The sequence below is a fragment of the Miniopterus natalensis genome, chromosome 11, assembly GCF_054644295.1.
Source record: "Miniopterus natalensis isolate mMinNat1 chromosome 11, mMinNat1.hap1, whole genome shotgun sequence".
Lineage (NCBI taxonomy): Eukaryota > Metazoa > Chordata > Mammalia > Chiroptera > Miniopteridae > Miniopterus > Miniopterus natalensis.
Window position 1 is genome coordinate 12805355 of NC_142091.1, and position 70313 is coordinate 12875667.

Sequence of the window (70313 nt, forward strand, 5' to 3'; positions counted from 1 at the left end):
TACGAGTTGTGTGTGTGTGTGTATATATATACAAATTTATACTCTCTAGCACAGTACCACTTACATTATGACTGCACAATAATTCATGGGTTCCAGTCCTAATGAATGCTCTCACCTGAGTTTGTGTGTAACTGCATTTATTTTAAAAAAAACAAACAGTGTTTTCAGTGTATCACAGATTCATTTCCTTTATGGTCTCCTGCAAAGACCCCAGATGAAAATTTGCCAATCCTTCCTACTTTCTATTTTTATGAAAACAATCAAAGCTGGCCTGAGAAACACAGTTTGTGACTTTTGAAATGACCAATGATGTCCTTAAAATGTTGTCTGCCAATCTGTAACAAAATGGTCCTACTTTTGTGGAGAGGGACATAAGAGAAAATGATGTTATACATCAATATGTATATATGTATTTCCATATAGACTTGGAGAATGCTGCCAAAACATTTATGACAAGCTGTATCACTGTCTTTGTTTATATATTTTTAAACTGTGATATTCCCCCTAGGCACATTAACTGTTGCACTTTTGAATGTCCAAAATTTATATTTTATAAATTTAATAAAGTATTATTTTAAGAGAATTACACTTTAGAAATAACAGAGAAAAAAAATATATGTATCTCCCCTCCCCAAGAAAAAAAACCAAAAAGAAAAAAAAGAACAAAGTCAGAAAATTGCTTGTCATAAATAAAATACTTCTTTATGAAAAAGAACCATCATATAGTTTAGGGTTCATTTATTTTATCAGTAAATTAGTTTTACTTATATTAGGCAGATCTAAACTTAATTTCTTTTGGGTCCAAATCAACATTGCACGACTTCACAATTTTACTAGGTAACATTTGACGTATGAATTTTGTTTCAATAATTAATGTAACTGCCTTAATATGTGGTTTGAACCTAACAGGACTGAGTTCATGCATGGGTTGGAGAGTAGTTTATCATTATAAAATGGTGGTATTTACTTGCTTTTATAAAAAAAAAAAATACACTTTCTGTCAGAAGTGGTATTTTTGCTAAAACATCTGTATTTTTTTCCTCATTAGCAATGACATGCACTTGCAAAGGGATGAATGAGCCTAGGGATGTAATTTGCAACTTAAGGAAGGGAAGCTAATGAAGTCAAATAGGTCTGTTTATAAAACTGGCTACGGCATTGAAAGACCAGTCAATTTAATGTTCGATTTAAATGATACTTAAAATTATTTTGTCTATTTTTAAACTGTTATGTGCAAAAATATTTTTATTTTATAGCTGAAGTTTAGATAAAATCAAGAAGACAAATGTAGAATGAGATTTTCTGTTTTCTTTTTTTTTATTAATACTCACCCGAGGATATTTTTTTCATTGATTTTTAGAGAGAGTGGAAGGGAGGGGAGGGGAAAAAGAAGGGGGTGGGGGAGAGAGAATGAGAAACATCATACATATTGGTTGCCTCCTGCACACACCCTGGCCCCAGATTGAACCTGCAACCCAGGTACGTGCCCTTGACCAGGAATCGAGCCTGTGATCCTTCGGTGCTCTGGCTGACGTTCTAACCACTGAGCCACACAGGCCAGGGCTAGAATGAGATTTTCAAGGTTTACCTTTACAGTAGAACCTGTCAGGCCTGAAGATACTTTAGCAATTGCATTGAATTCATGTTAAAATGAAGAAATGCAATTCTGAAAACTGTTACTTGTACAAGGTCATTTTGGTGATTTTCATGTTTTATGCCATTTGATTTTCTGTTACAGAAGGTAAGACGTCTTTATGCGCCGCTTCATTCTGTTCTTCATCCTGGTTCCTAAAGATCAGAAACCTCCTATTTCTCTCTTTCTGTGGTGCCTCCCCCAGATTCCTCCCCTCTTCCAAATGTCTCCAGAAACAGCACGATCCTTTTGTTCTACTATGGATCAGTCATTTGACATTTTCAAAAGGAAACCCTAGAAAGACAATGTCTTATAATGGGAATTTTAGACATCACATAAAAACAGTGGAAGAGGTGTTTTTTGTCTTCAAATTTCAGCAGCCATTTTCTATTCTACTTAAGTATGAGGCTGGCTTGGGCAGACCCAGACTAGATCTTCTGCTAAATTCTAATATCCTTTCAATGGATATCACTACCTTGGTGTTTCATTGCCACCGACATCTCAGTATACCTTAACCCAACCAACCATTATTTCTTTTGTACTGGCTCTTATTCTGAATTTGATGATTTCAATGATGACACTGTTGTCTTGGTTACTAATGCTTGAAACTTGGAGTAATTTTTGAGTATCTTATTTCTCAAACTCTATATCCAAATAGCAACTTGTGTACATATCGGATTTCCTTCTCTAGATTATGAACCTCCTAAAAGGCAGGCTTTTCTTTTTCAACTCCATGGCACTTAGCGGTGTCTAATATATAGTAGATGGTCAATAAATGCTCACAGAGTGAATGTTAATGCTAACAGAAGGTAGAGTCGTCATTAATGTGTAGGAAGTGATTTAAATAGGTGTTTAAAATCATCATAAACCAGTAACTGAAGGAAGTTTTGCATGATGCTTAGTTTCTATGTGACTGCTCTTTCCTGAAATCTAAGTACACTGGCATCCTACTGCTCTATTCATACCTCCAAGGCCTGCCTGGGCCTGTTACAGCAAATACTGCTAGCAGAGGGTTCAAAGCCTTATCAGCCAAAGTGATTCACTAACTCAAAGTGCAAACAGTATGCCATCCAGGGAGGCGAAATCATAAAAGAATTGTTAAATACCTCACACCATTTTAATATTATAAGTGCGGACACTAATCATTTGTAAAGGAAAAACTTGAGTATGTACTAATGCATGTGTTGCCTTTAGTTTGGAAGCAAATTTTATTTCAGCAATATGTGAGTGGTTGTTCTGACTTTCAATTTTATTATTTCCAATGTAAATTTAAAAAGTAATCTTTGCAAAAGTTATCCCAGCAAAGGCTAGAAAAGATGAGAATAAAAAGAATAAAAATTTGTCATAATAATCTTTAAGCTTAAGGCATTACTAAGCAATCAAGAGTGTAAAATAAATTTCAATTTCTTTGACAGCTAGGAGAGATCTCTCTTAATGATCTTCTACCTTTGTTGCACATTAGAATTTCTTGGGGAGCTTTTAAAATCCTGATGCCCAGGTTGTGCTCCACCCCAATGAAATCAGGTTGTCTGGGGGTAGGACTCAGGCATCAGTATTTTAGAAAGATATTCAAGTAATTCCAAGTTGTTGCAACTTTGGAACCCATGCAATTAAGGAAGAGCAATAAGAAATATATCATGGAAGGTTGAAATAAGATACTGTGAAACTGGGAGATCATCAAGGTCCTAGTCACACCTTTATTTTCTTTTTGTATGTTCTGGGTATACAGTAGATATTTAAATACTTACTGAATTGAACTAGCCTTATTAAATCACATCATTATTAGATGACCCAGCCATCCATTTCCATAGTCCTTATATTGTCATTTTCATACCTCTTAAGCATGAAAGATATTACACTAGCCAATGCATGCCCTAATATCTGTGCTTTATCTTCATCACTGATGAGAGTTTTAACAATTACACCAATCCATCGTGCCAGGAGCCATCCATATCCCTGTTCTACTCCCACTAGCAATGAGGTTTTTATTCTAGCCAGTAGGTGAGCCATCCATCTCCAAAATCCCATTTCAGAGTCAGCTTCCTTAAAGCATTCCTGGTACAAACTGCATCAGAGTGGGTTTCTTAGAAACAGACTCTGAGATGGGAGTTGCCTGCAGAAGGTTTACTGGGGAGTCCTCTTGAGAGACATACCCGTAAGGGAATGAGAGTAGGAATGGGGAGAGGGAGAGATGGACCAATGAGATGGTTGCAGTTGAGGCCTCAGCTTATTTCATGAGGAGCTCTGGAGCTGGGTGGCCCTTCAGAGATGTTGCAAATTGAGGCAAGAGAGCCAGGTTTTTGTATTCCTCCATTAGCTGGTCAACGGCTGCAGGTTACCCCTTGTGGGAGGGTTAACTTTACTCTGAGGCAGCTTCTCAGAGCAATTCGCACTGAGAGATGCAGCTGTAAGCCAACAGTATCTGATAGTTCCATCAGCTGGAGGACGATTGTGTTGACCCTGAAGAGGGGAACTGGTTGAAGGACCACAGTATCTATTACAAAGTTCAAAATGACTTACCTTTGGCCAATGGGAATGCTTTGTGTGGGCTCTTGTGTTTTTTGAAATGACCCACTGGTTTTGTAGTGCCTCCTTGCTTTCTGGTATAAAAATTACAGGATCTTTTAGTATATTACCTGAACTAGAACTGGAATCAGTCATTTTTCCAAGGATTTTTTAAAAAGAGGTATTTTGAGCCCAGCGGTGTGGCCCAGTGGCTGACCCATGAGCCCGGAGGTCACCAGTTTGATTCCTAGTCAGGGCACATGCCTGGGTTTGGGGCTAAACCCCAAGTAGGAGGTGTGCAGGAGGCAGCCAATCAATGTCTCTCATCAATGTTTCTCTCAATCCCTCTCCCTTTCTCTCTAAAATCAATAAAAACATATTTTAAAAAATAAAATAAAAGAGGTATTTAGAGACCACAAAATGAGTGTTAGGATTGTTTATTAATTCTAGGCCTTTTCAATGGACAGAATTGAAAAGTATATATTTTAAAAGAAAATGAATCACAAGTTCATATTAATATTGCCATTTCAAATTTAACATTATAGGACTTTTACTTAATTTCTTTGATTTTACACTTTTATCTCCTTTTTCTTACATTAAAAATCTTAGTTTATAACTCTAAATATTTGTATTCTCCTTTCTCCCCCATGTACATTTCAAATAGTAATACTACTGTTGTTGTAAACAATTAGGCAACAAATTAACTTTTAAATATATCCTTGCAGCTCTCTCTAGGATATGTTCCAATGTGTTTTATTTTATTTTTTAAAAATATGTTTTTATTGATTTTAAAGAGAGATGGAGAGGGAGAGGGAGAGAGAGAAACATCGATCAGTTGCCTCATGAATGCACCTTGACCAGGGACCAAACCCGAAATTCAGGTATGTGCCCTGATTTGGAGTCAAACCAGTGACCTTTCAGTGCATGGGCTATACTCACCTAACTGAGCTGCACGGCCAGGGCTCTAATGTGTTTTAGAGTCACTAGGTTTTATGAAGGCACTCTGCTTGGTTCTAACCCTCTTCAACCTTTTAATTCATTACTTGTAACAGGATACATTCTTGTCAAATTTACAGATAACAAGTAGCCAAAAAGATAAGAGAATCTATTAGAAGACAAAAACCAGGGTCACAAATAATCTCCATTCTTTATAGTGATGGTCTAAATTTAGTACAATGAAATATGGTAGGTATAGCTGCAAGTAGGCAGTTGTTTTATACTCCACTTAATCCACAAAGCATTAGAAAAGACTTTTATAAACTTAAATTTATTAATAAGAAAGGCTACCACTTTTTGAGCACATACTATATGCCAGGCACTCTGCTTCACATAATTTTTAAATTTAATCTTGACATAATTTTTAAATTAAATCTTGACAAGAACCTCATAAGGCAATAGCAGTAGTATGAAAATTATAATATATAACATTTACAGAGCATTTCTTGTGTACCAGGCGTTGTTTTAGGCAGTTTACACTTAATTCTCACAACAACCCTACAAATGGGTACTATCGTTATTTCCTTGATATAGATTAGGAAATTGAGGCACAGAGAAGTTAAATAACTTGTGCAGGTCACACAGTAAATTGAGTTAGGATCCAAATCTGGCAGTCTGATTTCAAGGCAGTAGGTATTCTTCCCCCTTTTACAGATGAGATTCTGAAAATTACAGAGGTTGGGAAACTTCCCCAAATTTCTAGTAATCTAAGGACTGGGATTCAATCCCATGGCGCTTGACTTTACAGCTGACTTCTTAACTGCTCTGCTGTGCTGCCTTCTTGTAAAACTACGAAGTCACTAGTCGTTAGATCAGGTACTTTAACATATTATTGGTCGCAATCTTGATAACAACCCTAGGAGGTTGCTTTTTCACAGACAGGAAATGAAAGCTCAGGAGGTTAAGCAAGGTGCTCAAGGTTACACATAATGAGTGGTAAAGCTGCAGTTCACACCCAGGTCTGACTCCAAGGCCCATATTCTTAAACATCACACGGTGCTAGAAGATAAAGGCATGACAAAGCAATAGCATTAGTAAAAAAGACTGCTTGCAAGTTCAATGTGAGGCAGTGGTGTGGAGCTACTGGCCCCAAGGAAAATGCAACCTGAAGCTGCCTTGTAGAAAGAGTGTTCAGAGCAAGGGAGGCCACAGTCCCCCCCCGCTCTGCAATGGCAGAGTGCGCCTGGAGCACTGACCTACCCCACGCCCAGCCAGAGGTGAGTGCCGAGTGAAGGCTCTTAGTAATGTGCTTAAAGGAAGAACTGTTAAAAAGCTGAGAGTAGCCCCCAAAGAGGACAGGTGGCTCCAAGGCTGAATAGCTAGTATTTAAAGTGTCTTCATGTGGTGGAAGATGAAAGCCAACCCAGAGGGAAAAAGCTAGGTTGCCCATATAGAAAATCAAAGAGGTGGACTTGGCTCCTTACGGGGAGGAAGGATGACTGTCTGGTGTTTGGAGTTGGTTAGAAATGAAATGGGCTTCCTTGTAAGACAGTGAGTTCTTTTTCGCTGACAACAACCTGAATGAGCACTTTCTGTGGGTGTTAGACTTATATGTCAGGTGTAGTAGTTCTTAAATGTTAGTGGGTATACCACTCACCTGGGGGAACTGGTAAAATACTTATTTCCATGCCTCACTTTTAGAAGTATTGACTCTGTAGATCATTAGATAAGGTCCAAGGATCGGCCTTTTTAACAAGCAGCCTGGTGGATCCAAACCAGGTGGTCAGTGACCACACATTGAAAACTAGTGAGGCTGGTAAATTCTGAGATCTCGCCCGCTTATTTTGCAAGTAAACATTTTAGTAAATAACGCGTGTAGTCAACATAGGACTGTTCAGAGAAAGTTGTAAGTTTTATAAAAGAGTTAAGACAAAATTCTTTGCTATGTCGAAGGTTACAATTAGAGATGGAATTATTGGAGTGTAGCATATTAGGATATGGAAAGAGAAGGCTTGATTCTCAATCTGTCAAAAAGATAAGACTTCAGAAGTGAAACGGAAGATACAAATGCAGTTTGAAAACCTTTAAACACTTTAGAAAGAACCCAGTCTACATATGACAAGGAGCAATTTCATGGGGACGGTGGAAAAGCTGATAACCCTAAATGAGCAGCACCTGTGTAAGGTTAAACACCTAGCAGGCTTTGGGGTCCCGGGCTTATATAAGTTTCAGCCTAAAGCTAACAAAAGTCTGAGTGAGAGTTAGAAACTTAAAGCATAGCTGGTCTTCTAACTCTCGCCCACTTTTTGTTGGGGCTGAAGAATTTTTGCTGGCAAGTATAAAATGTTTGATTAATCTTGACTTCTATGTAAAGTGTGCAACCTGAGAGCCACATTTTAAATCTATACTGTATCCTGAAATGTTTTTGCTCTCTGTAAATATGTTTTTTAAAAGTGGGGCTTGGTGTAATTACTGTCTGATATCAAGACTTTCCCTTTTACTTAAGTTGCATAATGCTTTGTTTCTTAAGTGTATTAGAGTTTAAAAAAGACATTTTTCCTTTGAAACTCATTAAAAACTGGCTAGTTGAGGAGGTGGTACTTTTGGCTGTTTTGTTGATTGATAGTATTAGTGTGCTTATTTAGTTCATTAAGAACTAGCAAAGAATTTCTGTTTTATATTTAAGGTATATAAAATTTCCAAATAGCAACTGCATGTTGGTAAGTTAGGCCCTTGCTTTTACTTACTTTCTTCTTGCTTTCTTTTAATGGTTGCAGACCTCCTCATAGATTTTTTTCCTTAAATCATGAGAGATGAAATTGCAACAACAGTTTTCTTTGTCACGAGGCTGGTGAAAAAGCATGATAAACTGAGTAAACAACAAATAGAAAACTTCGCAGAAAAGCTGATGACTGTCTTGTTTGAAACATACAGAAGCCACTGGCACTCTGACTGCCCTTCTAAAGGGCAGGCCTTCAGGTGAGAGCTAGTACGAGGCGTGGGAAAGGGGGGGAACAAGGATCAGCAAGGATTTTGCTGGCAAATTGATTCGTTTGAACGTGGGCTTGAAAGAAAGATAGTGCATGGGTGATAGTGCAGTTGAATATCACGGCACAAACCCTCTTATGTGAGGTGGATTAAGCATTTTCTAACTTGTGTTTACCATGGAAGATACACAGTGAACATTTGGTGAATTAATTCTGTGACTTGGTGATGCAACTCGCATTCTGAGCTGCTGTGAGAAAAGCTGATGTTTCTTTGTAAGACTGGAGGGTGAGGGGGGAGCTGTGTGTACGGCAGCAATATGCCTACCAAGTGATTCTCCTGCTAAAGCACCTGTCACCGTGCCTTTGTTTCCCTTTCCTTGTTTTTAAAGGTGTATCAGGATAAACAATCAGAATAAAGATCCCATTCTACAGAGGGCTTGTGCTGAAAGCAATGTGGATTTTTCTCACCTGGGACTTCCGAAGGAGATGACCATATGGGTAGATCCCTTTGAAGTTTGCTGTAGGTGAGTAATCTCGTTGGAAGTGAGAGCCTGTGTTCTCTCTGACACATGGAAACCTAAGGTTATTTAGTCTGTTCTGTGCCTTTGTGAACGATGCTGTTCCAAAGCCCTGGGTCAGCAGTGAGGGCAATGGCTGGTTAAGATTTTAGATGCAAACTTTATTAGACGACAAAGACTTCCAGTAGGAGTGGGAAATACAAAGATTTTGCATAATATTTGAAATTTGATTTTAATCTCTGTATCCTATTGCCAACAGTAGGTTATAATATCTAAGTATTATAGGTAGTATCAGGAGGGGAGAGGAATTATCTACCAGGGGCAATTCGGTCCATTAGTTCAATAAAGAGAAACTAGACTTTGTCTTTTCTGAGCAGTTAACCAAGATAGCTCTTATGGAAAGCTCCCACTAATGACCACAGTGTAGTAGTTAAAGGTCATGTCTCTCAACTTGCTTTGCTGTCATGTCATTTCAATTTATTTTTCAAAATAACTCTTTTTGTAAGTTAGTGAGTTGTTTCCAGGAAAGATTAGAGATGAAGCTGTGAAACACTGAATCCCACACCAACACTTCCCTTTCCTTTCCTACCTAGGTATGGTGAGAAAAACCATCCATTCACAGTTGCTTCTTTCAAAGGCAGATGGGAGGAGTGGGAGCTCTCCCGACAAATCCATGATGTTGTCAGTAGAGCCTCACTAGACTACTCCTCTGGTATTTCCTCTGATGAAGAAAGTTATAGCAGAGCACCTCGGATAATTCCTAAAGTCAGCAACCCAAGGAGTGTTTATCAGGTAAAGTGTGTTCCAGTTCTTCTATGTGCTTTCATTCCTATTCTAACTCTAAAAAGAATACGCTCCCTGTAAAGCAAAGAAGCAACAATTGGAAAATGGAAAAAACAAAGATTAAAATCACAATAGTAATGTCCTGGAAAACTGTATTTTCTGTTTTTTTCTTCTTCTTCTGTTCCTCTACTTGGCTAAGTGCTCAGAATCTATACTGTCTTTTCAGTCCCATTGTTCCATCTAGTGAACATAAGCTTCCCTTCACCTAAATTTCTTCAGAATTAATATTAAAATTAGCGGGCTTTTTGACAACAGAAAACATACCACTCATAGGTAATTTGGAATATTAAGAAATAATCAAAGGTCTGCAATCCCACCACCAGAGCAATTTTTCTTTTTTTTTTTTTTTACCACAACCCATACAAAGATATGCATAGCTATATATTAGAAATAGGTTTCATAATACAATTCTTATCCTTATTAGGTACAATGCTCCCAACACTTTGAATTAAATTAAATTGATTTCAACTACCTAAATTGATTTCATGACTCACTAATGGTGGCCACCCATAGTTTGAAAAACACTGATCTAGAGGGATCTGTGTTGACACTTGGTATGTGTATACTTGTTGGTATGTTTTCTTAGAATAATCACTTCTGTATTAACATGTTAAAGCAATTTGAATATTTAAAATGTTAACATACATTTGCTTTCCTAGTAATTTACTCAGTTAATCTATTATTTCCACAATGTTGTGATCTAAAAAAGCTGGTAACTTGTACAGAACTGTCTGAATTTTAAACTATTTCTGGAGATGTGATTCTCAGACATGGAATTACTGGGCCATTGGGTATGGACAGTTTACTAATTCTCAGTGAACGGCCAAAGTATCTTCTAGAAAGCTGTATTTATTTGTAGACTAACCAGCTTTATGTGAAAGTGTTCACCATTTTCCCTAAAATGTGATATTCTCACTTAAAAAGTTTGATAACAATACTATTACAGATATTATTAATTAAATTAAAAAATTAAAAAATTTCCATGCCCCCAAATGTTTTAGGTATTTACTATCTTATCTTTTTAAATTTCTTTATTGTTGAAAGTATTACAGATGTGTTCTTTTGCCCCCCCCCCCATTACCCTCCCCACCCCCCAGGCCTTCACTGTCCTATGAATTTTCTTTTCTTCATCCACTTATCATTTGAGGTCCGAATGTATTGTCATGGGCTCTTCAAACTTTAGGAGTATTTTAACTCCTTGTCGTATTACTGGAAAATATGTTTCCCTAGCTTGTTTAGTTCTCTAAACTATAGATCTAGATCTAGATCTAGAAATATAAACTATATATATATAATTTACATATAGTTCTATATGTATAAAAGTTTAAAATGGTAGTGAAGTATTTGCCCTTCATTCCCCTTCTATGCGCGGAAAGGCCCTGTGCCACCTGGGGGTCAGCCCGCCGGCTGCGCTGTTCTGGAGCCTCGTTCTGCGAAGGCGCAGCCCGTAAACGTCTGCTCCGGCCTCGGGTGTTGAGACCGATGTTTCTAGGCCTCCGCCCCGAGACCACGCTTGGGCAGTTTCGGGTCCCGCCCGTGAGGCGGGGCGGCGTAGGGGACAATATATAAAGTCGCATAAACGTGTTTCGAAAATTTTTAGTTGAATTAAAACATTAATTTTGTTAAAAGGTACGAAGTCGACTGTGTATCCCCGAAAATGCCAGCCCACCCTCCGGGGAGGCTTATGCACGTTCTATTCCACCCGTTTTTACCTATTTCTTTTCTTTCTTTTTTCCAGATTGAAAACTTGAACCGGCCCTTTCCGTCTTGGCTCCAAATCCTCCCCAAAAAGCACCCGGCGTGCGGCCGGCTGGGCCTCCTGGGCGGCGCTTGCGCTTGCGGGGCGCTCGGCAGGACCCGCAGGGGCCCCGGGCCGGCGGGCGCGCGGCGCGGGGACAGGTTCCACTGGGTGCGGGCGCCGCGGGGACGGGTCCCGCCGGGTGAGGGCGCCGCGGGGACGGGTCCCGCCGGGTGAGCCCGAGGGCTGCGCTCGCCCTGCCACGCAATCGCCCCTGTTCTTAGCTGTACTTTTAATTCTTATTTGATTTCATGTGAGGTTTTATGGAACACCAAGGAACGTACTCACTAAGGTGGTACACCGAAGGTGTGAACCTGTGAGAACAGTGAATGCATTATGAAAAGGAAGTTTAAATAAACGCGTCGTTTTTAATATATTCCTTATTCAGTCTGTTGCAAGAAAATTTTGTAAATTTTTGCTGCTTCGTTAGCCATTAAAAAAAAGGTAAGGTCTTCATTTAGGGCAGAGTGACCTCAGAATATAGTTTTCTGGTCCCACTGTATTACCTGCTGTCCCTTGTATTTCATAAGGCCGGTGAGAGCTTGTTTGGAAGCTCTTAATTCCCTTTTTAAAAAATTGCTTAATAGACTTAATAATTATGACTTATTTTATGAGTGATACACGCTCATCATGAAGAATTCAAGCTCAGCAGGAAAAACACAGCACGAAGAAAATAAAAATCGATCACATCCAGCCAGAAGTGACCACTATTAACTTTAAATGGTGACTATCTTCCCAGTCACCCTCTTCTATATACAGATGTATGAATCTAGAGACAGATAATTTAATAAGAAAACCATACCACACGAGCTACTTGTTAAATATTTAGATTTAATTCACTTGATCTCAGCAAAACAAAGAAACCTAAAGGGAAACAAAGACTTGTTAGCTTTCTGTCACAAAGTCTTTTATTTCCTGAAAGGCTTCTTCATGATTTTTTTAAAAAAGAAAAACACCAGGAGGCTGGGGACAGTCTTTTAAAACTTAAATTTTTAAATTAAGTATTATTTGTTGCTATGTAAACTGCAGAAATTAGGACTCTTATTTTTCCTCCATCCCTTACTGCCAATTTTAAATAACTGAGGTGTAACTGACAGATAACGTTATTTTCAAGTATACAACGTGATTTGGATATTTGTATACCCTGCGAAAAGATTACCACAGTAAGGCTAGTTAACACTCACCACCATACATAGTTACAAAAAATGTTTTTCTTGTGATGAGAACTTTTAAGATTTACTCTCTTGGCAACTCGCAAATAAGGGACCTTTTAATGTCAAGGTTTAATATTTATGTTCTGTCCTGAAACAATTATTCCTATACTTTCCACCCCTTAGTTCTAATGTTTAAACTAATTCAATGTTCATCAAAAAACTTCTCTTTTCTTCCTTTCTTTTTTTTTTTTTTCTTCTCTCTTCTCCCTCGGGGCAGCTCCTTCCCCACTCGGGGCAGCTCCTTCCCCACTCGGGGCAGCTCCTTCCCCACTCGGGGCAGCTCCTTCCCCACTCGGGGCAGCTCCTTCCCCACTCGGGGCAGCTCCTTCCCCCTCCTGGCAGCTCCTTCCCCACTCGGGGCAGCTCCATCCCCCTCCTGGCAGCTCCATCCCCCTCCTGGCAGCTCCTTCCCCCTCCTGGCAGCTCCTTCCCCACTCAGGCACTTCTTCCCCACTCAGGGCAGCTCCTTCCCTCTCCTGGCAGCTCCTTCCCCCTGGAGGCAGCTCCATCCCCCTCGGGGCAGCTCCTTCCCCCTCCTGGCTGCTCATTCCCCCCTTGGGGCAGCTCCTTCCCCACTCAGGCAGCTCCTTCCCCCTCGGGGCAGCTCCTTCCCCCCTTGGAGCAGCTCCTTCCCCCTCCGGGCAGCTCCTTCCCCACTTGGCAGCTCCTTCTCCATTCAGGGCTGCTCCTTGCCCACTGGGCAGCTCCTTTGCCCTCCTGGGAGCTCCTTCCCCCTCCTGGCAGCTCATTCCCCCACTCAGCAGCTCCTTCCCCACTCAGCAGCTTCTTCCCCCTCGGGGCAGCTCCTTCCCCCTCCTGGCAGCTCCTTCCCCCTCCTGGCAGCTCCTTCCCCCTCCTGGCAGCTCCTTCACCCTCCAGGCAGGCCCTTCCCCCTCCTGGCAGCTCCTTCCCGCTTTGGGGCAGCTCCTTCCCCACTCAGGCAGCTCCTTCCCCACTCAGGGCTGCTCCTTGCCCACTGGGCAGCTCCTTCCCCTCCTGGCAGCTCCTTCCCCACTCAGGGCAGCTCCTTCCCCACTCAGGCAGCTCCTTCCCCACTCAGGGCTGCTCCTTGCCCACTGGGCAGCTCCTTCCCCTCCTGGCAGCTCCTTCCCCACTCAGGGCAGCTCCTTCCCCACTGGGCAGCTCCTTCCCCTCCTGGCAGCTCCTTCCCCACTCAGGGCAGCTCCTTCCCCACTGGGCAGCTCCTTCCCCTCCTGGCAGCTCCTTCCCCTCCTGGCAGCTCCTTTCCCTCCTGGCAGCTCCTTCCCCCTCCAGGCAACTCCTTCCCCCTCTGGCAGCTCCATCCCCCTCGGGGCAGCTCCTTCCCCACTTGGGGCAGCTCCTTCCCCACTTGGGGCAGCTCCTTCCCCACTCAGGCTGCTCCTTCCCCACTCAGGGCTGCTCCTTTGCCCTCCTGGCAGCTCCTTCCCCCCATTGGGAAGCTCCTTCCCCCCATTGGGAAGCTCCTTCCCCCTCCTGGCAGCTCCTTCCCCACTCTGCAGCTCCTTCCCCCTTTGGGGCAGCTCCTTCCCTACTTGGCAGCTCCTTCCCCACTCAGGCAGCTCCTTCTCCATCGGAGCAGCTCCTTCCCCTGCTTGGGGCAGCTCCTTCCCCCCCCCCTTGGGGCAGCTCCTTCCCTCCTCAGGGCAGCTCCTTCCCCATTCAGGGCAGCTCCTTCCCCACACGGCAGCTCCTTCCCCCTCCAGGCAGCTCCTTCCCCATTCAGGGCAGCTCCTTCCCCATTCAGGGCAGCTCCTTCCCCCTCCAGGCTGCTCCTTCCCCCTCCAGGCAGCTCCTTCCCCACTCAGGGCAGCTCCATCCCCCTCGGGGCAGCTCCTTCCCCTCCTGGCAGCTCCTTCCCCCTCCTGGCTGCTCCTTCCCCCTTGGGGCAGCTCCTTCCCCACTCAGGCAGCTCCTTCCCCACTCGACAGCTCCTTTCCCTCCTGGCAGCTCCTTCCCCACTTGGGGAAGCTCCTTCCCCACTCAGGCTGCTCCTTCCCTACTCAGGGCTGCTCCTTTGCCCTCCTGGCAGCTCCTTCCCCCCATTGGGAAGCTCATTCCCCCTCCTGGCAGCTCCTTCCCCCTTGGAGCAGCTCCTTCCCCTCTTGGCAGCTCCTTCCCCACTCAGGCAGCTCCTTCCCCCTCCAGGCAGCTCCTTCCCCCTCCAGGCAGCTCCATCCCCCTCCTGGCAGCTCCTTCCCCCCTTGGGGCAGCTCCTTCCCCCTCCAGGCAGCTCCTTCCCCACTCAGGCAGCTCCTTCCCTCTCGAGGCAGCTCCATCCCCCTCGGGGCAGCTCCTTCCCCACTCAGGCTGCTCCTTCCCCACTCAGGGCTGCTCCTTTGCCCTCCTGGCAGCTCCTTCCCCTCCTGGCAGCTCCTTCCCCCTCCTGGCAGCTCCTTCCCCACTCAGCAGCTCCTTCCCCCTCAGGGCATCTCCTTCCCCCTGGGGGCAGCTCCTTCCACCTCAGGGCAGCTCCTTCCGCATCGGGGCTGCTCTTTCCCCCTCGGGGCTGCTCCCTCCCCACTCTCGAAAAACTTTTCTCTATGTGAAATCTATTTTGATTCATCTTTGCTTAGTTGGATTTTATTGTTTAGCAGCTCTTCTTTTTAAAAAATAAAACTTTTTGAGAGAATTTTAAACTCACGTGCAGTTAAAAAACAGAGAGATCCCCTGTACCCTTTACCCAGTGTCCAGCAGTGGTAACATTGTGTGAAACTATCACACCCAGGGACAGGACATATCTGACACCCACAAGCATCCCTCTTGCTGCCCCGTTAGAGTCGCACCCACTTCCCTCCAGCCCTCATCCCTGCCTTAACCCCCTTGGCAATTACTAATCTGGTCCCCATTTCTATAATTTCTTCACCTCAAGAATGTTATAGCCCGGCCGGTGTGGCTCAGGGGTTGAGCATCAACCTATGATCCAGGAGATGAAGGCTCAGTCCCAGTCTGGACACGTGCCCGGGTTGCGGGCTCGATCCCCAGCCGGGGGCGTGCAGGAGGCAGCTGATCAATGACTGTCATCACTGATGTTTCTGCCTCTCTCCCTTCCTCTCTCTGAAATCAATAAAGATTATATCCATATAAAGAATGTTATAGATGGAATCGCATGCGGGTAGCCTTTTGGGACTGGCTTTTTCACTAAGCACGGTTCTCTGGAGAGTCACCAGGCTGCTGCATGTATTAGCAGTTCGTCCCTTACTCTGTTTCATGGTATGGACATGCCAGGGTTTGTTCAACCATTTACCCGTTGAAGGCTGATAACTGGGTTGCTTTCTAGTTTTGGGCATTATGAACAAAACTGCTGTGAACATTCGTGCACGTAGAGGGGGAACACAAGTTTTTGTTTCTCTGGGGTAAGTGCCTAAGAGTACAACTCTGGGTCAGATGGTAGTTGTATGTCTCGATTTTAAGAAAGTGCCAGACTGTTTCACTCGGTGGCCGTACCACTTTACAGTCCCACCAGCAATGTGTGCGTGAGCTCGTTCCTCCGCGTCGGTGCTTGCCTTTGGTTTTATCACTTCACACCAGAGTGGCTTAAATTAAAAAAAATAGTGTCACGTACTTGTACTTTTGGTTTACGTTTCCCTGATGGCTAGTGATGTCGAACATCTTTCCATGTACTTCTTTACCATCTGTATGTCCTCTTTGGTGAAATGTCTGTGCATGTCTTCTGGCCTTTTTAAAATTAGATTGTTCGTTCTTTCATTTTCAATCATTGAGCTTTGAGAATTCTTTACATAGTCCAGATACTGGTCCTTTTTCAGATATGTGGTTTGAAAAAATATTTTCTTTCAGTTTGTAGCTTATCTTTTTATCTGTTCACTAGGGTCTTTTGCAGAGCAAAACTTTTAAATTTTAAGTCTAACTCATTGGTTTTCCCTTTTATGAATTGTGCTTTGATGTCAAGTCTGACATCTCTGACCAGCCCTAGATCCTGAATATTTTCTTTTACGTTTTTCCCCAAAAGTCTTATAGTTTTACATTTAAGTCCGTGATCCATTTTGAATTAAATTTTGTATGAGTGGTGAGACTTCCATTGAAGTTCATTTTCTTTTCTTTTTTTTCTGTGAATATCCACTTGCTCCAGCCCCGTTTGCTGACAAGGTTATCTTTCCTCCATTGCATTGTTTTTGTGCCTGTGAAAGTTGAGTTAGGCACACACGTGTGGGTCTGTTTCTGTCTTCATTCTGGTCCATCGATCTGTGTGTGTTCTCCTGCCGATACCCCAGTCTTGATTACAGTGCCTGTATAGGTTTTGAAACTGGGTAGATTGATTCTTCTCACTTTATTCTTCTTTTAAAAAATTGTTTTAGCTCTTCTAGTTCCTTTGACTTTCCATAAAAACCTTAGAATAAAGTTTTGTCTATATATATAAACAATCTTACTGAGATTTTAAAGGAAATGCTTTAAACCTGTATATCAATTTGGGGAAAATCAACATCTCTATGAGGTGGAGTCTTTCGACCCAAGAACATGATATGTCTCACCATTTATTTAGATTATCTTTGATTTCTTTCATCAGCATTTTGTAGTTGTTAGCATACAAATCCTATGTATGTACTTGAGATTTACACCAAGAATTTCGTTTTTTGAGTAGTTATAAGTGGTGCTGTATTTTAAAATTTGGCACTCTCCATGTGTGCACTGGTAATATATATATAAATACATTTGACTTTTGTATGTGGCTTTTTTTTCCTGTGACCTTGATGAACTCATTCGTTTAAAAATTTTTTATTTTTATAACTTTTTGTAGGTTCCTTGGGATTTTCTATGTAAATAATATTATCTGCATATAGGGACAGTTTATTTCTTCCTTCTCAATCCAGATGCCTTTTATTTCCTTTTCTTGCCTTGTTGTTGTGACTAGAGCTTCCAACACTATATTGAATGAGTAGTGAGAACAGACATCCTTACCTCATTCTGATCTTGGGGAAAGCAGTCTGTCTTTCACCATTAAGTAGATACTTTCCATTTTTGTAGATGTTCTCATATCAAATTGAGGAAGTTCCCCTCTACTCCTATTTTTCTGACAGTTGCAATCATCAACAGATCAACTGTTGTCAAATGCTTTCTCTGCATCCATTGTTACAACCTTATGATTTTTCTGCTTTGGTCTGTTGATATGTGAATTACATTTTTTTTTTTTTTAAATATTGAGCCAACTTAGCATCTATACAATAAAGCCCACTTGATTATAGTGTAATAATTATTTTTATGTATTGCTGAATTTTATTTGCTAATATTTTAAGGATTTTTGCATCTACACTTATGAATAATATTGGTCTGTAGTTTTCTTTTTTGTATTGTGTTTGGTTTTGGTATCAGGGTAATAATATAAGTATGCTATAAAGATATATAAATATAATATATACATACATTATAAACACTTCATAAAATAACTTGGAAACAGCCCAAGTGCCCATCAGTAGATGAGTGGATAAAAATCTGTGGGACACTTACACCATAGAATACTATGCAGCCATAAAGAAGAGGGATCTTGTACCCTTTGGGACAGCATGGATGGACCTGGACAATATTATGCTAAGTGAAATAAGCCAGTCAGAGAAAGACAAATATCACATGATCTCACTCATATGTGGAATCTAATGAACAAAATAAACTGATGAACAAAATAGATTCAGTGACCTAGAAGCATGGAACAGACTGAGGGATCTCAGAGGGAAGGAGGGGGTGGGAGGGTGGGTGGGGAGAGATTAACAGAAGAACTTATATGTTTATATGCATAACCCACGGACACAGACAATAGTGTGGTAAAGGCCTGGGGTGGGGAGTTGGTGTGGGGTGGAAGGGGGTCAAAGGGGAAAAAAGGGACATTTGTAATATTTTCAACAATAAAGATACATTAAAAAAAAAAAACTTGGGAAGTGATCCCTCCTCTGTATTCTGGAAGAGATTGTATAAAATCAGTGTTAATTCTGTTTTTAAATGTTTGGTAGAATTATATGGTGAAGCCACCTGGGCTTGGGGATTTCTTCTTTGGGAATTTTAAAACTGTGAGTTCAATTTCCTTAATAGTTTTAAGGCCATTCAAACAATTTATTTTGTATTGTATGAGTTGTGGTAGTTTGTGTTTTTTGAGGAATTGGTCCATTGTACCTGATAAATTTATTTTTGGTAGAGTTTGTTTGTTGCCTTATTACCCTTTTGATGTCTAGTGACATCTCTACTGGTGATTTGTGTTTTCTCTCTCTTTTCCATTGTCAGTCTTGCCAGATGTTTTTCAATTTTATTGACCTTTCTTCACTTTATTGATTTTTTTCTATTGTTTTTCTGTTTTCAATTACATTGATTTCTGCTCTTTATTATTTTCTTTGTTCCATTTGCTTTGGATTTACTTTGCTCTTCTTTTTCTAGGTTCTTGAGGTAAGAGCTTAGGTTATTGATTTGAGACTTTTCCTGTTTTCTAATGTATATGCTATAAATTAGTGCTATAAATTTCCCTCTCAGCACTGCTTAGCTGTGTCCCTCAGACTTTGACATGTTCACTTTTCATTGTCATTCAGTTCAATGTATTTTGAAAAAATTTTTTGACATCTTCTTTGACCCTTGGATTATTTAGAAGTGTATTGTGTAGTTTCTAAGTGTTTTGAGACTTACTTGTTATTTTCTATTAGTGATTTCTAACTTGATTCCATCCTGGTTGGAAAATATACTCTGTATGTCTTCAGTTTTTTCAAATTTGTTCTACACCCCAGGATGTGGTTTATCTTGGTACAGGTTCATTGGGCATGTGAAAAGAATGTATTCTGCTGTTGTTTTAGGACAGTGTTCCATAAATGTTAATTAGTACTATGGATTGATAGATGGTATCGAGTTCTTCTATATCCATGATGATTTTCTGTCTAGTTCTATAAATTGTTGGGGGTGGGGGTGGTGCTGAAGTCTCCAACTATAATTGTGATAAGTCTATTTCTTCTTTCAATTCTATCAGATTTTGTTTTACATATGTTACAGCTCTGTTGTTTTATGTATACACATTTAGGACTGCTATATCTCCTTGGTAGAGTAACCCTTTTATCATTAATGTCCCTCTCTGTCTCTGGTAACTTACTTTGCCCTGATGTCCCTTTATCTGATATTAATATAGCCACTCCTGCTTTCTTTTTTTTTAAATGAGCACATGGTATATATTTTCCCTCCTTTTACTTTCAATCAGCTTATATTGTTATATTTGAAGTGAGTTTCTTGTAAACAGCATATAGTTGAGTCATATTTTCTGCCAAACCTTGTCTTTCAATTGATGTATTTAGAATATTTATATTTATTATAGATATGTTAGGTCTTAAGTTTGCCACTTAATTTTTGTTTTCTGTTTGTTCTCTCTGTTTTTCATTTGTTTTCTTTTCCTTGCCTTCCTGTGGGCTACTTGAACATTTGTTAGAATTCCATTTTGGCTTCTCTATAATATTTTTTCCTAAAAAATAACTTTGTTTTATTATCATGATTTGTGAAGACAAACAGGGTAGAACAGTTCAAGGAAGTACACAGACAGTGTCCTGTTTTAGGTCCCAAATTTCCCTTTTCTGATGGGTGTAGGAGCTGAGCACTGATGTCATCCAGAGGCCGTTCTACTGCCACCAGTGTTCTTTCATCCCAAAGATCTGTGAAGAGTAGAAGCTTATATATCTTAGTAATTTTAAAGGCATGGGCTGTGCGCCTCCTCATGACATCTGTTCATTCGTGGGAGGAAGTGGATTGTTCAGTAGGTTTTGTCATTGGAAGAGGCAATGACTTGTTGATGATGCAGAAATGTAGGCACCACGGAGAAGAGTGTGCATTGGTCTCTTGGGATGAAAACTGATGTGTGTGGAGGGATTTGCCTTTGGAGCCAAGGGCGATGAAACACCTGCTTCTGGATGGTTCGGCTCCACTCTGTGTACGGTTTGTCTGGGATGCTCTATTCAAATATCTGCTGGTCAGAACGAGCACTGACAAAGCTGTTGGTTTTGGGGCGATAGCCAGAGCGGTCGCAGGGCAACTGTAAGCAGGCCCCGTACAGTGAAGCATTAGATGTTTTACATGCACGCGTGGACTCCAGCACTGTCACCTGAGGCAGCTGGCCAGTTCCCATCTGCACTGGCTGCCAAAGGACACGTGGGCTCCACCGTCCCTGAGTGAGGCTGGCAAGCGCGCAGGTGCTTGAAGCTTCATCCCAGCAGCGGAATGATAGGTAGAGACGCTTGACTCGATGCCACAGAAAGCTTTGTTGAATCTGTAGAAAACAAAATCTGAAGGGCAGAGGGAAGGAACACTGGCATTTTGGAAACCTTTGGAGGCTTATGTTGTCACGTTCATGATTCAACTGATAGAGAAAACCCGAGAAGCTGTAGAGTAAGCTGCAGAATAGGCTAGCCAACTTCCACATGGGGAGACACAGCTGCAAATAATGTTCTCGGGACCCCTTGTCTTGAGGAACAGTAAATGCTCTGCATCTTTAGAGAGTGGAAGGGTATCCCCGTGCTTTCCTGTTGCAACTGTAGATCCCGGTCGCCAACGATGCAAGCGATGAGAAACCTGGAAGAGAAGAAGCTGCCTCTTTTGAACAGGAGAGACGTGGATGGGGAAAAGTGATATTTCAGAGCAGCTTCATAATTCTTTACCTCCACTTTCTCCATGAGAGGACGAAGGGCGAAGTGGGCGTCAGTGCCTCCAGGTATCAGTGCTGCGGGCCGCGGGCCGCACGTCGCGGGTATGACGCTGGAATGGATTGTTCGCACCCACTGCTGCTCACTGCTGTTGCGAGTCGGAGACCAGCTGAGCCCGGAGTACTGTCCGCTCAGCTGTGCTCACCGCGAAACTCTTCTTGATCAGACGCCGCGATGGACTGAACATCAGCATTCGCGATGGGATGGTTCTTCGCAAGTGTCCAGGCAGCCGAGTCCCAGAACTGCCACCCGACAAGAAGGCCAGGCCCCTGTGATAACTTCTGCCTCGACACACCCATATGCGGCCTGTCCATCAGCATCTCATGAAGAGCGCGACCTGGTTTGACATCAAACGCACTGAAGCAGTCCACGGATCCAGCTGCACTGTGGGTACCAGAGGGACACCAGCTGAGACTCAGGATGCCACTTTTCTAGCAAAAGTTCTTTCAAACTGGATTTTGTCTGGGATGATTTGAAATAGTTTCACAGATCCATCTTCGCACACAACCAAAAGTTGAGAGCCCCTGGGGCTGGCAGTTATGCTCCAAGTGGTCCTCCAAAGGCATCCAAAGAATACTTGAGGTTTAATGTCTGCAAATCATACTTGGTAATCTCTCCGTTGAGTCCGGCACTAATGAGTTGTCTGTCTTTGGCCCAACACAGAGCTTCTGTAGCTGGAGACTCGTGAGCTGTGAAAAATTTCTCCTGCAGGTAGTTTGCTGACAAGTTATAAATGTCCACAGTGCCATCTGTTCTTGAAGCCAATCCGTTTGGGTATCGTAAGCCACACAGCCCATCCCTGATGGAACATAATTAAAGAAACTCGATGGGTGATAAATTCATCCATTCCTGTGGGTGGCTGTTCTCTTCTTTCCACCCTGGCCCTGGTCTTCCCAGAGGTGCTCACGGTGCCTATCTATAGTATCTTTTTTAGAACGGATTTTTGAGTGTATCTCTTTGTATAGCTTTTTTAGTTGTTGCTTTCGGTATTGCATTGTGTACAGAACTTGTCATGGTCTATAGTATAGTCATTCATCAGTTCCCGGGAAGTATAGAAACCTGACTTCCCTTTATATCTTATTGCCCTCCTCCCTTTATAATTATATTAACTATTTCCTCTACATATATTTAGAACCACATCAGCAGTATTATAATTTTGTTTCTGTTAATCCTCACCCAAGGATATTTTTTCCATTGATTTTTGTTGTTGTTGAGAGGTGAGGGGGGGAGAGAAACATCCAAATGAGAGAGACACATGGACCTGTTGCCTCCCACATGTGCCCCTCCTGGGCCTGAGATCAACCTGCAACCCAGGTATGTGCCCAGGAATCAAACCTATGACCCTTTGGTACGCAGGCCAACGGGGATCTACCACTGAGCCACACTGGCCAGGGCAGCAGTATTATAATTTTTACTTCAACTGTCAAACATAACTTAGAAAGTCTATTGTATTCATCCTTATAAATAGGTATTGCAGCATGTCATAACTTGCCATGTTTTTCCTGCCATGTTTTTCCTTCCGGGAGTTCCAAGTTTCTTTCATTTCCTTTCTTTAAAAAGAATTTCCTTTACCTTCCTCTTAGATTAGATCGACTTGTGACACAATCTTAGTTTTCTTTTCCCTGTGGATGAATTGATTTTTCTCTTCACTCCTGAAGAATATTTTCACTCGATGTAGAATTCTGGACTGATGGGTCCTTTCTTTCAGTGCTAGAAAAATGTGCTGCTGCTTCCCGGCTTGTATGGTTTCTAATGAGAAATCTGTCATTCAGAGTTTTTGTCTACAGTGAGGTGTCATTTTTCTCTGGCTGTTTTCAAGATTTGTTCCTCTGTTTTTAGTTTTGAGAAGTTTAATTATGATGCATCTTGGTGTGGATTTCTCCTGGCCGACCCTGTTTGGAATTCACTCGGCTCCCTGAATCTCTGGTTTGCGTCTTTGCCCAGAGGTTAGTAGTTGCAGCGGCTGTTTCTCTGGGCCGTCTGCCGCCTGCGCGCCCCCGCTCCTGAGACTGCGTGGCCGGGAGGCCGCCCGGCTCAGGGCCGCAGCCCGAGGCCCCGTGCGCTCCGGGCCAGCCTTCTCTCTCTCTCTTGCTCTGCTGGGCAGTTTCTCCTGTTCTCCTAAAGCTCTGCTGGCTTCCCCACTGATGCTTCCATTTTACTGCAAAGCTTATCCAGTAAGTCTTTCAGTTTGGTTTCTGTATCTTTCAAATTTAAAATTTCCACTTGATCCTTCTTGTCTTCTTTTTCTTTGCTTGTGGGTTTTTGTTGTTTTTTTAGATCCTCACCTGAGGACATTTTTCATTGATTTTTAGAGAGAGCAGAAGGGGGAGAGAGAAAGAAACATCAATTGGTTGCCTCCCGCACTCACCCCAGCTGGGGTGGGGGATCGAACCCACAACCTAGGCATGTGCCCTGACCCGGATTTGAACCTAGGACCTCTGAGTGCACAGGACGGCACTCCTACCGGCTGAGCCACCTCAGTCAGGACTGTGCTTGTGGTTTTATAGTTTCTTGCTGAGACTTTCTATTTTTTTTTTTCCATTTGTTTTGAGCATGTTCATAATTATTTGTTGAAGCATTCTTATGATAGCTTCTTGTCATATAATTCTAATATCTTTGTCATCTTTGTGTTGGCATCTGTGTCTTTTTTCACACATTTTCTTTCTGGTTCTTAGTATGATAATTTTTGATTGAAATATCTACATTTTTGATTCTATGTTATAAATCTTATTTAAGCTTAGTGTTAGCTGATTTCCTTCGACACCATTCCAGTGCGGCACGTGGGGGGACCAGAGGGTGCTGCCTCCTTATTGCCTAGTGGGAGATGAAAGTCCCGGTCCCCCACTTGGCCTCCACTAACACCTTCGGAAGGGATTCCTCATACCTGCTGGACAGTGTGGGGGGTCCAGCTCCCCACGTGGTTTCCGCTAATCCTGTGGTGAGGGTGGCCCTGTTTCCAGTGGGCAATGCTAAGAGCTCCACTCCAGCAGGAAGGCGGCGGTGAGGGGACTCTTTACTACCATATGCTGGGCGACATCTAGATTTCCCATGTGGCCTCCACTGACTTCATGGGGTGGAGGGGGGCTTGTGACTTCTCTGTGGAGATGAAAGATGATGTCCTGCTCTCCGCTTGGTCTTTTCTGGCGTCGCCACGGGAGGGGGTTGGGGTGCCTTTGTACAGGCTGACAACGGGGAAGGCCTAGACTCCCCACCCAGCATTTGCTGGTGCGGGTGGAGACAGGTTTTGTTTTCTGTTTTTGGCTCTGATGTTCGGCTGGAGTAAAGCGGTCATTGTCTGGAAGTTTTCTATCTTGCTAGGCTGCCCCTTTCTGTTTTCTGGCTGGAGAGAGCAGGCTTTTGAGGAGCTCTTTTGGTCTGTGCTCATTGGTGTTTATGGGTTGCTGGGGTTTTTTAGTTTCTAAGTCTGGAATACATGAGGGAAAAAGAGAATCAGAGTTTACCAGCATATCCTGCCTTGGATTCTGACGTCCCTGGCTCTTCTGTTTTCTTTTCTCTATCTTTCAGAATCTTCTTGTTTGTTTTTATACATAATTTCCAGGGATTTTAGTTGTATTTGGTGGGAGGAGTAGGGAAAAGCATACCTATTCCATCTTCCTGGAAACAAGTCTATTTACCACTTTTGAAACTGAAAACCAAATCTTCTTAGAACAATTAAGTTTCATATTTTTGGGAAAGGATTCTTTTTGTTAATAATTGCTGAAATATGTCTCCTATAGCTATTAAGGTTTTTTTACCCTTTTTCTCGTCAGTGGGCTATTATTGTGTGTGAATGTTTGTGTGCATGCAAACTAATTCCTTAAAGAACTCGAATCTCAAAACTTTAAAAAAGAAATTGCTATTGATTTGATTCAGCAATAAATACACGGGAAGGAGAACATGGCCCCTGCCTTGTAATCGGTGACATCTCCATTAAAAAGCACGTGCTTATTAAAAGCTTACAGCTGTTAACGTGTTAACGGAACCTGGTAGAGGGCCCAAGAAACCAGGAAGGTGGATCATGTTTTGGTAGGTGCCTTGCCGAGCCAAGAATAAAAAGAAAGATCTTTAATTCCTGCATGGCATCTTCTTTGCCATCTCTCTTAGAGGCCCTGGACTTTTGGCCTAACTATCCTAAGTAGCCTTTTATGTCTGGCATAATTAATCTTCACTTTACTCGCTGGGAAATTCATTTAATAATTTATGTAAATAGCTCAATAAGGTTCTTGAGTGTACACTCGCAATATTTATCACGTCATCTCCAAGTGCTGGAGAAGTCTTTAATCTTATAAAGTTATGCACTGATTGCAGGGGTGTGCTTGTGTGAGAATCTAATAATTTAACCTGAATGGCTACTTAAGATGACTAGTGAGCAACCTCTAATAGCAAAGAAATGAGAGCTGAAGGTCAGTGTAACATGGTAGAAATGGAGGAATTAGATGTAGTGAGTTGATTCTGAGCAGATATTCCTGTGGCTTGATGTAAAACTTTTTGATAAACTTAATTGCAAGTCTTCTTGTTATGTTGTCTCATAGTGTTTTCTATTTTAACTCATTTTGGTTGGATTTAGAGTTAAATCTTCAGCCATGTGTGGACATTTCTTAATTATGACAAGACCTGCAGGGCTGAATACTGTTGGGTATGAATTGGATACAGCAGTCACTAATTAGTTACTATTCATTATCTGCCCACAGGGTGTTTCTTTACTAGCCTGTCTTCCTTGCATTGCTCAAGAGACTCAACAACAATTGTTATATTAGTAAAAAAAAAAATCCTTTTAAAATAATATAAAATCCTGAATGAGAATCATCTTGGAGCACAATAAAGAAAATTATCCTTGTGAGGAGCAGCTTGAATTGCTGGCATTGGATTTGTAATTTGAGCAGGCTTCTGATTTGGACTGTGTGTTTGAAAACTTTTTTGGCTTCCATTGCTTCATGTGATGGTTGTGTGTCTCTTGATCAGCACTCGAATCCACCCTGAAACTATAATTGCAAATGACTGCTCATCTCTTTGAGGTGTTCCAACTGGGGCTCCAAAGTGAATTTTGTGTATGCCTCATGGACTTTATTTTATGTACTCTTATTTCTGATCACCAAATATTGTGCAACTATACCTAACTACTTTGTGTGACTTGGTAACTGACAATTTTAGATAAGTTAGTCATTTGGACAAATGATAATATATAAATTTTACACAGAAAGAAGTTCAGTCAATATATATATATATATATATTTTAAATATATCTTTATTGATTTCAGAGAGAGGAAGGGAGAGGGACAGAGAGAGACAGAAACATCAATGATGAGAGTCATTGATCGGCTGCCTCCTGCACACCCCCTACTGGGGATTGAGCCCGCAACCCGGGCATGTGCCCTGACCGGGAATCGAACCTCAAGCCTCTGGATCATAGGTTGATGCTTCACCACTGAGCCATGTGCAGCAGGCCCAGTCAATATTTTTAATTAATGAATATTTTAATAAGATATGTGATCTAATGATCTTTTAGTAATAGTGAAAGTGTCAGTATGTTCTTTATCTTCTGTGCCAAATATTAGCCCCGGTTATGCTATATATCCCCATGATTATAATATACATTTATGTGATTCATACATGAATGTTATAGATATTTTAAAACAATTCTTTTATCAGCTTCATCAGATGTTGTATTGACATATTTAATACTTTCAATCATGCAGACTGAAATGAGATCACCATTTTCTTTCTAGACCTAAAAAATAAAACAAAAAGAAACATGGAGTTATTTTTATAAAAAAATCAATCCACAGAATGAAGAAATATTGTTTCAGAATAAAGAATTCCTACAAATCCATTAAATAGGTGATCCAATGGAAAATGGGCAAAATACTTAAATAGCCATTTCTCAAGAGAGGATATTTAAATGGTGTACAAACATGTGAAAGATGCTCAGTTTCACTGGCCACCAGGAAAATGCAAATTAAAGTCACATACCCAGAAGAATGGATAAAATTTAAAAAGATGGAAAATACTAAGTGCTGGTAAAGATGAGAATGACCAGGACTCTTATCCATTGCTAGTGGCAGTATAAATTTATGCAATCACTTTGGAAGTCCGATCTGTAGTATCTGCTAAAGTTGAACGTCTCCAATATTTGTTGTTCTTTAAAGATATTACATTTTAAAAGTTTTTGATTAAAAACAAACCACCTTTTGTAAAACAGCAGTAGGCATCATTATGGTAAACAGAAGAAACCCTGAAGAACAGGATGGTGGGCCCAAGTTCTAATTACTTCTGTCCCCTTCCAGCTGGGTGAACTGGGGCAAGTGTGAGTCTCAGTTCTGTTCTCTGGGATCAATACCGCACCTTCCTGAGGGCAGAGGGATACATTCTGTGATTGCTTGGGTCCTTTCTAACTCCTAGATCTAAGATCCACCATCTGTTGGTACTCGGAAAGCTCTTAACTAGAGTGCTGATGATCCAAATTATTCACGCCACCATTAATTTCCAATCCTCTGCTCTGCTTACATGTTCAATTATAAAGATGGCCCCAAACACAATAAAAAGTTTCAATGTATGTAGCAGAGTACACTCTTAATACTATAGATCATAGGGCACCTTACCTTATCTTCACCCCCAAATTGATCTCTTGGTTTTCTTGGGGTTTGTTGCTGTGCAGCAAGGATGCTTCTCAGAAAATGTTCCATATTGGTGAAGAGGAGAAGATCTTGGTTTTTCTTAATATACTGTAGAGAGTGGGGGGGATAAAGCTGATACCTTTGCTCCTATTTCTTTTAAGTACTTTTAGGTGTTCTTAGCCAGAATGTGGGCCTCAGAGCACTATACGTAATTCTGCTTTCAAAATAAACCAAGGCCCTGGCCGGTGGCTCAGTTGGTTGGAGTTAGCTCTGGTAGATTGGAATTTCTGAATATTTAGCATCAGGATCCCAATAAACTTATTTATTCACTAACATAAATATAAAAAGCCTACTCTGTGCCTGGTACATGGGTGTATCAGGAGACAAAAACATCTCTGCCCTTACAGAACTTACATTCTAGCAGGGGAAGAAAAGTAATAAACCACAAGCATAAGTAAGTAAATTATGTAGCATGTTAGGAAGTGATATAGAAAAGGAAAGTAGAGCGGAGTAAGGGAGAGCTGGTGGACAAGGGATAAAGAGGGTTTCAAATTAAGGCAGGCCTCATGGAGGAGGTGACACTTGAACAAAGATGTGATGGAGGTAAGGGGTTCTGGCATGCTTCAATGCCTTAGACCAGGGTTTCTCGACCTTAACACTGTTGACATTTTGCGATGGATGATTTTTTGTTGGGGGGGCTATCCCCTGCATTGCAGCAGTTTCCAGGACCTCTACCCACTAGTTGACAGTAGCAGCTCCTTCTCCTGAGTTAGGACAATCCAGATGTCTCCAGACATTGCCAGATGTCCTGTGGGGAAAGCATTGTTGCTGGTTGAGGACAACCACCTGAAAGGAAAGAGTGCTGCAGGCAGAGAAAACCCTTAAGAAGAAACTGAGCGTGCCTGGTGTGTCTGAAGAACAACAAGGAGAAAGTGTGATTGCAGTTGAGTGAATGAAGGAAGAGCAGTAGGTGAGGGTGGGAGACAAGGGGACTGGGCTTTTTGTTGGCTTTAAGTGAAATGGGGAGCGACTGCAGGATTTTGAGTAAACCTGATTTTCTTTTTTTTAAATTCTCACCCAAAGATATGTTTTTTAAATTTTAAGAGAGAGACAGAGACAGAAGGGGCAGAGAGAGAGAAACATCGATGTGAGAGAGAAACATTGATCAGTTGTCCCCCCGTCCTGCATGCACCTTGACTAGGAATTGGACCTGCAACCTTTCTGGTGTACAGGACAATGCTCCAAGCAACTGAGCTACCTGGCCAGGGCCTGATTCTCATTTTAAAAGAATAACTCTGACTACTGTGTTAAGAATAGACAGAAGAGGCAAAGTTGGACTCAGGGACACCAGGTAGTATTATCGTAATCCAGGCAAGAGATGATGGTGGCCTGCACCAGGCTGGTAACAGTGTAAGTGATGAGAAGTGGTCGGATTCTGGATGTACTCTGAAGGCAGAGCAACAGGGCCTCCTGATGGATTGGTTGTGGGGTGTATGTAACACAGAGAGAGGTTTTAAGGAAGATTTTGGCCTGAAAAAACAGAAGAAAAGAGTTGCTGTTAACAGATGAGGCAGGTTTTGTGTGGAGCAGGTTTAGAAATAAATTAGGGGCGTGCTGGGTTTGAGATATTGATAGCCATCCATGTGCAGATGGCTAGTAATCATTTGGATACATGAGTGGAGTGAGAGAGTTGATTGGACTGGAAATAAAAATTCAAGAGTCATTGACTTATGGATGGGATTTAAAGTGGAAGGCTGGATGAGATCCCCAAGAGGAGTGAATATAAACAGAGAAGAGGAGAGGACGGGGCTTAATCCTGGCCCTTCAACATTGAGACGTCAGGGAGGAGAGGCGGAGGGACAGCCAGAGAGGTAGGAGGAAACCAGAGGCCGCCCGGTGAGGAAACTGTAGCAGGAGAAAGGGATCAGATGGGCCAAGTGCTGTTGTCAGATGGGGACAGAGACAGACGGCTCTCTGGCTGTGGGAGTTAGGGTAACAGAATTCTGCGATCCGGATCAACATCGCCGTCATCATCCACCACGAAACAGATCTCTGACTCAGTAACTAATGGAGACTTGGCTACAGAGAAATGTATATTGAACATTTGCTCCGGAGTCAGGAAACCTAGAATTCAGTCTTCGACCTACCAGCTTCATGATTTGGGGCAAATTGCTTGCTCTCTGCTTTAGTCACAAAATGTGACTAAAAATAAGTATGTGACCTATTTTCTGGGAATGCTGGTTGGATCAAATGAGACAATATATGTAAAAGTGCCTTGAAATTTGTAAAGTTTTATATAAATAATGAATAAAGATGTGCTCTTGTTCATAAGTCAAGAGTGAATTGACCTTTAATGGAAGATGACCTTTTTTAAGATCATAGATTTAAATTTTATGATATTTTATTTTTAATAGCTAAAAAGCTGAGGGGAGATGATAATATTGTCATGAAAGTCCTTTAAATAATGCAGTATTAAGAATACCATTGTCTAGCTTGCAGAGGAAACAGCACGCTGTAGGTTTGGGTGAAAGGCTACACTTGGGCATTTGAATTTAGTCTGAGTCACAGTGAGTTGAACAGGTGGAATTCTGCTTACTTATTGATAATGTGTTAGTGGGACATGGAGTTAAGTAACTGGAGCCACATTTGCCATGAATCCCTATACGTGATTCAAAGAGCCAGGTACTCACAGTCTTCTGTGTAGAATATAGGATTTAAAAAATATTATCAGCTGTGGTTTGAGAAGCAGGCTGAGTTTCAAACAGTGTACCACCTGGGGAGGCCTGAAATATGTGAAAAGGTCATGCACCGAGGCATTTTCTCTGTGATGAAGTCAACTTTAATCAAGACCATGTGCTACACAAGTTAAAGTTAGTTACCTCCTCTGATGCCTCTGGCTCCAAGTGAGACTCCAGCTTCCTTTCGATGAGTTTAGAGAGAATATCTCTTCCTCTTTCAGAGATGGGCTGCTCTCCCAGCAGGAGAGCACTTAGGCTTTGGTCCAGCTTGCCACCCTGGGAAGCTGCTGACATTTGTAGTGTGATAGAGAATGCTTCCCTGAAATAGGCCTCCAACCCCTGGTCAAGGAAATGGTGAGGGGCAGTTCAGTACCACTTCTAGGCCATTGCTATTCGAGCTTTAAAATAATAGTTGAAAGAAAAATGGGGCTTGCAATTTATCATCTTTACTTGTCCTCACCATGGGTTACTACTGTCATTTGCAATTATGGTGAGGCTTATGTGTTGACAAAGAAATGGCCACGGGAAGCAGTTCTCATAGGAAGACCACTTCTCTCCAGAATTCTTACAGAGAGGTGCGTGCGTTTTGTCATTCGCTGCCACAGGAAATTTGATCAGGACAGTCTTCTTTCTGGCCTGGCAGTAGGAACCAAAGGCTACCAATAGGACTTCAGTTGACTTGAAATGTTGCAAAGCTTATAGCATTTATGACCCTGGGAAATGGGGTCTGAGTCACAGAGAGAAGCAAACAGCCCTGTGCATGTTGTAAATACCTTGTAAAATGACCTCAGAAAGGCGGGGCTGGAGTCCTGGTGGAAGTCCTGGGCAGTGATGTGGGCCAGGCAGTGGATCAACAGCAGAATGAAGCTCCCCACAGATGCCAAACACTCTCTCCCAATAAACAGTGTGTTTTCAGCACTCTGAGTGGAGAAAATACCCAGACACGGAGAGCTCAGGAAGCAGTTCCATTACCTTGATGTTTTTTCTAGTTTTATAGAGTCTAAAATAACTTTTGAAATCATAAAGGCAGAGATTCCCTGGGCTTAATGGAAATTTACTGAATTGAAAATTGAGAAGACAAAGGGAAAATGATTCTGTGAGTTCAACTCTCTGAATGAATCATTTTCTTCACTGTCTCCTCAATTTTCTGCTACTTAACCCCACCTTACAGAAAACAAACTATTGGAAACTCAGAGCAAAATTACTCAAGTATCTGTTCTTTTGTCAGTGTCCTCTAGTCACTGTCTCCTTATGCAGTGGTTCCCAAACTTCAGTGTGACTAGGAATCTATTTCTTGGGCCCATCCCAGTATTTCTGGTTCTGTGCTAGGTAGGTCTCAGCATTTCCATTTCACCAAGGTCCCCAAGTGGTTGATGCAGGAGGTGCAAGGACCAGAGTTTGAGAACCACTGTCTTAGAGGGCTCTCAGTCTCTCTTTGTCTTTCATGCCCCCATCGCCATCAGGTCCTCAGATCTCCAGTCTTGCCTAATTGATTTGAAATAATTCATTCTCTTAAGAGGCAGTGGGTTGGCGTGGAAAAGCCTTAGGTGATTTGGAATCAGTCTGAGATCTGTCCCTGGAATCAGCTGTGGGTGGCAGCACAGGCTAGTGGTTAAAAAACGAGTTTGGGTCAAATACGCCTGGACTTAAGTTTCAACTCTTGCTGACACTGTGATCTTGGACAAGTTCTGGGTCTCAGTTTCCTAATTCATAAAATGTAGATAACAAGAGTACCCACCCCTTAGGGTTGCTGTAAGTTGTAAATGAGGTAATGCATGCAGGCACATGGCCAAGTGCATGGCACCCGGCACTCAGTGAATCCCATCAGTAAAATGGGATTAAAGCCTTGCCCACTTCATAGATTGCTTTGAGGATCACGTGAAATAGTGCCTGGAGAGGACCATATATGAATAATTTTTGGTCTTACTAAGTCTCCTACCAACCTACTAGTCAAGTATAAATCATTTCCTAGTCTTCTAACATTGATTAGCAGTTCCTCTCTCACAATCCTTGTTTACCAAAGTACTGTCATCAGTGTTAAAGTCTATATACACTGGCTTAGAGTTTCCATCAAGGTACCACCAGTCTACATATTTGAGGATCTACCAGAATGGGAACAACTTAGATCCTTTTCGGTAGAAAGATGCTGATTGCATAGGATTTCCTGAAGCTGGAACCATGACTCTTAGGAGAAACACGAGTCTGGAACCACCAGCTTTGACAATGACAGAGATTGATTATTAGGCACGAAGCCATTAGGATTCACTGGGCATACGCCAGGACATATTCATTTCCCTGATTAGAGAAAGCTCTTACATGGCGACATTTATTATGCCTCAGCCAAATGACTAAGGGGGAATGCAATATGTCAGGACTTGAGAGGGGAAAATGTTTTGTTTTTTGCTTTGATCTTTGCTATACCCTAGGATTCTGTAACCCCACATCTGGGACTCAATTTGCAGCACCTGATAGAAGAAGGAACCTTGGAAGACATTGCCTGAGGCTTCCATGGCAGGAAGACAGGAAGCAATCTGCAGGGCGATTGCTGGAGCCTGGAAAGAATAAAAGACAAAACAAAAATAAAATCCATCCTTTTGCTAAAAACTTCTCTTGCCACCCAACTATATAACACCAACAAATTAGTGGGATGTAAATGCACTGGAACGTCAATTTAAATTGTAACAGGGTGGAGATTCAGTACACTCTATAGGGAAGTGGGAAGAATATTTAGCTATGTTGACATTTATGCTAACTACGAGAATTAATTCACTACTTTTCTAAATAGAGGGGGGTTGGAGCAGCACCAGGGCTCCCAAACAAGGATGCCTTGGATTCCAATCTGGCTCTAACCTTTTGGTTGTGTGATCTTGGGGAAGTTTACTCAACCACTCTGTGTCTTTCCCCCTCAGTTTTAAAATGAAAAAAAACAAACAAAAAACCCCCCCAAACAGTATCTATATAAAGGAGTTGTGAAGATTAAAAGAGGTAATTCATGCAAATCATTAGAGCATTTTCTGGCATGCTCAAAGTGCTTAATGCATTCTATCTATTATGAATATCATTTGAGAGAGCAGACTTAAGATTGGTAAGATGATTCCTGTCAGTCTCCTTAAAGGAGGGATAGAAAGTTCCCCACTCTCCGGGCATAAACCTAAGGAAGAGCCACCACCTCAAAGCCTCCTTCCTGATCACCTGACCTTGTTGACTTCCAGGATGACTGCTCCACAGAGAAGCCAGAAAGCACACTTACTTGAAGCTGGGGGGTGAGGAGGTGCAAGATGGAGAGGCCATACTGGTAAACCACAAACTCCCTGGCAGAAAGCTCTGTGGGTTGCACAGTTATTAGCTCTTCCTTCTGCATTATCTGAGGTTTGGGGAGATCCTGAGAAGGGCTTTTTGGGGCTACAGAGATGAAGAGAAACCAGTAAAGATTTCACTGACTTTTTTATGCAGTAATCACATATTAAAAACAACACAATTCAGCTTGGAAAAAGTGTATATCCATCCATCCATCTACCCACCCATCCATCACCCTGTGCTATATATGCACTGTGCCCCAGGCTCGCCTGCCCATCTTCATGGAAAAGGGTTGAGTCCCAGTCAACAGGAAAAGAGGAGCCAGAACAATAGAAGGAGGGTCCCAAAAAAATGGCAACAAGTTTTCTTCTATTTCATTGGGCGGTTTGGGGCATTACATCTATTGTGTTCCGAACAGTGTTTGGTGCACAGTAAGCACTCAGTAAATGTCAGCTGTATTGGCAGTCTGCCCCACAAAATTGTCACTAATGGGCCTTGACTCTTTAAACATTTTCTAATGTCGTTTTGTTCTTGAGAGGGCAATGACAAAAGGCTTGGTTAGCATGGTGTAGGAAAGAATGATGAACAGTCAGAAGGCTTGAGTTTTGGTCCAGGTTCTGTAAGACCCCAGGAAAGCCACTTAACTTCTTTGAGCATCAGCTCTCTCATCTATATAAAAATATGTTAATATTCTTCCACTGTCTTACAAGGCTTCAGAGTGTAAACAAGACAGTGCATTTAAAATTGTTTTCAACATTATAAAGTCAATGTCATTGTAAGACAAAGAAGGTTGAAGTAGTGGTGGGAGCTCTCAAAGGAGGGTCTACCTCTCTGCCCATCCTCTGCTTAGTTTTCCCCTAAAGGTAGGCAGAATTAATACTATTAGACTGGTCAAGTTTTGAGGTCAGCAAACTTTTCCTGTAATGGGCCAGAGAGTAAATATATTAGGCTGTGCCAGCCAAGAGGCAAAGTCAGGGGTTAACTTTATTTCTCCCGGTCATCATGTGACCTCATTCCCCTACAAAGCCTTTCCCTGCTTCTCATACACAGTGACCTGCCCTCCTGGGAACTCACCAGCATATGGTGCCCACATCTCCCTGTTGGCACTGCCTTTATGGGGTTGGATAATTCTTCATATGGGGAAGCAGGCTGGGAGCACAGGCTCTGGGGTAAGACTCCCGGGGATTGAATTCCAGCTGAAGTCCTCATTAGCAATACAATTTTGACTACTTACTCGACCTATGCAGAAGCTTCATTTTCCTGATCTATAAAATGGGTAATAGTACCTAGTTCACCAGATTGTTGTAAAGATTACATGTGCTAACATGTCTAAAGATTTAGATTAGCACATGGCATACTGTACAGCACTCCACAGAGATGTTATTCTGACAGTTTCTTTTTGCAACTATTTACAAATGTAAAACCAGTTTTGGCTTATGGGTCATACAAAAACAGATAGCAATCTGGAAGTGGCCTGTGGGTCAGTTTGCTGACCACTGGCCAAGTTCAAAGATGTCCACGGAGCTGTGCTTACTTTCATTACCCCTCTTTCACTTGGGGGATGGGGAAGTTGAAACAGACCTCACTCTTCAGGGCAGGCCAGCCACCTTCTGTTTTGACTCACTTCTAAGCAGTACTATTGGTAATGTGATCTGGGGTCCCTTTTGGGAGGCAAGGCCTTCTCTCTTTGTCTCCTCTGTCTGTCTTTCTGTGTCTCACATTTTTTTTACATTAATTCCTTATGACATGTGGCTAGCTCATATAGGATAAAATCCCAAGATTCAGATTCAGTGTTTAGTGGGCTGTAAAGGGCCTTTGGGAATTCCCTTGGGGAATTGTCCAAGATATTATTACAATGGGACTTGGATTCCTATTTTTTATTCTTTATATGGAAAATCCCTTGGGAAGCTGAGGGTGGCGTGGGGAGAAGGGATTATTGGCAAGGCAGGATTCTGACATTCCTAGTCCCTGGGGCTACACCATTGAATACCTTCAGTGCACCATGATACCTCCAAACAGGGGCGACCAGGGAAAGGTGGTTACCCCGTTTGTGATGTGCTTGTCCTTGCAGTTCAGCTCCCTTCTTGTAGGCTTGGGGCTGAATGCCTAGTTTCTTCAGGATGGAAAACAGTGGTAAGGTCCACATGTCAACTTCATCTGCATCTGAACAGAGGGGAAGAAGTAATTGTTGAAGTAAGGGCATAGAACTGTGGCCAAAGTCAAAAAGTGCCAGCGGAGCATCGGGTGTGACAGCCCCTGAAGCCCCCATGTGCATCCACGCCCCTGTGTGATCCCTTCCCCTTGAGTGTGGGTAGGATCTAGTGATCCATTTCTAATGAACAGAGTAAAGGTGATAAGATCAGTATGCAACAAGACTGCGGCTTCTGTTTTTTTTTCTTTCGCCCTCTCTCACTTGCTCCGAAAGCAGCCAGCTGCCATGTTGGGAGCTGCCCTGTGAAGACCACATGGCAAGAAACTGAAGTCTCTGGCCAGCAGCCAGTGAGGACTTGAGGCCTGCCAACAGCCAAAAGAGTGAAGTTGGACTCCCCAGTTAAACCTGGAGATGACTGCAGCCCTGGCCAACACCTTGATGTAGCCTGTGTGAGACCCTGAGCCAGAGGTCCCTGCTAAGCTGCACCCAGATTCTTGGAAACTGAGAGGTAATAAATGTTGGCTGTTTTAAGCCACAGAATTTTGGATTAATTTGTTATGCAGCAATGTGTAACTAATACATTGGGTTTCTCTCTGTTCCTCCTAGAGAACCTACCTTGGCCACACTCCTACAGCGCCTGAAGCCCTAACTGTAGTATTAGAACTTATCAAAACATGACCAAGATTGGCAGCAGAAGGGAACGAGGGACTAGTGAGCAGCCTTACCTGGCCCTGGCCCCCGATCCTCCAGTCCTAGCCCTGGGCCTTGAGCTCCCGCTAGTGCTGCAGTGAGGCTCTTCAGGAACGGGATCAACAGCGGGCAGGCAGCAGCCTGGTCCCTGAGAGAAGTGGTGGTGACTGTTCCATAAAATCTGTTTCCAGGGTAATTCTCCAAACACACAGGGGCTCCTGAGGCCACAATCTAGGATGAAATAGGATCTAGTTCTGTGCTGGGTTTGACCTGTCCCAAGTGGCTTCTTTAGGCACGTCTCTCTGATGCCCCCGTGAGAGAGGAATGCACGGATCTCCTTAGCCGTGTCCAGAGGTCAGTACCTGGGTGTGCAAGAGCTGGAGGCGGCCCAGCTCCCGCTGGTACTGCAGCTGACCGAGAGCCCTGTCCAGGAAGCTCTGCCTCTCCCTCAGCGCCGCCTGAAACTCATCAGAGAGCCGCTGAACCACCTAGGACTCAGGAAACATGCCCAAATGACAGTGGAGCCTCTTTCTCTTCCCTCCTGTTCCCCTCCCAGCCCACCCACCGCTCCTTGGGCCCACCTATCCCTGAGTATTACGTTGCCCCTGAGAGCCGCCTCCGATGACGCGGGAGGATGTGCTCTTCCCACATGGGTGCTCTTGTTAGCCTCTGAGCGCACCTTCCTGGGACGGTTCCAGATCTGTGGGCTCTGCTGTAGCCACATTTCCTTCTCCTGGCCCTGCAGCCGGCCAGCGGCTTGTCTGAGCTTTTCCGCTGCCTGTCCTAAACTCTGAAGGACTTTCTGCAGGCCCAGAGCCACCTGTGCCTCTTGTTCCCACTCCTCTCTGTCTGCTGCAAGGGACAGAAAAAAGGGCTGCATGGTAGCAGCCACCTTGGGGGGTAGGGAGGAGAAGAGAAGAAAGTAGTTTATTGGAGCCGGGGGAACCTGCCAGGTCAGGGCCAGGGCCTGGCTGGGAGCCGGGGAGATGCGCACACTCGGAGGGTAGGAAGGACTCCTCACTGGGCAGCTGTGGATGCCAGCACCCCTCCCAGAAGCTTTCTGCTTTGGGGATCTGGGCTCAGGGGAGGCGTTGGCACCTTGGGAGAGGAGGCCCCGCTCTGGGCTGTTCTGCGTGCTCAGGGCTCTGGCTCTCCTCTCGGTCTCCTGCAGGCAGTGGGACTCCAGGGCTACGCAGGCGTTCTCGACAGCCCTCAGCTGCCCAGGACAGGAAGCGCAAAGGAAGGGGCCATGGGAGGGAAAGCAGGAACCCTGGGTTGGCTGGGTCATCTCAGGTTGGCCCCTCCCCGCTCCTCCATCCTGCTGAGAGACTTAGGTGACTGAAATCTAAGACCTGGAGCTGGGGAACCTTGGGCCTTGTCTGTCCTGAGATGGGTTCCATTCCTGTGGTCAGGACTCCTCCAAGGGAAACGTGGGCAGTCTGGGCTGACAGGTGGGTGGGGACCCTGAGGTGGTGCTTCTGGGCCTCACCTGCTGCTGGGCATCTTTGCCTGGAGCAGAGAGAAGCTCCTGGCTCAGGTCCCCCAGGTGTTCCGCTAGCTGTAGCTCTTCGTGTTCCTGGTGGCACCAGTACTGCTCCCGGGCTCTCAGCTCCCTCTCCAGGGTGTCCAGCTAGCACATGCAGCTTGTTTAGTGCCTGTAAGCCCCTTCTCACAGCCCCATGTGGTCTGGCTGAAGACGCCCAAAGCTGCTCAAGACGTGGGCCTCCCCAACCCCTGGGCTCCATGACTAAGCTTAGTGAGGCAGTGGACTTGTTTGTAAATAGGAAAATAATAACCATGCTCCTTCTTCAAGCTCCTAATCCCCCCTCCTCCTTCATTCTAACACCTGGACTCTGCAGAGTCCCCTGTCCCCTTGCCCTCTTCCCACCTTCTTCTTGGGAGCCCAGGGGAGATGAGCACGTGGGCCTGGGAAATTATTCTCGCCTCCTCACATGACCCCTTCATATTCATCTGCGAGACTGAGTGGGGGCTAGAATTGGAATTTCTTGGCTTCTAATGAGGCCTTTTACAACATATTCATCTTTGCTTCTGAAGCTGCAACCAGACTGAGAGTGTCTGGGAGGACCCTAAACCATTTCATTTCCTGGAGATCTGCCAAGGGCCGAATTACTGCAGTAACCTCCTGACGGGGCTTCCTGCTCCAGTCTGGCCCTGCTCCCACCCTCCTCTGCACTGCTGCCAGAGGGAACTTTCCAGAATGTTTATTATTTATGCACATGCATAAGCATGAACCTGTCAGTCTGAGAGGAGGTGTGCCAGCCTGTTAATAGAGGCTGCGTTTGGTGGGAGAGATGAGGAGAGGTGAGCAGTGTTCTGACAGGAGCACTATGTGGGGAGCTGATGGCAGAGGGAGTGTGCAATGGCAAGGAGGGGGCTTTTGCTTCTCCATTTACATACTTAAAAAATGTAGCAGGGTTATGAGTAATTTATTTTCTTTATGTGTTGTTCATATTTTCTGAATTTAAAGGCCTTAGAAATATTCCTATCTGATCGTATCCCATGTCTACTTAGAATCCTTCAATAGCTCCCCATGGCTTTCACGATAAAAGTCCTATCTCTTGGCCTCAGGCAAGGCCACGAGGCTGTTTCTGATTTGCTTCCTGCCTCCTCACCGGCCCACCGGTTGCCTTTGCCCCGTACCTTCCTCATTCTCCCGGAACACCTGTGGTCTCACACCTGGACCTTGGCACTTGCTGGCCCCTGAGGCCTTTCTCTGATGCCTTCTTCAGGTGTCAGCCCAGGTGTGGCCTCCTTAGGGCACCTTCCTTGAATGCCCCTCCACGTGATCTAAATAGCCCTCATCTGTGCTACCTTAACACTGCTGGAAGCCGCAATCACACTGACTGGAACCAACGGCCAGTCTGAACCCTGTCTAGCTGTCTTTACATCTCAGCACCTAACACAGTGCCAGAAAATAGAAGGTTCTCCGTATGTAGCTGCTAAGTGACTAGAACAAACTCCTCTTACGTACCAATCCAGGGTCTCTCGCTCCCCGGGGCAGGGCTTCCAGCACCTGGACAATTGGCACCACCACTCTGGCAGAGGGGTCCGTTCGAGCACCAATGACAGGACCAAGTTCCCCAGTCAAGGGGTCTATGGCTTGGGCCCCAATCGAGATTGGGACAAGACCTGTGGGATGCCAAGCCCACCACTGGTTTCAGTAACCAGTGATGGGCAAAGAAGGAAGGGGCAGTCATGGGAAGAAAGAAACATGGCTGGAAGGGAGTTCGAGAAGCCCTTAGAACCCCCTACCCTTTGAGGGGCTGGGTGGGAGGGTTTCCTGGTGGTCACAGACCCTGAGGGTGGGGGTGGGTGGTAAGTTTCTGAAGCCTTTAAAAGGACCAATTTTCTCAGTGGGGGATTAATGACCTGGGGTTCTGGGGTTCTGGGGTTCTGGAATTTCTGAGCACCTTTATTTAGGGTTTTAGCAGCCCCAGCAGAAGCATCAGAATGACCCCATTCCCTGGCTCATGAGAGAATAGACTGTATGTACCCCTCCCGAGGTTTACTGGGCTTTCTCTCCCAGGGCTAAGTCATATTCCTAGGGCTTTCAGAGGCCTCAAGTTTCCTCCTACCTTTGCCGTTGACATCTTCCATCGAACCTGCCAGGGGTGTGGCATCAGTAGTATTTCCATCACGTTCCATGCCCAGGACAGGAACCATGAGCCCTGAGCCCTCAGGATCTGGAATCTCCATCCCATACAGGACTGGGACCCACAGCTCTGTCCCGGGATAGCACATCATTCCTAACACAGGAGGCAGGGACACGGGGAGGAGAAGTTGAGGGTTAAGTGCCACATGGAGGGTCTGTCCATGCTCAAAGAGCCACATCCTTGACCAGAAAGGCTTCCTGGAAAGATGGCAGTTGTTTCTTTGGGGGCTCAGCTTAGCAATTTAAATGCAGAAGGGAAGAACTGAGTGGCATCAGGATTTTGGGGAAGCTGAGAACAATTTCTAGGCCACACTGAAAAGGTGGAAGAGAAGAGGGCAAACATTCATGAGTACCTACCCTCTGCCAGCACCTCAGCCAAGAACTCCTTATAAATTATATTTTCTTTGGTCCCACAACTAAATGTCTGGAGTATGTACTATTTTAATCCTCATTTTAAAGATGGTAGACTAGAGGCAGAATGAGGTTTAGTAACGTGCCCAAGGTCAGAGTTAATAGATAGTGGGGCAGGTCTTCAAACTCAAGTTACTTCTGACACACGCTGGGCAAAAGGGAGCTTCGAGAAAGAGTGAGCGAAATAAGCTCTGGGAAGATGCTGCTTCTACTTTCACTCTCTAGCCTTCCTTGCATTAGTGCTGTGTCAGAGCTGGAGGAGCTGGGTGGGCTCCTTTCCTGAGTTTGTTGATGGGAAGTTGAAGGCTGTTGCAGGAATAAAAGTGAGGAGAGAGTTGAGGACTTAGGAGACTCAGGATTCAGGCCTGGCTCTGCTGCCAACTAAATATGAGACCATGATTGGGCAACTCTCACGAACTCCTTGAAGTTCAGATTCCTCAGTGTAAAATGAGTAACATAGCACCTATTATGGTGTTTGGGGAGCCTATGAAAAAGAGAATGTATATACTTTACAAACATAAAGTGCAAGACCCAGTGGGACTGGCAAGAGATTAAATGACAGGGACATAGACAAGCAATCATGGGGTCAGGGCATGAAGTCATTGAATTCCTCTCTCTTCCCTCGTGTGGGCCGGGGTGTGCAGGGCTGCAGTCCTGTCCCTGAGCTTACAGGCTGAGGGTCATGGAATCACCAGGTAATTCTGGGCCTGGGGTTTCAGGGCCCTAGAGCGTTTGGCCAAGGTCAACCTGTACCTATTTTGCCACCACTGGCCTCGATGCCATGTGCTGCCTCCAGCTGTCTCTCCAGCCTCCGAGCCTGCTGCAGGATGTGATGCAGACTCAAGGCCAGTGCCCGTCTCATGTCCTTGATGGCAGCCTCCAGAAGCCCCTGTCCCCTCGATACTGGCCTCTGTTGGCACTGCCGGAGCACTGCAATCACTAGCTTCTGGGCCACCAGCACATTGGCGTCCAGCAGGGCCTGTGACCCTCCCACGTGGGGCAGTGTCAAGCCTTCTTGTCGGGAAGCCCCCTGGAGCCGGACTGTCTTCTTGCTTAGTGGCTCCACAAAGCTGTCACCAGGCATCATGAGGTTCCCCGAGGCATCTCGCAGCCCTCCCAGTGCCAGCACCTGACCTGAAAGTGGGAACCCAGGAAGTTGAGGTGGGAAGGGGGTGCAACAGATGCAGGCAAATGAGGCATGAAGGAGGACCAGGGCCGAGGGCAGAGTGAGCAACAGAGATGGGGAGAGTAAGGCGGGGAGAGAGAGCAGAGAGAGTGCAGGGTGGTGGCAGGAGGAGGGATGATGCCCCTCCTTGGTTAAAAGCATCCATTTACTTTTATTGCAGAACCAGCTCAGTTCTCTTTTTCTTCCCTCGGGCACTGTGCCTGAGATGGGGAAGGGGTGAGTAGAGCCGGGAGAGAGGGAGAAGGTGGCGGTAAGAGGCAGAGAGCGCATGGCGGGTGGAAAGTTGGGGCCAGGGATGGAGCCTGCAGCCCTGGTCGAGGAGGCTGAGAGGAGAGGCCTGGGAAGCGAGGCCAGGCAGGGAGGAGAGGTGGGAGGGCAGCACCGAAGGCTGCCGGGAGACCTGTGTTTTCATCCAGCCCGACTCCTAGGATTGGTGAGATGCCTCCTGTGACTGGGTCCTCCATGGGGCCCCCCAACTCTAGAGGGGCCAAGGTCTTGGTGAGGGGGTTGCAGTATGTCCCCCCAAGAGTGAGCCACTGCCTTGTTTGGGGGTGCAGAGTCACAGCCAGCACGGGCACCTCGATGCCAGTAATGGGGTCTGTCATGAGGGCACCCAGCTGTGAGGTCCTTCTGGGCTGCAGGACAGGCAGGCGGGTGGCTGGAGGGGAGCCTGTGGCTGGACAAGTTGGATAGGGCACATAGGGGAGGACGGGAGCTTCTGACCTTCGGACGCCACCTGGACAGGGAGACAGGGAGACAGGGAGACAGGGAGACAGGGAGACAGGGAGACAGGGAGGCTTGATACCCTTCCCATGCCAGCCTTCCTCCCTTGCCCTGCAGAGTAGGGGCAGAGAGTGGCCTTAGGCACCCGCGTTCTGTCATCTAGCAGCTCCCCTAACATGGAGCCCTCTGCAGGAAGGACGTTAAAGTAAAGAAGGGGAGAAGGCGTTTGCTGCTCTGTTGGTCACCGCGTCCCACTGTGCAAGGAGAGCCCCGCTTCCTGTGCTGGGCGCCTAGGGATTCATTCCGGAGGGTCCCAGGGAGCCCAGGGCTGCTGCGCTAGGGCTACTTAACGGTCAGGGGCTCACCAGAACTGAAGTCAGTGGTGGGCACCAGCGTGGCTGCCTGCAGATCGTATCCCAGATTTCCAGCCTGGGGCAGTACCCGCCCCGTGCCAGGGTGGATGAAGTAGTCATGGGGTATGGGCCCTGCGTGGCCACTGGCTGGAAGCATTGCGCAGCTGGGGCCAGGGACCATCAGGTTGGTGATGGGATTCACACTGATGTCATCAGCGCCCTGTTCAGGGCCTGCTGAAGCTGCAGGAAAGCAAAGGCCTGCTCAGCCTCAGCCTGAGGCCAGCGAAGCAGGCCAGAGGCTCCCGTGGCTGGCGACTGGGAGGAGCTGGCAGGAAGCCCACCACGACCCCCACAGCAGGTGCTCCCTGAGGGCAGGAGACCTCGTCTTAGGGACTCCACATTCAAAACATGACCCTGTGACATCATACTGTAGGCTGGCAGTAGCCGGAAAAGCCCTGGAAGATGGTGGTGACAGACAGGATTGGAGGACTGCCTGAACTCACATGCCCATAGGCTCCCAAAGGGGTCCTTCTCCCTCTTTTCCTTTCCAGGCACGTCCAGCATTTTCCAGATGTGGCCCTTTACACTCATCCTTCAGGCTTTTGCTCTCTGGAAGTGTTACCTTATATGCAAAGCTATGCTTCATGGTGGTTTTGTTTGTTTCCTTCTACGTTCCTCCCATTTCTGAGGCTCCCTCCTCTGCAGCACAGACACTGGCCCCAGGGCTGCTCAGGAAGCCCCTCCCGACACTGGGGGTTTCCTCCTCCCTTCCTCCCCTGCAGTGCGCCGGGTGTGGGACTGGAGTTTTGCAGGGCTTGTCACCCTGAAGGCAGGGCCAGGTTTCCTGGGGGCCTTGGCTGAGGCTGAGCAGGCTCACCTGGCCGCAGCAGCTCGGCCCCTGTGCCTGTGCCCAGGACACCCCAGGCCTTCAGGCGGTGGCCCTCTTGCAGCAGGGCCCAGGACAAGTGGCCCAGCACAGCGTCCAACTGGGGGATTTCCCTGCAGTGAAATGGGGAAGGGCTGATCAGGGGGAGGGGCAATTCCTCATGCGTAAGGACACTCTGGTGTGGTCAGTTCCAGGACCCTGTAAAACCACACTCTTTCCTCCCCTGGTGCAAGTCTCACAAAGTCTGACTCACATTCACCAGGTACACACCCTTCTGGGTTCTGCCCAGCACGGGAGGACCTCTCGGGCCAAGAGTCTGTCTGTGCCTTCAGCAGCCGCTGAGCCGCCAGCAGCGCTGAGCAGAAAGAAGCCCACTGCTCCTGCCTGGCACGGAGGTCTTGGCGCAGGAGCTTCAGTTGGTGACTAAGGCTTGCTGCATACTCTCCTGCCAGGTGCCTCCTTCGCCTGGCCTCCTCCTCTGCAGCCCTGGCAGCTGCTTCAGCAGCCTGGGGTCAGGGACAACCAATAGGCTTATCTGTAGGGGCTACAGCTGCCAGAGACAGCAGCCATGGGGACTGGACACCCAGCTTCTCCTGGGAATTCCAGAGCATTCTGAGTAGGCATGGCAGCAATGGAAAGGGGGAGAGAAATCCCCAGGGCTGGGCATGGAGCTAAAAACCCTGGGGCCTGGGAACTGAAACTGGTAGGAGAGGTGCTCAGGGGAAAGCCTGGGCCTCAGTGAAAGGGGAGAGTCACGTTTGGGCGCAGGGACCAGTTGGGAAGGCGTGAACACAGCCCAACCTGTTGATGTTTTCTCTCGGGACTCCCCAGAAGCTGGTCAGTGGAGACTGGGATGCTGCGCTCAGCACCCCACAGCTGCTGGAGGGAACGGGCTTCACTCACAAGTCTGAGGCAGAGGAGTTTGAGCTGTGAGAGGGTGGAGTATCCTGTGAACTCCTGCAGCCACCCAGCCACGTTCGCTGCTGTGGTTGCACCGCCCCCTGCTGGCAGTCCGTGGAGGGACTCCAGAGGACAGAATGCATAAGGCACTTGGAAGGCCTGGCTGGAGAACAGCTAGCTGAGGCAGGTCCCCGCAAGTTCCAGCTTGCACATTCTGCCTGGGGAACCCCTGGCCCAATTTCCATACTTGAACTTCCAGTGTGTTCTTTTTGTTCCCAACGTCTGTCACCTACTGCCTGAATTTGTTCACCCAGATGGGCTACTGAGGACCAGGAATGGGCATCTAAAAGAGACTCCAGAAGCAGGATTGATCTGAGGCCCTAAGTCTCATAAGCTTCATCTTAAATTTAACCTGAAGTCTTCTATCTCCCTTCTCATATATTCTCCTTTTTTTCTGATTCCTTGTTGATAGAGGATTTCTTTAGGTTCTGTGTCCCAGATTCCCAGAGGTGAATCTGTTTCCAGTGGCACCTGCTTGTCGAGCTTCTGCACTTACCTCTTCCTTGGTCTGGCTGAGTTTGGTTGTCACTGACAGCGACTGCCTGAGCAGGATCCCAAAAAAGGTTTCTGTGTCAAACCACTCCAGGTCCACCTGCTCCTCGGCCTCCCAGCTCCCACCTATGCAGGGATGGGAAGCAGGGTTATCCTCCTGAAAGGCAAATATGAACTTCCCTACAGGTCCTCAGTGGTCTAGACAGAGTCTTGCTACTAAAAGCGGTCCTTGGATGAGCAGCTTTGACTTTGCTGTGGAACTCCTTAGAATGCAGAATTCCAGGCCCCATCCAGACCTATTGCAGCAGAAGATCCCCCGGGAATTCGTAATCGCTCTGAAGTTTGAGACAAACAAATGAATTTCAGGGCTGCTGTCTAAGGACCGTCCTTTGAGCAGCAAGGGTAACGGGTGAAACACCTCAGCACATAATGCTTTCCGCAATTCGCTCCTTTAGCACAGGTCCTTTCCCGAGAGGAATGGAGCAGTAAGTAATCTAGGAGGGTGAACAAAGGAAGCAGGAGCTGGCTTTGGATTTGGAGGTCCCTCTGACACTCTAGCCCAGGTTTCTCACTCACCGTGACCTCTCTCAACCCTGGGGGTATCAGCGTCTCGGTGTGGTTGGCCTCTCCTCACTGATACCACCCCAGTTCTTGGAGAAGCGTAGGCATCCAGGTTGTAGCCTTGCTGATGCATCCTGAAGGTGGGGTGGGGAGCGGCCTTTCGGGCCCAGCTCAGGCTGTGACACTGAATCTACAGGGCATATAATGGGGCAACGTGAAGGGAATGGGGAGTGAGAGAGAAACATCCTTTTGAAGACTCTGAGAAGAGGAAGATCCCCGCTCAGCTGCTGTTAGGGAGCGCCTCACCTTCTCTTGTTTGGACCATTCTAACAACCAATACATCTCCTTGTGGCTTTCTCCTCTCTAATTTATCTGAGTCATTTTATTGCTAGTGTAAAAATAAAAGTCTTACCAGGGTTTTTTCATTGCTCAAAATTCTTAATGGATGCTCAGTGCCTAGACCCTAGCCTAGAGGCCAAAGTCCAAACTTCTTAGCCTTGCCCACGAGACCATCCACAACTGGGTCTCTCTCCCAGTTCCAACCCCATGCCAGTCCTAGCACCCTAAGCTGCAGTCTGGGGACCCCGTTTGGTTCCCGGAGCAGGTGACTGCTGAGTCACGCTTCTGGCTCCCAAGTGCACTACCCCCCACCTCCCACTCACCAGCGCCTGTTAGTGCAGGGACTGCATTCTTACAGTCTCGTATTTCAAGCCTCCTTCAGGGATCACCTCTTTGGAAAAGTCTGTCCTGACCCCCTAGGGAGAACAGTCAACTCCCTCCTTTGTGCAGCCGGGTTGCTCTGGACACACTGTCACCATCGCTCCGTGACACTTGCTCACCTGTTTGTTTTCTTGTCTAATGCTCACTACTAAACTTTGCCCTTGGAGGCTATACCTTCCTAACTTTGGCATTTTAGCAACTATTACAGTGCTTACTGCAAAAGGGCACCAGAAGAGCCATTCACACGGGATGGGAGGGGCACGTGTCCAGATCTACTCACCAACAGGAGCAGGCAGAGCCCCAAGAGCAGGGCAATCTCTCCCAGGACTCCTGGCCAGTCAGACCTCTTCAGGGGCCCAGGGATCCTGGCGATGCCGGTTTGGGAGAGATAACTGGGGGTCGTGGAGGCAAAGGGCCCTTCCCCAAAGCACTGGCCCCCTGGTGGGAGGGTACGGAGGTACTGTGTGGAAAGAGGTCTGTTCAGCCTTTGTCCCATGTCTGCCAGAGACTGGCCAGGGGACAAAGTGGGCGCCCTGGCCTGTCAACACTAGCTGAATGGTCCAGATCCTTGTGCAAACCTGGGGGAAGCAGGAGCTGTATTTTCCCTGGGAAACGAATTCATGTCAGATAACTGTCTGTCTGGAGAGCTGTCTGCATGGCCCCAGGCTGGTCAGCACAACCTCTGGAAGTTGTGTTGACAGGTTGAGATACTAAATCTTGTGTGTGACCAGGACAGAGCACCTGGATCTGTGGTGGCATTGTGAGCAGGTCACTCGGTGAAAGCCTGTGCAGATGGGCCTGGGGTTTACGCCTTCAGGATGAAAGAGGGTGGGGACAGGAAATGAGGCGGAGGGCTGCGAGAGAGGGACAGGCTTTCTGATCTGCGCAGGTGTGCAGTGTATTTTTAGCCTCACACTCGCCCCCTCATGCATCACAGGTTGGGCTGCTGTGGCTCCACCCCTTGGCATCCCCAGAATTATCTGTTAGGGCTGAAACTTGGGGGGCATCTCCTTCTCTGGAGATCTGTCTGGGATGGTTACGAGGCAGTATTTTTTAAAGAGAGAAGAGATGGTGGGATAATGTCTTAAATGAAGCAAACCACCATAGACAGACCATCTTGCGGTGCCAGTTGCTGCTCAGACGAAAGACATAGACTCCGGGCTGCAGGAACTGCTGAAGGAAGAGGAAGGGGCCTCGATCACGGAGCCGGGCCCCCTCCGCCAGGGCCCGGAAGCGCCCCCAGTCAAACTCCCCCACAGTGTTATAGAAGTGGCCCCTGGGGACGGAGAGAGGAGACTGTGTTGTCTCCTGGAGGTGGCTGGGAGAACACTTCCCTCCAAGGCCTCGATGGTGGCTCGGCAGTTCCTCTGGACACTCACAGGTCATACTCGGGGTAATGCTCACGGGTCACCAGGAAGGCCAGCGTATCATTGATTTTGAGGCAGACTGTGGGGTTTTGGATGCCCGACTCTGGGGGCGACAGATCATCAAGGCGTGTGGAGTTGAGGCTCAGGGACGAAGGAGGGCTCAGGTGTCCTTCCCCTGACTTTCCTGGGCAAGATTCAGAACATGAGGAAGAGCAGCCGCTCTTCAGATGGGTTCATGCGGGACCTGGGAGGGGTGGAGAGGGAGAGGAGAGGCAGCAGGTGTCTTGGGGGATGCTCACCTGCATCCTGGCCTGGGGGCCTGGGCTCCCCGAGGGGCAGGCCGAGGGCGAGCAGCAGTTTACGACCTGCTCTGGTCAGGCCCAGAAAACCAGTCCCTAGAACAAGACAGGGCTCTTCTGAACCTGCAAGGCCCTAGCAGAGAGTTTTCCTGTTGCCTGGATACAACTGACACTGTCCATCCCTGATCCGCACATGGAAGGATTCAACTTTCTAAAGCACTGAGGGGTGAGAATCCACATGGACTTCCTGGACCTCTCTTGGGGGAGGTGTCACCCATCACCCCAGCATCTGCTTGGAGGGACAACGCTTACACCAGGCATTGACTAGGCTTGCCCACACTGGGCCTGAGCCATGGGCCTCCCTGGGGCTTCCCTTTGTCCAGCTCTCTCACCATCCATCTTGACCACATACAGAGGGACAGGCTTCTGCCTTTGGTCCAAGTTGCAGGGATGGCCCACCGCACGTGGTGAGGAAGGCTTGTCCAGAAGGTAAAATTCCTGGAAACAGGAGTCCAGCGTCAGCCCTTCCCTTAGGACACTTTGAGGAACACACTGGCCAGCAGGGAGTGAGGAGAGCACAGGGCTTCCTCCAGCCCTGAGTGTCCTGTTGGAGGGAGGTGCTGGGGAATAGGTCTGAGAGCTCCATGGCGCAGGGCAATCTGCAGTCACGACTCTGGGTATGTCTTTTGCTCATGTGGGAAGGTTTCCATGACAGTTCCCTCCTCTAATGATCACAATTACCTCTTTAGGGAGTTCTATAGGATGGAATTAAACTGACAATGGGGCTGCTTCTCTGGTACCAGAGATTGTGCCAATGATGTGGGTCAGTGAGCAGGACCTGGGCCCATTGCTCATGAGCTTCCCACACGCTCCCCTTAGGAGGCAGAGGCAGAAGGTGCTGGGTCTGCGCTGTCAGCAATGGCCCAGCTCAGCAGGGGCTGGACCTCAGGGCACACTGTACCTGGCTCTCGGCGTCTTCAAGAGTGGAAATCTGTGGAACACCCTCAGAGCAGCTGAGCTGTAGGACATGTCTCTGTTCCTCTGGGCACAGGGGGCCACACATCGCACTTGAGTGTTGTCCCCAACACAAACAGAGCCCCAAGCTTGGGTCATAGCCACGGGCATCTCCTGGGGTAACACATACCTGCACAAAGACTCTGGCTTCTTGCGTACAGTTCCCTTGAAGAGGTTCCCCCCAGTTCTCCCCAGCTTCAGAGTGTAGAGAGCAGGTCTCTGCATTTCCAGAGAGGGTTAGTGGGCTCTCTCCACAAGGGGTGCAATATACCAGCTGCCTCCTACCTCGTGGGTGCAGTGGTCATTCCATTGATCCTTGGTCAAACATAGCCCCTCCTGGTTCCAGGTGGCTCCAGCCTTGCAGTTCTTGTGTTCCCGCTGGACACAGCCCCTTGGCCCTCCAGCATCATGGTAGCCCGGGAGACAGGGGCATTGCCCATCACTGGGCTAGGGTTGGGGAGGAAGGAAATACAGATTCGGATGGTTGCAGTGAACCACACACAATCCCTTGGCTGTGACCCTGCCTAAGATGGGACAGAAGATAGGGCAGGGGAAGGGAAGTGAGAGATCCACAGAGCTGGACAAGAGTCAAACCAGAGGGGAGGGTTCCTGGCACATGCTGGTTAAGGTCCATTTCAATCAGAAAAGCCTTGGGGATTACAGGAAAAGAGGGATTCACAGGCGTCTATGTTGGCTTATAGGAAAAGTTAGTTGGAAGGCATTGGGCCAGTGTGTGTTTTGGGAGTGGTCACAGAAGAGAACAAGGAAATTCTGCCCTTTCCTCCGAGCAAGGTTGCCAGATTTAGCAAGTAAAAATACAGTTAAATTGAATTTCAGATAAGTAATGAATAATTTCTTAGTATAAGTATATCCCATTCAATATTTGAGACATACTTATACTAACAACTTATCCATAATTTATCTGAAGTTCACGTTTAGCTGGGTACACTCTTTTATATGGCAACCCTACCCCCAAATCACTTGGAAACCTGAGCCAGTCCTGGTCAAGTTCAACCTGAGCTGAACATGACTAGAGACCAAAACAGTCTTGGAAATGCAGCCTGTCCTTGGGTCCCACTGCCAGAGGACATACCTGGAACACTCGGCCAGGCCCTGAGCAGATGCACGTGTCCTTGCCCTCTTCTGGCTGGGTGGCTTCGGAGCCACAGGGAAAACAGGCATCCTGGCCAGGCCAGGGGTTGAAGAATCCCCGGGGGCAGAGGTGGCAGAAGGAGGTGTTGTGGGGACTCACTCTGGAGAGGAAAGTTCCAGGGGGACAGGGAACAGGTGGTGGACCAGGACAGAGCCTACCTGTGGAGTGACAGTGCAGAGTAATTAGGTCTAACGCTAAGCTCCCGGGAGCTGTGGGTCCCCAGGTCATTCCTAAGTGGATCCCTGCCTGCTCTCTTCCCCCACTAGAGCCTTCTGACAGCCCGGCTGTCTCCTCAGCATCTCCCCTCAAAGCTGTTTTTCTCTCCCCACTCAACTTTACCCCCAACTCCTTTAGGGCTTATTCAGCCTAGCCCTTACCCTCTGGACACCCCTGCTGGTCCAACTCTTCTTCTGCACAGGGCATCTCATCCCCACAGACCCGAGGATTCCCCCTGTTCAGGCACGTGGAGCTCTGGAGGGCAAAGCAGAAGATAGCTACACAGGCCCATGTCCCAAAGGGGAAAATCCTCACCTTCTGGGCAGAGGCGACAGTGGAAGGGAGAGAGGCAGACATGAAGGTGGGGGGAGGAGACACCGAGAAAGACCTCTAGGCACCTATGGGGCCCAGATGGAGGGAGAGGAGAGGAAGACAAAAGACACAGCGACAGAGCAACACCAGGGGGAGACAAGATCGGGATGGGAGAGGTGCAGGGAGGTCTGAGCCAGAGGTCTGTGTGCAGAGAGGAATGCCCAGGTAGGCTGGCCTCTGCCACTCACAGGAGCTCCAGGAAACACTCAATGAATATTGCATGAAGATGAAATCTGAGATATGGATCCTCTCGGAGGCTTTGGCTCACACCACTTAAATATTGCCCTCCCACCTACCCTTTCCTCTCTCCATACACCTTTTCTTTCTTAGAGCACCTGGTATGTGTGTGTGTGTGTGTGTGTGTGTGTGTGTGTGCAGCGCAGGACTGGACTCTGGTGGCAAGGGACGTTCCAGCTCCCTCCTTTCAAGGCAAAGCCAGTCAACCTCATTTAAGCACCCTGCATGTGCAGAATCCTGCAAGAGAGGTGCAAAGGAATTGAAACATAGGCTTCTGGCTTTGGAGCACATTCAGCCAAGTTTCTGAGACCTGTATGATTTCAGCATTAGAAAGAACCTTAGAGGTCATTTAGTTCTATCTTCCCAATTTATAGACAAGAACACTGAGACCAGAATGATGGAAAGTTTTACAAAGTCACATAATCAGTCAAATGCACACATGAGCCCTGGCCGGGTGGCTCGGTTGGTTGGAGTGTCATCCTGTACACCAATAGGCTGTGGGCTTGGTCCCCGGTCAGGGCACATATCTAGGTCCTGAGCTCGATCCCCAGTCTAGGCGTGTATAGGAGGCAACCAATCCATATTTTTCTTTCACATCGATGTTTCTTCTCTCTCTCTCCCCTCCCCCCATCCTCTCTCTCTAAAAATCAATAAAATCATGTTGTTGGGTGAAGATAAAAAAAAATTTCTTAAAAAAAAATTGCCCTGGGGTCCATGCGGGAGGTGACAATTGATGTGTCTCTCACATCGATGCTTCTCTCTCTCTCTCCCCCACTCACTTCCTCCTTTCCACCCTCTCTTAAAAAAATCAGTGGAAAAAATATCCTCAAGTGAGGATATTTTTTAAAACAAAAAGCAAAATGAATATGCACACCTGGAATGCCTGGTAGCACAGCCAGTGGGCCCTTGGAAGAGCCACGTGATGCGATGGTAAAGCCTGCAGCAGGTGGAGAGGAAAGGGTGTGTCTTTGGCCTTGTTAATTTGTTTTTGGAAACTGATTAATCAGTTGACTTATCACTTGTAAAAAGGTGATAATAAATAATACCACTTGGCTTTCTTCACAGCAGTTGTAAAAATCCATCAAGGGGTGAGATAGTACTTGGAAAGCCATAGTGTGCTAACAGAAGTAAGTGCTAATCAATGAGGTGTGGCTGCAAAGGAAAGGACCTGAGGCACTGGGACTTTCAGGGCTGCCCAGCTTGTAAGCAAACTACGAACTTGTTAATGAGACCTCTGGCTCCAAGTTTGAATAGTACTGGGTTGTATGACTATACTCAGGCCTTGGTTTTGAAAATAGTAAACGGTGTATCTGATTTGATTGGTCCCATGTCATTCTCCAAATTTTTCTCCTCTGAATGACTTAGACTTGGTTGCTTTTAAAAGGAGACTCACCCATTCACAAGATGCCCTTCTACTTGAGAGCACTTCATTCACTCACTCATTCATTCACTCTACAGATATTTATTGTGCACTTACTATGCATGAAGCTCTCTTCTGGGACAGGCGAGACCTACAAGAATGTGCCACAAGCCCTGCGGGGTTGTTGGAAGCTGTTTGTGAAGCTGAATCTGGAAGGAGAATTATTGGGGTGCAGAAGTAAGGGCTCCCTGTAGGGGCATTTTTGAGGGGGAAGAAATTAAGGTCCTTGGGAACCTTTACTCTGAAAAAATGAAGCTTGTATCCGTGCTGTCCAATAGAAATGCAATGTGAATCACGTGTAATTTAAAATTTTCTAGTAGCTACATTATAAATGTAAAAAGAAACAAGTGGAATTAATTTTAATAATGTTTTATTTAACCCAATGTATCTAAAATATTACTTCAACATGTTATCAATATAAAAATGAATTAAATGATATTTGACATTCTTTTTTTAATCTCAAGCCTTTGAAATCCATTTTATACTTATAACTCATCTCAGTTCGGACTAGCCACATTTCAAGTGCTCAGCAGCCCTATGTGGCTAGTGATTACCATGTTGCACAGCACAGTGTCAGCTTCCAGCAAAGTCACTTCTCTGCAGGCTCCTCTAGGCCTGTGAGTGCCCCCCTGCCCCACACATCTCTCTGTTGTCTGCTTTGCTGAGTGGCTTGGTTGTCCAGCTCTTGTCTTTCCAGAAGGTGGCACTGTGAGCTTGCAGGAAATGGTGGTGGAGGTGGTTCTGATGAAGGGAGAGGGGGAAATGTAGTTGCAAGGGGGAGTGTGTGTGCCTGTGTATGTGTGATGTAAGTTAGTATCATGACCTTAATTATTTGGGTGACAATTAAGGTTAATATCTGTGTAATGTTTTATAAAAGTTCTCCTAAAAATGTACTGTCCCTACCAATCACCTGAAGATCTTTCATTTTTTAATTTAAATTTTATGTTTTCTTTTTTATTTATGTATTTTTAAAGATAAAATTGTGTATATTTAGGGTGTAGAGCATGATGATTTGGTATGCACATACAGTGAAATGATTACTATAGTCAAGCTAATTGACATATTTCTGCAGTTACCTGTTTTTGGTGATGAGAGTGCCTGAAATGTACTCTTAGCGTATTTCCAGTATTGAATCATGCTGTACATTAGCTCTCTAGACTTATTCATCCTGCATAACTGAAACTTTGTTCCTTTTGACAAACATCTCCTTATTTTTCCCAGCCCCGCAGACACTGATAAACATCATTCTACTCTCAGCTTCTATAAGTTCTATTCCCCCCCCCTTTTTTTTTTTTTTTGGATTCCACATATAAGTGATACAGTATTTGTCTTAGCTGTATGGTGTATTTCACTTAGCTTAATGTCCTCCAGTTTCATCCATGTTGTCACAAATGGCAGGATTTCATTCTTTCTCATGGCTGAATAATATTCCATCATATATATATCCTATATCTTCTTTATTCATTCATCTGTTGATGGACATTTGGGTTGTTTCTATAAGTTGGCTATTGTGAATGATGCTGCAATGAACATGGGAGTGTAGATGTCTCTCTCTTTTTATTTTATTTTATTTTATTTTATTTTATTTTATTTTATTTTATTTTATTTTATTTTATTTTATTTTATTTTATTTTATTTTATTTTATTTTATTTTTAAATATATCTTTATTGATTTCAGAGAGAGGAAAGGAGAGGGAGAGACAGAGATAGAAACATCAATGATGAGAGTCACCGATCAGCTAGCCTGCAACCCAGGCATGTGCCCTGACCAGGAATCGAACCCCGATTGCCTGGATCCTAGGTCGATACTCAACAGCTGAGCCAAGCCCGGCTGGGCTCTCTCTCTTTTTAAAAAATATATCTTTATTGATCTCAGAGAGAGGAAGGAAGAGGGAAAGAGAAAGGGAGAAACATCAATGATGAGAGAGTCATTGATCGGCTGCCTCCTGCATGCCCCCTACCTGGGATCGAGCCCACAACCAGGGCATGTGCCCTGACCGGGAATCAAACCGTGATCTCCTGGATCCTAGGTGGATGCTCAACCTCTGAGCCACGATCAGCCTTGCAGATGTCTCTTTAACATATTGATTCCATTTCCTTTTGATAAATACCCATGATAGTTCTATTTTTAATTTTTTGAGGATCTTCCATACTGTTTTCCATAATGCCTGTGCCAATTTCCACCAAGAGTGCACAAGGGTTCCCTTTTCTCCACATCCTTGCCAACACTTGTCACCTTTTGTCTTTTTAATGATACCTATTCTGACAGGTATGAGATGATAGCTCACTGTGGTTTTGATTTGCACTTCCTTGATGATTAGTGATATTGAGCATCTTTTCATATATCTGTTGGCAATTTGTATGTCTTCTTTTGAGAATTGTCTATTCAAGCCCTTTGCCTGTTTTAAAATTGGGTTATCTGTTTTCTTGCTATTGATGCTTGAGTTCCTAAAAGGGAGATTCTGATTCAGTACTAAAGGTAATTTAGGGTGGGGTCCGAGATTCTACGTTTCTAACAAGCTCTCAGATAAAGCCTTGATCACCATATTTTATGTAGCGAAGTTCTGTAAGGAACTTTAACATGCACCATCCTTTCTGATACAATGATCTTGTGTGACAGACATTGCAGTTGACCCCATCTTATCAGGTAAGAAATAGAGGCTCAGTGAGGCCGAGTTACTTGCCTAAGATCATACTGCTAATAGGAAGTGAGGTCAGGGATAGACCCAGGTATTCTGGCTCCCAAGCACGTCCTTTCCGCATCGATTACATAAATTTCCCAGGTGGTATAATGTGGCTCCATCCCATCAACCATCCTTCCTCTGTGGGAAGATAGGTGAGCTTTTTTTTCCACTTTAATCTTCATCCTAGGATATGTTTTTATTGATATTTTTAGAGAGAGAGGAAGGGAGAGAGAGAAACATTGATGTGAGAGAGAAACATCGATCAGTTGCCTCCCATACACGCCCTGATCAGGGATGGAACCTGCAACCCAGGTAGAAGCCCTGACTGGGAATCGAACCCACAACCTTTTGGTGTGCGGGACGACGCTCCAACACACAGAGCCCCCCGGCCAGGGCTGTGCGTGAGCTTCTTGCTCCGAGACCTTAAGGGAAGCTTCCCTCTCGCGCTTCTCGCAGTTACGGCGGGAACCCTCCTCAGCCTCGGCCCTCAGTTCTTCCTAGTGAAAGGGACTGTGAGGCCCTATTGGCTGCCAGGAGAGCCCTGAGGGCCTGAACAGAATCCGATGACTCCGGTGGGTACAGAATATTCCAGCTGAAAGGGACCCTCGGGGTTATGCTGTTCAACCTCCTTATTTTGCAGATGAGGCATCTGAGGCCTTGTCTCAGGTCAACACAGGACAAGATGGAAAATTCCCATAAGGTCGGGCACTGGATTGGATTTCTAGAAAGAACAAACAGGAGAAGAGAAAAAAAGGAGTTCAGGTTGCTCTTCGGATCAAAGTTGGGGGGAAAAATCTAGTTCTAATTGTTATTTATTGGGAATATAGACTGAGCGCAAGACTTGAACAGGAGCTGCCCCCCAGGCCGTGTGAAGGACGGGGAAGGTGCTCCGGCGCGGGAATGACTTTACCTGCTGAAAGGACGCAGGGAGAGGGTGGTCCTGGACTTCGTTGGCATAATAAGTGACGGGAGCAGGAGAGTAAATGACAAAGGCCCTGCTGAGACACCAGCCACCCTTCCTGCGCTTCCTTCCTGCGTCAACTCGCAAAGTGCATTAACTGGCGGAATCGGAGAAGGGAGCGTAGGCATCGGTTCCAACCCCTCATTTTAAAGATGAGGAAACTGAGGCTGAGGGAGGTGAGGGATTTTCACCAGGCCCCACACATAGCTGGGTGATGGTGGAGTGGGGCGCCCGAACTCCTGCCGGTGGTTTTCTCACAATACCATGATTGGAACCTTAGGTTTCCCTTGGAGCTCTCAGTCTCTCCTCTTTTCCCCAGCACCATATTTATTTATTTATTTTTCTGTTCCTTAAAGCTTGTACCAGAATGCCCTGCTTGACAGGGAAGGTTGTGCTTTCAAAACACTCTTCCTGGGCTGACGGTTTACTTTGGTATGTCCCCCTCCCCCCTCAACGCCCCCACAAAGAAATCCCCACTTGGCTTTCCACGCTCTGCTCTCCTGCCTTCAGCCTCTGGCATCAACAGCCTCTCCCTTTCCACTGTTTCCTCCTCTCCTGCCTTTCCTCCAGTTTTGAAGAAAATCTGATTCTGTTACTCCTTGAAAACAAGGCTCTCCTATCCCCCCCCCCCCCCCCCCCCCCCCGTAGAGGTTTGATTTACTCACACTCAGCTCAATGGCACATTTTCATTGCTGTTCTGGGCAGGAACCCTTTCTGATTGGATCCATTTATTTTTCCCATTTTTTCTCATTTCCATATCCCCATAGACAATCATTGTAATGCATTTAATGCGTTTGTGAGTGTTGTTGCAAACTGAGTATTGTTTACGCACAGGCACTTTACAGTGTATGCAAAGGTTGTGGGGGGCCTCATCTTGCTTCTGACCCTTCCCTCGGCACTGTGAGAAAGACTCACCCCGCCGCTCAGCAGCATCTAGTTCGAGGCTTCTCACCGAGGCTGGCTGCTTCATTCCCTACCCCTAAAGATGACACTTCCTCCGGGTCTGTCTGCATTTGTTGCTTCCAGTTATTGCGCTGTCTCCCCTAGCTCTCTGCCTTCCTCATTCTCCAAGGCCCCGGCGGTGCCCTCTCCAAGGCCCCGGCGGTGCCCTCTCCAGGCCCTGGCGGTGCCCTCTCCAGGCCCTGGCGGTGCCCTCTCCAAGGCCCCGGCGGTGCCCTCTCCAAGGCCCCGGCGGTGCCCTCTCCAGGCCCCGGCGGTGCCCTCTCCAAGGCCCTGGCGGTGCCCGCTGGCTGGTTTAGATCTTCCAGCTCTGATTTCAACTGGTTCCGACAGGCTGGGGACTTCTTAACTTCCATGACTCTGAAGTCCCCTCAGTCTCTTATTTTTTTCTCTCTGTTTTTAGTTCTATTTAAGTTTTTCCTGGAACAAGCTGATTTTTGTCTTGGATAAACCTTTACAAAAAATAGTTTTAGATTGAGAAAAAATTGCAAAGACAGTACAGAGTTCCCATATACCTCACACCCGACTTCCCCTAAAAGTAACATCTTATATTAATATGGTGCGCTTGTTGTAATTAAGGAATCAATACATTATTATTAACTCAAGTCCATACTTTGTTCAGATTGCTTTAGTTTTTACCCGGTAGTGTCCTTTTCTGGGCCAGGATCCCGTATTACATAGAGTTATTATGTCTCCTGAGGCTCCTCTTGTTTGTGGCATTTTTTCAGATGTCTCTTGTTTTTGATGACCCTGGCAGTTTTGAGGAGTACTGGTGAGGTATATCCCTCCACTGGGATTTGTCTGATGTTTTTCTAATGATTAGGCTAGAATTGTGGGTTTTGGGGAGGGAGACCACAGAGAAAGTGTTGTTTTCATCGCTTGGCATCAAGGGTCCATGAGGTATCGCTGCTGACGCTGACCTTGACCACCTGGCTGAGATGGTGTTTGTCAGATTTCCCCCCTGGCATTAATCTTTTATTTCTCTCCTTTTCTCTCCTTTCCTACTCCTTAGAAGAAAGTCACTATGTACAGCCCGCGCTTAAGAAGGGGAGTGCATAGCGCCACCTCCCTGAGGGCAGAGGACCTACACCGAGTCCATGGAATTCTTCTGCATGAGAGATTTGTCTCTTTTCCCTATTTATTCGGTTATTTATTTATATATTATGAACTCATAAATATTGGTTTCATACTTTGGGTTGCCTTTCTTTCTTTCTCTTTTCTTTCCTTTTTTTTTTTCTCTCAAAATGATACACTGGGAGCCCGGCCGGGCTTGGCTCAGCAGTTGAGCGTCGACCTAAGATGCAGGGGTTCGATTCCCGGTCAGGGCACATGCTCGGGTTGCGGGCTTGATCCCCATTGGGGGTATGCAGGAGGCAGCCGATCAATGACTCTCTTATCATTAATGTTTCTATCTCTCTCTCTCCCTCTCCTTTCCTCTCTCTGAAATCAATAAAGATATATTAAAAAAAAAAAAAAGATCCACTGGGAGCTTTCAGTTGGCTCATGGTCCTTTGACATAACCCATCATTGTGGGCTTAAAAAAAATTATTTTTAGCATTTCCTTACTTTCTGGCACTAGAAGATGCCCTATGCTCAACTTGTATATTTCCTGCCCCAGTCTTAGAATACGTCATTTCTCCAAGGAGTCCTGGTTCCTTTAAAGTGAGAATGGTATTAGAAACCAAGTTCTGGGTGCTAACTGTGCTCTGGTCACTTATTTTTCAACCCACTGTTTCTTTCCCTTTATGTAAAGTTTCCTGTTCCTTGCCCATTGACCATGGGGGTTTCCCAAGAATTAATCACACATTCAAACCAGCAACAAAGAGTCCTGACTCTGCACAAGAACTTGGCAAGAGATCAAACATGGATAATGCACCATCATAAAGTTTATGGCCAAGTGTGGGGGATAGATGGACATGGAAACCTAAAAGTTAATCTCTAAGGAATCCCTAAGGAACTAGCGATTAATTCAGACTGTGGGGTCTGGGAAGTCTCTGAGCTGGGAGTTGAAGGAAGGAATGTTCCACATTTCTTATAGTCTGTTCCCACTCTTATAAGCGGTCCCTCTCCGGATGGAGCAGCGATTGCTGATGCTGAGGTTAGCTTCCCTCTTCCCATCAATATTCTTCCCCTCCTGGGTGGAAATGAGCAGACCCCCCTTTCTCCCCATCTCTCTAGGGCCCTGCAAAGACATGTGGCACAGGGAACTTCAACAGTGTTGCTTACAGTTTATTTCTAAAGTTACAGGGCAGGCGTGTGGATGTTTGCTTTTGCATCCATCATTCCTTTTCCTATGGCTTAAATATTTCATAATAAAATTTGAGACATATTAATGAAGAAAGTAAAAAAGACCTGTGCATTGCCCTGACTTACCTGACCCTGCAGCCTTGCTACTGGAGAGAAGAAGGCCTGCCGCTCCCAGCCTGGAGCCAGGAAAAATGCAGCTGGTTTGGGCCAGATGGGTCTGCTGGAGCCTGTCTGACCAGCATTGCTTGGTATGGTTGTTACTCAATACCTAAGTGGTGTAGGAGATAGAAACCTATACCCCACCCCTGTTTTCCTTGCCCCCCTTGTCCTCAAGGCACACTTCTGACTCCCAGAGGGCCTTAGAACATGACATAGTGACAAACTTTTCCCTTAACGGGGACATATTGCTGGAACAATTCTGAAAGGGCTGGGATGAGATTTAGAGTTGGAGCATTAACTCCCCTATCTTGTGGCAGCATCTTTGCCTCTGCAAAAATGGACTCAACCTTCCTTATCTCCCATCTAAAGCCATCTGCGGACAAAAACTTGAAAAGGGCGGCTCTAGCTCTGGCAGCAGATGAAAAAAACCCAAAGATCCTGTCCTCAGGCCAAGCAGTGGGTCAACTAGGAATGCTGCCCTAGGGCAGGGTAGAATGTTTGTTTGAATCTGGGGGACAGAGTGAGAGTGATGCCATCACCTAGTGATGCAGGCTGGTGACTGTAATGTTCTGTTTGTAAAGCTGGAATATTCAGCCCTTGGGCCCAGGATGTTGCTCCTGTACAGGTTATAAGGGCTGGTGGCTCCTGACGAGACCATTTAGCTGTTGTGGTAGATAAAGATGTCTGCAAATTCATTCCTCTTGAGCCTGCAAAAGTGGGATTCTGGGATTTCTGAGCTTCTGTTGTAAGAAGCCTTGAGACTCCTGCCCAGTAGTTTTTGGAACATTCTATCTGGCAGCCTTGTTCTGCTGTGTAAGGAATCTCATTATCCTGAGACTGCCAAGCTGGTGCGACTGCATGTAGACCCCTTGGTCAACAGTCCCAGATGAGCCAAGCCTTCCAGCCATACCTACCAAGGCATAAAACTTGAAAGTGAAACCACCTTAGACCCCCAGATCAGCCCATTTACCAGCTGAATACCACAAAGTCACGCCCACTGATGCCACACAGAGAGCTGCTGGGGAAAAATCTCTGCAGGATAGCATTGTGAGATATAGTAAAATGATTGTCATTTTATACTTCTAGGTTTTGGGCTTGTTTGTTACACAGCAATAGATAACTGAGACAGCCGGGGTACCCTCATCTAAGCCACTTGTCTGATGATCAACTTCCATATCCTGTATCAATATAAGACAGGGGATCATGGTGCATTCTCAAAATGACCTGGCAGAGGGCTGGAGACCAGGCTAATGCATGTCTTTGAAATTGTATCCTAGAGGCTCTCTGCTTGGGCAAACCCTATGGGTGCTGGGGTGAAGTGCTAAAGTAGACAGAAAAACTGACTTACGCGATGCCTAAGTGGAGAGGCTGAGTGAGTCTGGGAGGGGAAGCAGGAGGGGCTGAAAGCTGTCTGGAAGAGAAAGAGGCTCAGCTTGGAAGGCCAGTAAAGAAGGAGCTGCGTTTTTGGGGAGGGTTTGGGGGCAAGTGACGTGGGATGGTGGGTGGTGGGGGGAGAACAGAAGGGTGTGGGGGTGCGGGAAGCCTAGAGTTGATGTCTGGCTGATCTGGCTCAAGCAGCCCCTGGGCTGGTGCCTTCTCCCTTCCGCCTCTCCCCTCCGCCACTGTGCTTGGCTCCCTTTAAAGAGCTCTGTGGGTGCCGGGTGATGTCACACAAACAGTGCAGGTGCAGGCCTGGCCCGTAAACCACAACAACCCCGGCCTGTGTGGCCACAATGTGAGGGGCAAAGATCCTGGAGGGGATAAAGGGAGAATATTTGTTTAGCATCATTAGCAAGAATCCCAGAGCCGGTCCAAAGCAAAGCAGAAACTTTTGTATTAAGGAGATTAAACCTTAAACTCAGCTGAGAAGGCTCTGCTGTGTGCAGTGGCTTTGTTGTGCCCAGCATTGTACGTGATTATATGCAAATCACCGGGGGCCTCCCTGGGTCCTGGTCACAGAGGCTTAGCTGCCTGCTGGGGTGGGTGCTTGGGAGAGGGGAGCCGCCTGCTCTGGCCAGGCAGCGCCCAGCACCCCAGGTGAGGGAAGCCTGTGTTTTCTCAAGTTCAGGAAACTGGGGTTTAAAAAAGTGTTGACTACGTTAAACAGAGGTTTCTGATGGACCAATAGAAGTGTGGGGACAGAAGTGCCACAGGGAAGCACAACTGGGAATTCAGGACAGGGTCCAGGGAGAATGAGAAAGGTTCCTACATCCAAGGACTCTGTGCACACCACCCAAGACATTCTCCAGCATTCTCTCTTTTGAAACTTTGAGTAATATATGTGGTTGCCAAGGAAATAAGGACATGTTTTGGTTTTCTTGGTCCGCCCCCCTCCCCCCTCAACCATTAGCCAGGATCCCTAGTGGCCAATCAGAAGGGACCTGGGGGATTATCCTGGATTTATTGATCCAGAAAATGTTTAATGTCTACTCTTTGGAAGGTACAGTGCTAGGTACTGGAGGGGGAGGGGGGCAGCGGGAGGTCAGCAGTGAGAACAGAGATGAATGAGTTAGCTCTGTTGTTCAGGCCTTTACAGATAAGATGTGTACCCAGATAAGTAAAATATCCAGTGGAATTTGGTAAACAATGGAAGAAATGCCTTGAGAGGGCGCTTGGCCTCAATTAGGAAGGGGCTGAGCCTTGAAGGTCCAGAGGCCAGAATAGGCGAGGGGTGGGGACTGCATGAACCCAGGGGTTCATGGTGGAAAATACAAGGTGCAGGCTGGCCATGTGCACTGGGTCACACTGGGTCACACTGTGTCTCTGGGGACTGGGAAAAATAGCTTCTGCAGACCAGGGCCCAAGTTTACTTTCTGTGCTTGAATTTGGCCTGCACAAATTGGAGTGAGCAGTTGAACCCAGGAACTAGGGAGTATAACCTAGGGAGTCCGGGGCCCTGGGTCAGCATGTGCTTAACTGCCAGGGGTGTCAAGGGTGGCCCCGGAGACCTCAGTGTCCTGCCTGCCAACGGTTCTGTGGGTGCCCTGGCGTGCTTCCCCTGAACAGGATCTTCAGCTGCTTCTAAGAGTCAGCTTGGCCCTACTTCCAGGGAGGCCTACAATATTGTCCAGCAGGGGTCAAGATCCACAGCCATCAGTTCCCCCTCCTGGGAAACTCTGGGCCAGTCTGGGGTCCTACTAAATCTGAGCTGAGCATGAGGGTGGAATGAGAGGGGCCTTTGGCTTATAAGAGGTATTGCTGATGGAGGTCACCGCAGACTTGACCAGGCTGAAAGGAAACCCCAGGAGGGCTCGGTAGCCATGCCATCAAGCTGAGAAACTGGGCAGAGTGGTAGAAGCAGGTAAGAGAGTACAGGGTGAAACTGGGCTGTGTAGCCTTGTTTCCTGATCACCTGATAGTGGTGGGTGCAGGGGGTGGGTCACAGAGTTCTCCATTCAACCTCCTGCCCAGGCATGGGTACACCACCGTAGGTGGGTCTCTGGGGTTGGCCCAACGTATTTCCAGGGGGAGAGACACCAGTCCTCAAGTTAAGCACAGCACTTGGGGCCAGATGGGAGCACTGAGATTTGGGAAAGAATAACATTTGCTTTAACAACAGAGAAAATTCATCCTTCCCCACCACTCCTCCAGCCTTGGCCCTAGAGGAGAACCTGGGGTCCTTTAGGGGCAGTAGAAAGTGGAGGGGCACTGTGGACCCTGCTGCTGGGGGAGCTCTGAGCATGAAGGACGATTATCTTCTACCTTCCACAGATCAATGCACTCCTCTCTTTTTGCGGGAAGTTTCTGTGAACATGGGGTCTCTGAGTTCTGAGGGGCTGTAATAGATGAAAGCCAAAAACCAAACCAAAACACCCCTCCCCCCCAAACAAACCACTTTGCTCTTTGGAACTGCGTGTCCTTTGCCCAGTGTGAGAAGCAGATGTTTCTGTGAGGGTTGGGGAATGTTGGGGGATCCAGTGGGGTGAGAGCCAGGCAGGAAGAGCCCCAGATGATGGGGGAGTTGAAAGGAATTTTGTAAAGATATTGTCTGGGCTTGGGTTGGATTAAAGACTCTGGCAGATGGGGCTGTTCACCTGCTAGGCCTTTGTTCTGCCCTCCAGCGACTGCTTTCCACACAGCCCTGGGGAGGGGAGATGGCGGGGAGGGCAAGCTGTCTGCCATCTGCAGGAGAAATACAACAAACACCCACACGCGAGCCAACGGAAACTCTCAGCAAAACAAACAGCGCAGAGGGGAGGGCGCAGGCCCTGAGAGCGGCTGGCCCGGCAGGCCCAGGGAGAGGTGAGGGCCTGCAGGGGGCAGGGACTCTGCTGTGCTCAGTGGCCTGGGCTGCAGGGCTCAGTGAGGTCTGTATCCACGTCCGCTGGCCCCCTCAGGCTGCCCGGTGAGAGCCTCTCATTCACTCACTGCCAGGTTTGGAAAGCCCAGGGTAGCAAAGCCAGAGTTCCAACTCCCTCTGCGCATCAGCTGGGTTTGCAACCAGGATCCAGTGTGAGATGTACAGCTAGGTAGCTCGGAGTCAAGACCTGACTTTGCCTCTTTAAGTCTCTCGTTTTGTATCTGTAAAATGGGGAGATGTTAATGCCTAGCTTAGAAGGTTGTTAAGAGGAAGGAAAATTTACAAAAGTACTTTGTAAATTGCAGAATACTGCAGGAGTGCTGGTTATTAGCATTTTACTTCTGTGGGTGACCATTTGGGTCGCAGGTGCTTGCTCCTAGCTTGCGACATACAGAACACATCAGTGGGGGAGGCCCACCCTCTGTGGCTGCATGGGGTTTGCGGGGGTGGGGGGGAAATCCTGGACTCTAGCTGGTTCTGGGGCCTGGATCAGTGAGGAAAGTGGGAACTGAGATGGTGTGGGATGTGGGCAGGGTACAGAATTACATCTGATAGCCTTGCTCTGGGGATTGAGGCTGGACTAGAGATCTTCCCCAGCATCCGTGCTTGCTGCTCTCTGGGGACTGGCTTCCTACCCCTTTCCCCACATCCACACCTCAGCAGTGAGTGACAGTTGGCGGCCAGTGTCCACAAACCTGTTGGGACAGGGCAGCTTGTTTGCTCTTCCCAGGGCCAAGCCTGGTGGGCTGGACCTAGAGGTATTGTGTTACTCAGCCCCAAAATTCCTTTCCTCGCTTGCCTCCATTTATGAAGAGGAAATTAAACCCTGAGATATATGCTCCCATGGCCCCAAGCCAGGTCCTCAAGTGCCATTTCTGGGGAGCTGCTCTCCCCAGGGCAGGGTGCAGGCTCCAGGGAAACAAGAGCCCATTTGTGGGGTGGCAGTGGGGTCTCCTCCAGTCCCTACCCATGCCCAAGAGGCCCAATGTTCTCCAACACGACCCGAGAATATTTCCCTCATCCCAAGACTCAGCCTTTGAGAACAGAGTAGGCCTTGGAGCTTCCCTTGGCCCAGTGGAGACAGGGCCTGGGTGGCTGGGTTTCTGTCCCAGCCCTGGGTGGTGCTGGTGCTGGTGCATTCCAGCCGAGAGAACCACCAAAGAGGTCTTTTGCCATTGCCTGTGGCCTGGTGCCCTCGCTTCTGTTTGCTTTGAGAACTTGAGACAGGTTTTGGATCCTCCAGGGCATGTACGGCTACACTTCAGAGTTCCGGTCAGAACTAGGCAGCCTGGGGAAGCCAGCACCAGCCTTTCTCAGTTGCGTCTCTCTGGAGACTCCCAGGACCAGGTGAGATTTCTTATTCTGCAGCCAGAATCAGAAGGGCTGATGGAATAAAAATTAGGCAGGGAGAGCAAGAGGTCACTAAAGATATTGTCCAGGACTTGGGCTGAGAGGACCTCAAATATTCCTTGCCTCCCTAACCCCTTGTGGATCTATGGTCTTGTTCCTATCTAGAGGAAAAGGGATTGCTAGGATATTTGGATTGGAGTCTATTTAATATCCCGTGCCTAACTTTCACCATTTGTAATATAAAGAAATCAGACTGGGTCGTCTTTAAGTTGCCTTCTATCTTTGGTGTACATTTTATGACCATTTTATATCCCTGGCCCAGCGTAAACAATAAATTCTGGTTTGTGAATGAATTCTGGGCACCATCTCCTTCTTGCCTCACCTCCCAGGAAGTCTGCCTGGCTTGGCCCAGCTGAAATGACAGGGCTTCTAGAACAACTCCTAGGAGGGACAGATCTATTACTTGATGAAATTCAGTCTCTGGGGAATATGAAAGTTTAATTTTTTAAACACCGTAAGGTAGTCTATAATTAAATTTGGCTAGTGCTCTTCCTGCCTTCAAAAATGTTTGTATCTCTTCCACCTGGCAGGACAAAACTTTATTTTCTCCTGTTATTTTTCTTTACATCTTACTTAAATATTGGATTGCTATTTAGCTTGCCATGTGTTTGTTTAGTATCCATAGCTCAAAGCTGAGTGATTTGGGCGTAGGGATCATGGTCTACATTCTTTATGTCACCCCACAATGAAATGTCTTGCGCATAAGCATTCCCTAAGAGTGTCAGTGCCCTGAGAGCTTTACCTGTGTGTTCACCGATCTCTCTCTCTCTCTGGCTCCAGGTAACAGAGCCCGGCACAGAGTAATACTCAGTGAATTCGTTGAATGACTAGAATGTCAAAGGCATGAAGAGTAAGATTCCTGAGTGCTCACTGATTTGCTGCCACCCTCTGACCAAGCCTCGTTGGCTCCACTCTCCATGACCTTGATATTCAGGCCTCTGGCTTCTGCTCCAGTCCCTTTCTGTGTCCTCCATGGGGAACCCAGCCACTCTGTGACAGCATCTATTGCTTTCGCGCTGATGGCTATGAGTATGTGTCCTCAGCTCTGAACTTTGCTAGAACTGACTTTTATATCTCTTGTTCACTGTTGGGCAATCAATGAAATTACAGAATATTAGCGTTGGGAGGAAACTTAGAAGTCATTTAATTAGATCCCCTAAACTTCCCTTGCTTTTACTCTACTCTGTTCAGCTCTCTCACAAAGCAGCCTGTTTCATTGTTGTCCAGCCCTGGTGACTGGTCTGCGTTCTGCCTCTTGCCCTTCATCTGTCCTCTTACTTAAATTGTAAGCCTCTTGACAACAGTGGCCATATCTTAAATGAATCAATTAACATCTTTTTCTAAGTAGTAAATATTTGATAATATGAAGATATTTAATATTTAAACTTGGCTGTTTCCTAAATAGGTTTTGGGGGTCTTTCCCATCTCTTTGATTTTGGAATCTGAAAGCCCTGAGTTCAAATTCTAACACTACTATTTTGTAGCTAGGAACTTTTAGGAAACTTACTTCTCTGAGTCTTGATTTCCTCACCCATAAAGCAGTGATAATAGCAGTAACTACCTTGTAGGTTTGGTATGTGGACTCATGAGGTATGTAAATTCAGTACTTAGTACAGGGCCTACCACATATCAGGGGCTTGAAAAATGGGAGTTATTATTATTATTAGGTTGACATTAATCCTGAACCTGGAGGCCTGGGCTAGCCACAAAGCAATGTGTAGCTCTTGTGCTGCTCTTACCCACCCCCAGTTCACTTCTCCTTCAGCTGCTCTCACTTAATTTCTCCTATTCCCAGATTGCTCCCTATTTAGGTGCTGATATACAGCCTACTATCATTAAACATTTCTTGGCTCTATACTCTTGTTTGTTTCCCATCTTCAGTGCATTCTCTCCTCTCCTTCATTTATCTAAATCCTATCCCTTCTGATTAGCTCAGGCCTCAGTGAGCTCTTTTTTCTGAATTCAGAAAACACATAATAATATAGTAGTTAACACTCAGGGAGCCTTTGCTATGTGTTGAGCACTGTGCTAAGCACTTTTCAGTGCATGACCTCATTTAATTCTCAAAAAAGAAACCAGATGAGGAAACTGAGACCTAGAGAGGTCGAAAAAACTTACTTAAAGTCACATAAGCACTAGTGACAGAAGCAAGATTAAAATCTGGTCTTTGTGATTCCAGAACCTAATCTCTTAACAAGTACATTACTGAAATGATAGTCCTTCATGCTCCGGATCAAGGTACAAGAATCAGTTCTCCCTCCATGTGATGAAGGGCTACACTGTGATGGCCAGATCAGTGGAGAAGCCCTTTAACACAATGGTTTCCTAAAACTATCTGGTCCAAAGCTCCATAAGTGGGCATTTTCCCCTACGATCTTCAGATTTGGTCATAAAATTCATGGAAACCTTATCTGTACTGTTTATCATTAAGATAGAAAGCATCTTTTTTCCTAGCCTTTATCTTCCAGACAGAAGTATCTGCCCCTTTCTGGAGTCAGACAGACTGACTGCACCAGTTACCTTGTGACCTGGAGCAAGTTATTTAATCTCCCATGCTCTATTTCCTCATGTGCAAAATTAGAGTAACATGCCAGTTATCCATTTAGTGCCTTTAGCTCCAAGTTCACCTTCCAGTAGCTGCTCTGAAACACTGACTGGTCTCGAAGCATTTCTCCCTCTAGCAAACATAATGTTAAGCTTTGTCACGAGGGGGTGTTACCCCAAAAGCAGGTTCTTGCAACTGCCTAAAGGCATGGGTTTGTTTTGGGGGCTGATAAAAATGTTCTGGAATTAAATAGGGTAATGGTTGCACAACATCATGAATGTCCTGGAAGTTACAAAATTGTACACTTAAGTTTAAAATGGTGATTTTTTAATTATTAAAATGACCATACTACCCAAAGCAATCTATAGATTCAATGCAATTCCTATCAAAATGCCAATGACATTCTTCTCAGAACTAGAACAAATGATCCTAAAATTCATATTGAATCACAAAAGACTCCAGATAGCTAAAACCATCTTGGGAAAAGAAAGCAGAGTTTGAGGTTTCACATTCCCTGATTTCAAACTATACTACAAGGCTATAGTAATCAAAACAGCATGGCACCAGCATAAAAACAGACATACAGAATAATAGAACAGAGTAGAGAGCCCAGAAATAAACCTAAGCTTATGTGGCCAGCTAATCTATGAGAAAGGAGGCAGGAATATACAATGTCTGCTCAATACATGGTGTTGGGAAAACTGGATAGATATATGCAAAAAAATGAAACTAGACCACTTTCTTACACCATATACAAAAATAAACTCAAAATGGATTATAGACTGACATGTAAGGCCTGAAAACATAAAACCTCTAGAAGAAAACATAGGTAGTAAACTATTTGACATCAGTCTGAATAGTATCTTTTTGGATATGTCCCCCAGAGCAAGGGAAATAAAAGTGAAAATAAACAAAGGGGCTTCATCAAATGAAAAAGCTCCTGCACAGCAAGGGAAACCTTTGACAAAACATAAAGACAACGTACTTACTGGGAGAATATATTCACAAAGGATATATTCTATAAGGGGTTAATATTCAAAATATATAAGGAAACCACACAGCTCAATAACAAAAAAGTAATTCAATAAAAAATTAAGCTGTGGGCATGAAAATACATTCCTCCACAGAAGACATACAAATGGCCAACAGACATATAAAAAGATGCTTAACATCACTGATCATCAGGGAGATTCAAATCAAAATTACAATGAGAGACCATCTCACACTAGTCAGAACAGCTACTATCAAAAAGTCAATAAATAATGTGTTGGCGAGGATGTGGAGAAAGGGAACACTTGTGTACTGTTGGTGGGACAGCAAATTAGTGCAGTCACTCTGGAAATAGTATGGAGATTCCTCAAGAAACTATAAATAGATCTGCCATACAAACCAGCAGTTTCAGCTCTGGGTATTTATCTGAAGAAAGTAAAAACACTATTTTGAAAAGGTATATGCACTCCTATTTTTATTGCAGTATTATTTACAGTAACCAAGATATGAAAACAACCTAAGAGTCCATTGATAGATGAATGCATAAAGAAGAAGTGGTGTGCATGCGCGAGGGAACACACACACACACACACACACACACACACACGAATATTACGCAGCAATGAAAAAGAACCACATCTTGCCATTTTTGACAACATGGATGAACCTAGAAGGTATTATATAAGTGAAATAAATCAAACAGAGAATGACAAATATCATATGGTTTCACTTATATGTGGAATCTAAAATAAGCAAACAAATGAATAAACAAAACAGAAGTGGACTCATAGAAACAGAGACCAAAGGGATGGTTGCCAGAGGGGAAGGGGATGGGGGATGAGTGAAAAAGGTCAGGGGAATATAGTCAATAGTCAATACTACTGTGATGCTTCCATGGTGACAGATGATTACTAGAATTAGTGGGGTGATCACATTGTAAGGTGAAAAATTGTTGAATCACTATACTGTGCACCTGAAACTAATATAACTAATATAATGTATACCAATTATACTTGAATATTAAAATACAATGAAATGATAAATTTTATGTAATGTCACCTCAATAAAAAAAAAATAGGTTGTTGTGAAGATGGGATGAAGTTGTGAATGGAAAATCTTAGAACAGTGCTTGCATAGCAAGTAGTCTAATACAGTGATTATAATTTTGCTTAATTATTTAGTGGTCTATCCCTGGACCTATTGTGCCTCGACCTACCAAGACGCTCACACTGTCTTGCTGTTAGCAGAGCCTGGCTGCCCTGGAGCTCCTCCTCTCTCCTGCTGGTGCCTCTCAGGCTGGGTCCTCAGGGAGCTGAGTGAATGCCTGTACTCTCACCTCTCCTGAGTTGGCCCGACAGCTGACGACCAGGGGTCGGAGTAACTCTGCATAGGAAAGAATAGCTGGATAGCAGAGGGGATT

The 70313-nt window shown here is 45.9% G+C and overlaps 2 protein-coding genes and 1 pseudogene across 2 annotated transcripts; 1 reads left to right on the forward strand and 2 right to left on the reverse strand.

Moving 5' to 3' along the window:
- The first annotated feature begins 7880 nt into the window (after positions 1-7880).
- On the forward strand, positions 7881-11397 carry BTG4 (BTG anti-proliferation factor 4). The gene is made up of 4 exons (XM_087822146.1): positions 7881-8053; positions 8451-8585; positions 9173-9371; positions 11161-11397. Exons 1-4 carry the CDS (start codon positions 7881-7883, stop codon positions 11395-11397), a joined length of 744 nt encoding a protein of 247 aa, XP_087678272.1.
- An 8562-nt stretch (positions 11398-19959) lies between these two features.
- Positions 19960-24140, reverse strand: LOC148091930 (U3 small nucleolar RNA-associated protein 4 homolog pseudogene; annotated as a pseudogene).
- Positions 24141-24521: 381 nt separating this feature from the next.
- Positions 24522-50965, reverse strand: LOC148091931 (uncharacterized). The gene is made up of 31 exons (XM_087822147.1): positions 50770-50965; positions 50333-50550; positions 49525-49686; positions 49187-49369; positions 48618-48723; positions 48226-48321; positions 47939-48110; positions 47673-47835; positions 46840-47019; positions 45855-46029; positions 45283-45404; positions 44628-44753; positions 44097-44332; positions 43818-43939; positions 42953-43180; positions 42265-42600; positions 41432-41812; positions 40191-40361; positions 39587-39744; positions 38084-38224; positions 37693-37810; positions 37274-37446; positions 36957-37082; positions 36630-36825; positions 35796-35915; positions 33706-33857; positions 32921-33007; positions 31229-31375; positions 30597-30794; positions 27703-27825; positions 24522-24527 (listed from the first exon to the last, which is right to left on the reverse strand). The coding sequence occupies exons 1-31, from the start codon at positions 50963-50965 to the stop codon at positions 24522-24524; spliced, it is 5118 nt and encodes a 1705-aa protein (XP_087678273.1).
- Between the last annotated feature and the right edge of the window lie 19348 nt (positions 50966-70313).

What these genes read in the sequence shown, in the direction of transcription:
- LOC148091931 (XM_087822147.1), bottom strand. Translation starts at nt 50,965, where the DNA reads ATGTCTGCCTCTCTCCCTTCCACTGTCGCCTCTGCCCAGAAGGTGAGG. An exon ending in TCCAGCTCTTGCACACCCAG is followed by an intron (nt 36,826 to 36,956) that starts GTACTGACCTCT and finishes ATTTCATCCTAG; the next exon opens with ATTGTGGCCTCAGGAGCCCC. An exon ending in TTCTGAGGTCATTTTACAAG is followed by an intron (nt 30,795 to 31,228) that starts GTATTTACAACA and finishes TTCCTTGACCAG; the next exon opens with GGGTTGGAGGCCTATTTCAG.
- BTG4 (XM_087822146.1), top strand. Translation starts at nt 7,881, where the DNA reads ATGAGAGATGAAATTGCAACAACAGTTTTCTTTGTCACGAGGCTGGTG. An exon ending in CCCTTTGAAGTTTGCTGTAG is followed by an intron (nt 8,586 to 9,172) that starts GTGAGTAATCTC and finishes TTTCCTACCTAG; the next exon opens with GTATGGTGAGAAAAACCATC. An exon ending in ACCCAAGGAGTGTTTATCAG is followed by an intron (nt 9,372 to 11,160) that starts GTAAAGTGTGTT and finishes TCTTTTTTCCAG; the next exon opens with ATTGAAAACTTGAACCGGCC.